Raw genomic sequence first — 71,511 nt, forward strand, 5'->3', positions numbered from 1 at the left:
CACCCCCAGCCTGCCCACGGCTGCAAGAGCTCAGCTTCTGGGGCTGGGCAGGGACTGAGCTGGGATGGCACCCAGTGAAAGGTTATATCTGATCCCTGACCTTTTCAGAGGCGGATTCTGGTTTCACAGAGCCCCCAGAATTAGTTTGGTTGATGAAAATATTAATGGGGATTAGTGGCCGTCTCCACATCCTGAAAGCCTCTGCTGTGGTCCAAATCACGTTTTTCTCACTCACCCCATGGTTTCTCATGGCTGGTTTAGCTCTGAGCTGGAACTTTCCAGTTGCAGAGAGGTTGCAGTCGTGTCCCAGCCTTGCTGTGGTCAGTGCTGGAGGGTTGTGGTTGGCAGGGCAAGCTGCAGCAGAGAAATGCCTGCCCTAGAGTGCTGTATTTTACTGCTTCTTTTTACAGACACCCTGGGTGAAGATGTTATTACCTGCTCTTGCAAACACTGGATTAAGGAATTTTACAGAGGTGGAGTGAAGAAAACTCCAAACCTAAGCAGCTTTTAAGCTACCCACCTGCTGTTGATACACCCATTTCTTTCCATCAGTGGCTCCAGGGCATGGGGCAGTGATGTTCTGCCTCTGGCCCTGCCTGAGCCTGCAGACAGCTCTAAGAGCTGGTCCTCCCCAGTCCAGGCACTTACAAACTGGCATCTAGGACTGTCACAAATGATTCAGCTGTTTGCTGTTGGGATCTTCCTTCCTGTCAACAATATTGGTCCCTGCACCCACCTTCAATGGATGCAGCCACAGCCTCTTCCCTGAGCCTTTGGCCAGCCCTGCCCTGCTGCCATGCATTCCTCACGGGCCTGGGGTGTTTTTTCTCTCATTTCAAAAGACTCATCCTTCCTTGGATGTCCCTGTAGTGGCATGGCTGGTATTTCCTTCCCTGAATTCTATTTACTGCAGCACATGCCAAAGGTGACGGCTCTTCCCGTGGCTGGCACATCAGCTGAAAGAGCAGGGAGGATGCAGGATCTCGTATCCAGACCTCACTGTGTGACATTTGCAAGGCCAGGACTATTTTTAGGCCCCACCATCAGCTACAGACAGGATTCTTGCAGAGTTCTCACCAAGGTGGCCACATCTGCTGTTTATTTATGTAGTTTCAAGTCAAGCAGGGGGACTCATGCACTTGGCATGTCATGGCATTTCTGGGAAACAAGCAGTGTGACTGGTATCACCCCAGAAGAGGCTGGAAATTTCCAGAGCTTACACAGTGGCACAGGAGCACCAGTAACTAAATTTGCAGGGCACTGCCACACAAATATGTGAGGCTCTACCTGCATTTCCAAGATAACCATCAGTTATTGGATGGGCTGAGACCATGTGGGCAATCCCTGAAGAGGGAGGATCCAGAATTCTGCATGTCAATGGGTCTTTTCTCTTGAGATGCAGTTCCCCAGGCCTGGGGGCTGTGTCACAGCAGCTTGGTGACAGCCCCAAAGCCATGGGCCACCCCACACATGCTGGAGTTACACAGCACTCCCAGCTGCCTCCTTGCACCCATTGAAACTTCTTGGGGTTGTTCAAAACTCATGTTTCATGGTTATTTTTGTAAACAGTGAGCTGTGATTCTTTTACCTGTCTGTCCCATGACCCAGGTATTGCCATTAGCAGGTTTCAGTGCTGCTGCTCATCTCTGCCTTGTTCTCAGGCTCCTCTGTACCTCTCTGTTAGCTTGAGCAGTACAATACCATGGTAAGAGAGCCCCAGGCTGTGGCACTGCACGAGCCACAAAGCAGGACATGCCTCACTTCTGCACCCTGGCAGGTGCTCTGGCATCCTCCCATCACATTTACCTGCTTTCTAAAGTGGTGAATTTGTGTTTATTGAATAGGTGAGCAGGATTTGAAAATGATCAGGATACTGCAGGCTGTGCACCCAGGGGTCTTTATTGACAATGAGGTTGTGGAGCCCAACCCACAGCACGTGGCAGCTTACAAAGGTAAGGCTACACCTGCTGCCTGGGTTATAGCAAGGACCATCCATTGGAATTACTAGTTTTGCTGCTGTTTTATGAAATTTATGGTTTGCTTCTACTTTTTGAAACAGAGCTGGTGAATCAGGCCCCAGACCTGCAGAATGTTTCTTTTATTTGGCACCAACTCACTTCCCTGGAGTATGAACAGCAGGTGAAGGAGAAAGGCACACATAAGAAATTTGACTTCATCCATATGATCCAGGTAATGGGCATTGCTTTAACACAGGACCATTGGATTTAACTACCCCCTTCAGTTCTGCTGTGTGCTTGAATTTAGGACCAGAGCTGAGCACAGCTCTCCCATAACAATGCTGCAGAAGCTCTACAAACGCCAAAGCTGGCAGAGCTCAGTGCTGTGAGGTGTCCCTAAATGGGCATATGAAATCAGGAAAGGCTGGGAAGCATCTGGAACAGAATTTAAAACATCTCTAAAAGAAAGGGTTTAAGCCTTTGGAGGGTCATTGCACTGTGGAGGAGGAATAATGGCTGTGTGCCACTGTCTCTTCTAGATGCTGTACCGTGTGGAGGATATTCCCAATACTATCAAATTTTTCCACAGCTGCCTTGACCATCACGGTAAACTCCTGATCATAATTTTATCAGGTAAGGGAGACTTTTTTTTTTTTTCTTAAGAACTTTGAAGTTTGAGAGCCACAGATATTTATCTGAGGATGTCAGTGCTTATTCTATAGTAAATAATTTTTTTTAATGCTGAAATTATGAAATTTTTAAAATTTCCTAAGGAGAATGCAATCTTGGGCTTAGCCTTGGGCCCCAGTGTCTGATGGGGCCACTTAGGCACAGCCTTTTCCTCGTGCTTCCCTGCTTCTGGAATGGATGTAGCAGAGAGAAGTGTGGCCAAGTTGTGTTCATGAATGAAGGTCAATCCCTCCTCAAGGTGAAATCAGCACTGTTAAAACACAACCTGAGCTCTGGGTGGACTCATCCTTCGGGCTCTTATCTTTGTACAGCAATGACCCAGACCCCAGAAGGACAGCAGATGCTGCCAAGAGCTGCAGGCTTTATGGCAGGACAGGAAAAAAGAGGCAGAACACGATGGCACTTCTTAAAAGAATAGAATGTTTCATCCCTTGTGCCATTCATGAATCCCCAGCTCACGGTGTGGTGGATAAAACACAAATTCCCATCTTCCCCATTAAAACTGGCTCTCACATTGCCTGAAGGGTTTCCCTTGCTGTCTGGGGCTGTCTTTGAGGTGTGTATTATTCAAAGAGCAGTTATAACTGAGGTTTGATGTGTGGAAACACGTGCTCTGTTTTGGCCCAGTTAAGAGGCAGTGTGGCTGTTCAGGCTCAGCACATTGGTACCTCTGTGTGAGACACACATAGGCACTGCACACTTCAGAAGGACAAATCTGTTTATTGCAACAGCATGCTGTCCTTCATACCCTCCTCACAGTTTACACTTTCTTCATTGGCTACAATAAATCAATACAACGATCACTGGTAGAAAAATTTCCACCTCTATTCTTCCCAGGCCTTTCTAAAATACTTTCCATAGCTGCAAGGTTTTCTCCCCTGGTTATCTTCTTCTCCCTTCTCTTCTTGGTCTCCATGCCAACAGCCTTAGTCAGAGAATACTTCTCAAAACAAACCTCATTAATTAACCCTATCTAACCCACAGACCAGCTGTGGGTCCTACTATACCCCTGTACCCTATGTATAGGGTATACCCTACTATAGCTCTACTATACCCTTCCTTCTGGGCAAATTCAGTGCTGGAGACATCTCACAGGAGTTTCCTTTAAACAGAACTCTTTTGGAGGGAGAGCTGGGAGACACCAGAGTTTTATGAGGCAGATATTTGTAAGCAGGCTCACGGAAGGGAAAAGCTCTCCTCCAGCTGATTTTATAGCTGATTATCTTTGTTGGACTGCCTTGGCTTTGCCAAAGTGACCTTGCCCGGTGTCCCGGCAGACAGCAGCGGGTGGGCCAGCCTGTGGAAGAGGCACAGGGACTGCCTGCCCGCCACCGACAGCGGGCACTACATCACCTGCAGCGGCATCACCGAGGTGCTGCGGCGGCTCGGGGCGCAGCACCGCGTGTTCGAGCTGCCGTCGGGCTGGGACATCACCGAGTGCTTCACCGAGGGCGACGCGCTCGGCGGCCGCATGATGGATTTCCTGACGGGCACCAAAAACTTCCTGGGCACGGCGCCGGCGGCGCTGCGGCGGCGGCTGCAGGAGGCTCTGTGCCAGCCCGAGTGCAGCAGCACCAGGGACGGCAGGGTCATCTTCAGCAACAACCTCAGCATGATCGTCGTGGAGTCCTAGAGCCACGAGCTTCCCTGGACTTCTTTTTTAACACTTTGCATCCTGCTGTGCTCTCGCTGGGACTGCCACTTTTCCATGTTGGCACACCTATGGATGAGTCTGTGCGACCTCTGCAGCTGGGACAGTGCTGGCTGTGTGTGACACCCTGTTGGAATCCGCTATCCAAGATGTATTGATAATGGTATGCCCCACGTTGGGCACCAATTGCCCATTGTCTGAGGCTCACCCTGCACCCCGTTAGCTCTGTAGCAGGGAAAGCCTGAGACACCAGCATGAACAGGGGTCAAAGATACAAAAGAGGCTCTTTTCCCCCTGGGGGTTCCATGGTTTATTTCTTCATGGTGTCCAGGAGGCAAAAGAGGAAGATCCCCAAGGACAGGGATCTTTTCTAGGGTCAGGAAGAGGTGGGGGAAGTTTGGCACCCTGCCAATAGGACAAGGCAGAGGGGAGGGGGTCAGACCATAGGTGTGACAGGGGTCACAGAGTCAAGGGACACACCATTCTTAATACATCTTGGATAGTGGATTACAACAACACCCACTGCTTCCATGTGTGGCAGGGCAAAGCCAGCAGCATGTCCCTGCTGCTTTGCACCCGGATAATGTCACTGCACCCAGGCCTGAGCTCTAAGTTGCTCTGCACTAGGCAATTTCACATGGTTTTATCAGCGTAGGCATTTACTGCCCCAAGTCTCTCAGCGCCTCACAATATAGACATGTCTTAAAAATTTATCAGCCTTTTTGTTTGGAGAATATTTTGGAACCCAGGATGATACTTGTCCTGTGCTCTTCCAGGCAGACATTAATTTTGTTACTTTCTTACTACTGTTTGTCTCCATATAAAATAAAAGTGATCTTAAAACAAAAAAGTCACATCTGGTTCTGCATGCATGGTATTATAGCAAATGAAGAACAAAAAGGTCATTGAGTTAAAAACAAAAAAAAAAATATGCAAAGTTCCATTTTATGGAAGCATTAAGGGTTTCTTATAAGTGAGAAAGATCAGCCTGAGGATGTGGAAGAGCTGGGAGAGAGCTGCAGCTTTTCCTCATGCTGCAGCCCCGGGAGGCAGCTTGGCTCTCTTGGAGCAGCATCACTGCAGCACAGCAGAACAGCACCAATGGCACCAAAACGTGGTGTATGAGGTTAAAATGTTAATATAGGTAAGTTAAGACTCTTTCCCCAGGACCCTGAGCTGCTCAGAGGGCTGGAGGAGAGGCTGCCAGGGCAGCCAGCTCCAAAGGGAGATGCCTCACAATGAGGTTTGGTTCTGCGTTTGGCACTGTGGTGCTGTGCAGACCAAGGATTGAGCACATGGGGAAAGTTGCCTGCAGTGTCAGCAACCTCATCACAAACAGCTCTGAGGGGGAAAACACCAGCTCAGGTGGGAAATACCTGCAGGCACAGAAGCCATCTCTATCTCTGATTTTTCCATGCTTAAGCTGGGTAGGACACAGCGCACCTGGAGGGGCTCAGGGTGATGTTTGGTATGGATCAAATGGCTTTTTCCAGCACCAAGAACACATGGGCTGTCACACTGGCTTGCAAGACATTCGATGTCATTGTCACCTTGCTGATCCTGCTAGAACTGTGCCACCCCACCCACCTGAATGCAGTTACTGCCAGGGCAGCATCACCCTGGAAAGAGGAGGAGCCCATGGAGTCATTGTGCCTCCACTCTGCCCTTTGGTTTTTTTGGGTATTGTTTAGGTCTGGGTTTTATCATATCTTTTTGAAATGCAGCCATTTCTCCTGAAACTACTGTAGCAGGAAAAATGAGCAAAATAATGGGAAAACAGTAGCATAATATCATCTCCGTGGCAGGACTGAGACACCCTGGCCTGCAAGTATTACTGCTGTCAGTTCCAGAAACATCAGTCAAAACTGGACAACCTCCTCTGGAGTACCCCATACCTGTGCACAAGCTTTTCCCTTTGATCCATCCTATTGTTAATTCCACAAGCACCTCCTCTGCTGGTGCTGGCTCCCAGCACTGGCAGGCAGTGAACAGCTGGGCTCTTGGATGGGCTCTCAGCTCCATCAGAGTTCTCCTTCCTCTATGAATTCCCATGGTTTATTTCCAATCACCAGTGATGTCTCTACCTGGTAGATTAAGAGGAACAACAAAAGGTAGCATAAATCAGGCTTGCTTTTCAAGCTTAGAAGATAAACCCACCCATTTGTCTTTGCAGAAATTTGGCCCAACGCAGGTTTGCCCAGATCTTCCCCGACCCAAGAGGTTTTCCATCCCTCTCTGGAGTTTCCTATGCAGACAGACACATTTCCAATAAGCAGATACTCAGCAAAACCTATCTGTGAGGACAACATTTACCCACACTCCTGTAAATCAATGTGCAAATGCTCAAAAAAAATGAACGCTTCAAAGCAGGCTGTTTAGTGACAGGCTGGGGAGATGAAACAGGGCACCCCATTAAAAACACAGCTGATCAATGCTTTATGTGTAATTTTTCCTTTGATTCTTCAAAAGCAAGTACTTTATCAACAGCTCTGCTTGTACACTTGGAATAAATAGCATCCTAAGTGTCCCATTTGTTTATATACTTATTCTTTGGTGAACATGCTGTTTAATAATTATTTTGCTTTCTGAAAGGTGCACTCCCCCCATGCAGAATTTCAGACTGTGCTTCCCCAGCAACAGGAGTGTGGCCACGAGAGGGCTGCAGCAGCCAGCAGAATAAATCCACCTCCCAAAACGCTGAGCTGAAGCAGCAGAACCAAAGAGTCAGGCAGATAAATGTGTTCAGCTTGCTTTGCTGGCTCATGGCATCTGATCCCAGCAGTTGGGGACCACTCTTATTTCTACTGCAGTCATGGGCTCTGCCTCTGATCCTGGGCTCTGGTTTGTACAAAGTCACAATGGCACAGCACAGCTGCCACAAGGAATGCACAAATTCTGCTTTGGGGCTGTTTTTTCTTTCTCCCTCTCGATGGCTGGAGTGCTGCAGCTCGGCTGCTGCTGGAGCTCAGGTCTGCAGACAGGGACAGGAGTGACAGGGAAACACCAGGAAGGGCATGGCAGGAGTGAGGGGCTGCTCCAGCCCTAGCTTTGAGCCAGACTAACCCTGCTGAGCTCAGTCCAGGAGGAGCCCTGCTCCACAATGAGTTTTGTGGCAGTTCCCAGCTAGTGAGGAGCCAGTCTGTGTCTCCCAGAGGGAATTGTGATGCTCCAGCAGCACCAGTTTGTTCCAGCCCAGACAGAATGCTTTTGTGGACAGCCATGCAGCCAGCTGCCCTGTGTTCTCTGCAGTGGAATCAGTGCCTGCAAAACCCAAACTGTACATTTCACATGGAGCAGTTGCAGATTTTATCCTCATTTCCAGTTCATGATGTACCCATTTCAATGCACAGCTCTGATTGTGTTACAGTCCCCTAAAAAGGAGCTACAGAGAACAACTCTTCACAACATCAAGGATGGATAATTTCAGTTTGTCTGGGCCTGTATGCAGTCTTGGGGCTCAGTGGTTTGCCTTGGAAGTGTTATGGCTTCTCTACTCATGAATATCATCAGGGGAGTGAAGGTAGTACAGGAACTGCAAAATCTAGTAGCTGATTTCTGAATAATCTCATTTAAAAACAAGCTCAGTAAAATACTAGAGCATATACTGAAAAGATTATACTTAATCCCAGTGTGGGGGGGGAAATAAAGTGGCTGAAGTTTTTCTCTCCCCCTTCAACATTTTCCCACAGAAATATTCTGAGGCTTCTATCAAGCATTGTGCTCACCCTTTTGGAGCTTACAAAAGCCTGTGTAGGAATAAAAACCTCCTAGACATAGCTCTAGAAAAGTGTTTATCATCTGGCTTTTGTAACTGATTTTTTTTTTCAAGGTCATATCCTCTGGACTGAGGATGAATATTTAATCCAAAAATATCTTTATTATTGAGCACTGTTCCTTGTAGTCACTCCCCTCCCTTACTGAAGTATCAACAGAAACTTAAATCTTGCTAAATGGTGAAAGTCCTCTCAGGCAGAGAACAGAGACTGTGTTGTTCATCCCCCATTCTCCTTTAATTCCTTGTTAACAACAAATAAATAACGAAAGAAACAAATCCCTCCAAGATAAATGTTTGGAGTAGAAGCTCCAGCTGGAAAGATCTCGTGCCTGAGGAGGGTGTGTGGAACATGTGAGATGGCAGGATCCCAGTGGGGCTTTTCTTCTCCTCTCAGAAGGAGCAGGGAAGAGCAGAACAGGAGTTTCATTTCCACTCCCCACTTGTGATGACACATTTGATTAGACCTGCCAGCAAATTGCCAGAGAAAACATGTTTTGTCCTACACTGCAATGGTGGTACCTCTGGTGAATTTGTAAACGTGATAAGGAAATTTTCAGAGCGGTCTCCAAGTCCCTATTGCTTTGTTAACATTTTTTAGCATCCTATTAATCACTCAGTATGTATCTGTCAACAGCTGATATTATGGATTAAGGAAGATTACAGCTCATTGCTCCAGTGGCTGTTTTCTTTAGGATTTAACTCCATAGGAACTTCGCCATTCGCCTCCCTCTGACAAAACCAGCCCCTTGCTTTTGCAAACACTTTGCAGTGCTTCCCTGACTAAGAGTGGTTTACTTTAAAAAGTATCAAAAATGCTCATCCAGAAGGGAAATGTTTTGATTTTATTATTTCTGGAAAAAAAGCTAATACACTTTCAGTGCTGAACACAGAGTCCACGAGATCCTGATTTACAGATGTTTCCATGAAGATAAATATTGAGTTTGTTTTGTCATGCTTGTTTATTTGGGGAAAGGGGATGTTGTTTGAGGAAATTCAGAAAAAAGTTCTACAGGTTAAATAAATTTAACTCACAGACTTTCTCCATTGTTTACTATCAACTATAGGTCATTCTCCAATTCTATGTATTTGTTATCCACTCTGGGATACAAAGAAATCCTTGTGACTCCTATGATGCAACACAAAGCAGAATTAACACTGTAGAATCAAGCAACTCACCCATTAATAACCTTCAGAGTAAAAATTATTCACTCAAACTTGCTCCCTCGTGCCAGGACTTGTTTTTATACATAAAAACAATAATGTCAAAATTACCTGCTTTGGTCTAGATTTTCTTCCTGAGCTTATTTAATTCTTGAAGCTTCTCTCCAAGGTCTTATCTTCTCTGGCAGAGAATCTCCCCACCACAGCCTCATCCCAAAGCAGCCAAATTAAAGAAAACTTTCCTCCTGTGCTCAGGACATGCAGGGTCATGGCCAGCCTTGCTCCTGTCTCCCTTGCAATTCCTGCCAAATGTTAATGCAGATTTTTTGCTTCAGAGCCTCGGGTGACACAAAGCTGCTCCGGGTGTTTTACTGGGAGCTCCTCACCCCATTACAAATGTCTTAAAACAACAAGCACTGCCAGAGCCTGCCTTCCCTGCACTTTGTGTAAATTATCCCTGGACCACTGATTAATGTTTATTATTTCTGATGTTTTGAAATGTTAAACTGAGGGCATTAATATAACCTCTAGTACAAGGGCAGGTAAAGGAGTTAATTGGAGAGGAAATTCTTGCTTTGCTGTATGGGAGAGCTGTACTTTACTCCCCCTAATCCCCAGCAAATACAGTCCCAAATTAATTCTTGTTTTGGTGGGAATTTAAATAAACCTCTCAGCTCCATCTCTCAGCCACAAATTGCTTCTGAACATAATTAGCCTTTCTACTGGTATGGAGCCTTGTTTATTTATGTGTCCATCCCTGGAAAGTGTAGGAATATACAAAATTTCACTCAGGCTTAGACACAAACTCCTCACTGACCAGAATCCTGTACTTTCAAGGGAAGGGAGGAATGTAAGGAATATAGAAAATAGTCAATATTCTATATCTTTCTTATGCTTCCCCCACCCTCCCCTGCTTTTTGGAAAGCTGTAGGTCAGGGACCTCCTGTGCTGAAGGCTGCCTCCTCCTTGCCTTTCCTCATTCATTTCCCTAATTTCTTTCCACATGCTTTGCAAAAATCGCCAACAAATAAATCCATTTCAATACCTCTACACAGTCACTTTTTACCTTGGTGAAAGATAACTCTTTTTTTTTTAATATAATTTCCTCTAATGTGAGGATCACCTGGCCAACTTTCATGTACACTCTGACTGCAAAACTGTCACTTTCTGATTCCAAAATCAGACTAGAAGTTATTTCAGAGATAGTCTGCTGTTCAAAATCTCTCATTTGGTTATTGAACAGAGAAACATTTGAGTCTGAGAATGCAAAGGAAAGTTCATGTTTGTAATTAAGGGCCTCCCCTGTTCCCAGGGTATCTGTGTTTGCATGGGGCCCTGCCATGGGCTTTCCCAGGCTGGCCAGGATCACTTCATCTTGCTTGGAGCCAATTTTCCATCTTTAAAACCTTCCTCTCCTTGCAGGCAGCTCATGAGGCTGGATCCATTACTGCAAGGCAGAGGTTTTATTACTGAGGCGATAAGTGTCACGCCGACACAATAGTAATAATAAATAACTTCTCTAAAAGTGTAAAAGGGCCTGACATTATTAATTGCATTTCAAGCTCTTGCAGCATGTGTGGATCAGGATTGAATGCAGAGCAGACCAAAGGTTTTCTTCTTGCTTGTGTTTTTGCTCTTTGGAAAGAAATGTGTTTGTTAGCTGAAATGTCCTCGGTGCACTGAGCCTGCAGCAAAACCTCTCACCTGAGCAAGCCCCACCACTCCCAGCAGGGTCAGATGTGCCTGCTGGGATGCACAGATGGAGGGACACCCCTCTGACAGGCAGGAGAGGTCTTTCTTTTCTTTTTTTTCCCTTTCAACAGCAAATGCAAATGCTCTGAATCTTCTCAGTCCAAAGCAGAGTTGGTGTCAGGTGACTTCAACAGGAGGCAAGGCTTTCAGAAGTTTATAAAAGATGTGATGCCCTGCATCTCTCCTGCAGGCTGCCATTCACTGCTGATCGTGCAGAGGGCCTCACAATGCTCAAAGGTGACTGAAGCTCTTGGTTAAAGGCAGAAATTGGCCCCAGGTGCTGCAGGGCTCTGGCACAAAGCATTGCACAAAGCTGTCTTGTACATCTAAGTTGAGATGCTCACAGGTAAATTCACTGAGCAAAAGCAGGTCACATCAGCAGATTTAATGTGTCCTTTGAACCTCCTGTGCCTCATTTTCTGTCCTCTGCTGTAACATTTATCTTCTTTTGATCATTTAGTAATGGGCAGTTGTTTCATTACAATGGAAACAAAAATAGTTGACACAAAAGGGTGGAGTTTTGCCTATTCAGAGTGACAGTGAAAAGTTGCACTCCTGAGCTGGCTGGAATAGAGTGAACATTATTAAGTGGTGACATGAAAAAGACCTCTCAAATGAGATAATGCCTTCATCCAATTAATGCTTCCTAATGAACTTACCCTTCAGAGGTGGGCAGAACAGTTTCAGCATGAAGTTTGCTTCCTGTGATCATTTGTGCCAATAAAAGCCTTGTGAGGAAGCTGATGAAAACTGATGTGAATGTGCCTGAAGTGAATTTATTTTGATATTTAACTTGTCAGAGAAAGAAAAAAAGTGGTTTGTACTTTTCAACCTGATCTGCCATTGTGCTCTCTCCTGATGATCCCATTCTTTAATAACTCCTCAAATTATAATAAGGCTCTGAGGCATCTGCTTCCCTTTGAATTTGAAGCTGAGAAAATTCCACATTTGAAACACTTGGAAATGGAGTTTTATTTGAAAACCTGTATTTTTGAGGTGGGTAACTACCTTGGTGAACACCTTGATGGCTATTTCAGTAACAGCAGTCTAAAAACACTGTTCTGTCTCTGAGAAATTTGGATTGAGGAAAAAATCCTTTTCCCACTGTTTATAATGATACTTTGCACTTAGGCATATTCTTTTATCAAAGCATGTTTTATTCATCAATACATCAGACCCTCAATTGGTTTTGTTTAATTGTGACTCTCTTTATACCACAGGCTTGGAAGTCCAACTGTGACATTTCTTTCTTGCTTTTTTTCCTCAAGAAAGAAAGTGCCAGAAAGAGGAAAAGAAATGTGAAAGTTCAACCTAAGCAGAAGTTGTCAGACTAAAACAAATCCAGAGTGAGGAAAAAAGTCAGAAGGATTGATAAGAAGATTTTAAAAATCACACATTTATGAGGTGTTGGTTCTTTTATAGAACTGGGAGTTCCTGTTTATCTGCAGTTAGAACTGGCTCTAAACTGGGATACCATCTCCAAATGAGGGCACCTGAAATTATCTACCTAGTTCCTACTTATGTTTTAATAACACACTCATTTTCACCATGCCAGTGAGTATTTCTGCAGCTTTAAAAAAAGAAAACATGCCTGAAGGTTAGGATTTAAGGTGATAAACTGAAATCCCCAAATTTTAAATATTGGCCACTGCAACTTGTCCACTGCTATAAAATGATTCAGTGAAGGCATCATGAATATCAACCCTAAGTCTTCCCATCTCCAATTTAACCAGTAAAAAGAGATCTTTAATGAGGACAATGGAGCTAATAGCTGGGGAGAAATTATTTTCCAGCTGCTACAAGGTTCTGGGGTAATGATAAAATTAACCACTTTGAAGTTGTGCAGCCTGCTTTCATACCTCAGACAAAGAATTGGGATCATTTTTGAGCACTGCAAGCTGCTCATGCTTCTACTGCTTGTGGCAGGAAGGAACAGTTTTTAATCTGCACTTTGTTCAATATGGTAGTGGAAAAGCCAGGGCATCCAGCCTGGTGCATCCAGGTGGTGGCACTGAATTAATATTTCTTTTCATATTCTGGAAGAGTGTCTCAATCAAAATGAGACTTTATGGCCTGTTATTAATTTCACAGTCATAAAGATGAACATGCAACTTTTCCAGAGAAATAATTAGGTATCACAGAATAAAGCACGTCCCCATCACATAATAATAACACATTTAATTAAGTGAAAAACTGTATTAGCTCTAACAGATTTTACTGTCTATAATTTATTTCTAGATTAATGGATATTTTGTAGTTCACAAGTCCACTAAGTATACTTAATGTATAATAATGCTTTTCTTAGTTATTATTTCTATTTCTATTCCATGTAGACTAAAAACTTCTCCATCCATGCTTTGCAATTAATGTCTTGCTATAGTTTCTTTTAATGAAAACATAGTTCCTCTGCTCATTTTTTGTCAGACATTTAGCCCTGGGCCTACACCAACCAATATGTATTTTTGTTTCCTTGGTGGTTCCATGGATGTGCCTGGATTAGAGTGGGTGCTCATCTAAATGTAAAACACATATAATCACATGTAATTGCTGAAAACTGGCAGCACATTAATTAGTGCAGACATGCAGGTGGTGTAGGGGCTGTGAGACCTGAACCTAGGCCATAGGAGGTTCAAAACAGAAAAGGACTTTGTGGCCCCAGTTTTCTGCGTCCTTTGATTTGATCTCCTCTTCAGGGCACTTTGGGTTGTGCCTCAGGGGGATGTGCTGCTTTGCCTTCCAGAGCAGAGCAGGTCAGAGGAGCTCATTCCCTGAGCTGGTTTAAAAGCTCAGACATGCTTTTTGGCTCGTGGCTGGGCTGATGCCTGAGTGACTCCTCTGATGGTAAAAGACACTGATGCATCAGCACCAGCCAACGCCAGAGCCATCTATTTACCCAGGGAAGTGCTGCAATAGATCAATGTTAAATGCTTATTTGTGCTTCACTGCTCCAAGGCACAGAAACTAATTACCAAAGATAAATTAGCCCTTGTGACAATGACTAAGAAATACACGTCCCAGGATAGACCACCTTGACCACAAACACACATAATTCTGGCTGTGACGAGGAGCAGCAGAGGGTGACACAGCCCATCCTTCAGCCAGAGCTCACTCAGGGTGGAGTGCTGCTGGGTTTGTGTGCTGGAGAGCTGGTGACAATTGCTGAGCCCCTTTACCCACAGGAGTCACTCACTTGGCTCCCACGTGTCCCTGTTTGCCCAGCTGTGGATTAGCAGCAGCAATAAATAAAACACCTCATGCAGGTACCAGCAGACTGATCCCAAGGGATTTGAGTTAACACATGAGCTTATGAGCTCTGCCTTTACACCTTGGCTGCTCAGGAACTGCAAATGCTTTGCTCTGTGCCACCTGTGCAGCAGTCAGTAACAAATGGAAAGTTTTCAGTTTGGGGTGTGATTAGGAAATTTTTTTAGAAAGGCCCTTGGTGTTTCTCATGGCAGGTTTAATCAGCAAATGAGAGCTTGTCACCTTGTCAGGTTTGTAATGCCACTGATGCTTTAAGTTTTAGCTTTCATATTTTTCAGATTCTGTATTGCCTTAGTGTGTAACTCTGAAGTTAATATAGTGTTAGCAAGTTCTCCTCACAGCTCAGTCACACAAAACATTCCTTTTCCAGCCCCAGAACCAAGGACACCATTGCAGGTTCAGACCCAAAAAGTGAAAACAACAGCGAATACAGGAGAGGGTGGGACTGCAGAACCTGGAGCTGGAATTGGACAATTAACTCCAATGTGGAAATGGAACATATAAAAGTGTGAAAAATGACCAGATGTCCATCTTAGGTCCATCTTGGGTAGAGCCACTGCTGGGCTCTTGTACTGCCCAAGGTGAATCCTCTGAAGGCCTTTTAATAAATACCTACTTTATTCCTTTAACTCTGCCTAGACTCAGTTCCAGGTCAGCCCCTTCAGGCATCACCACTGCTTCAGAGATCCATCCCCTGGACCTTTTACTTCTCTCCTCCTGACATCTAGCCCATCTTATTCCCTTATTCTCTAACTGGAGCTGAGGGACTCAGGATGGATCTTTGGGAGTACCTGGGAGGCTGCAGAGCTCCTCTAAATTTTCTCTGCAAGGAAAGCAGGCAAGAGCTGCTTCCCTTAACTTTCTGTCCCAAACCCTTACAAAAGATCTTGCTAGGCTGGGCACTGCATTTTCCACAAATTGTGCAAAACCAGAGTACAAAGCCATTATGGATTCAACCCTGCTCACTGTGTCCATCATAAAAAGCTCAGGGGAGTCCTGCAGGACTGCAGGAGGAATAACTTGAGTGGGGAAACCTTGGGATCACTCACAGTGCCTGGGGGAGAGTCATGCTGGTGTCAGTGTCTCTGGGAAAGCTCCTCTGTAAGCCAGGTTGACTAAATTGCTCTCAAATAGCTCAGAAATGACTGCATCTTCCCTATCTCCATGGGAAGTACCTCTACCAACTGAAATATCTTAGCATTCCCTTTCTCTTTTCAGCTGGTTGTATCACTGTGGCACCCAGACCCATCTCATGCTGGAGCAGAGCAGTCCCTCACCCGTTCCCCTGTGCTATCCCAAATTGTACTTCCTGCTCTCAAGGACATCCATTCCTCCCAGTATCATATCCCAGTTCTCCTCTGTATTGAAGGCACCCCCTGGGTTTGGGGCATCAGCACAATTTCATCACCACAATCTTCCTTTCCTGCCAAGATCATTAATGGGAACACTAAGCTGTGTGCCTGACCCTTGAGGAAGACCCTGGAAAATGCATCCAAGCCTGGTGCTTCTCTGAGCACACCTTGTTGCTGGACCCCAGGTGTAATTAAGAGGAGGAATCTGTATTTTTATAACTATGTTTTAGCAAGCTGATATTTTCTCAATGTGAAAATCCCAATTGAAGCATCACTTGTGTCCCTGTGACATCCTCTCTCCACGTGCTTCTCCAGCAGAGCAAAGCCCTGATGGAGTTTCTGCAGCCAGACTTGTAAGACCCCCTGTGCTGGTTGGGGTGGACACATCAGCTCTGTTTTCCAGCTGTGGGGACACTGTCCCTGTCCCTGCCAAGCCACAAAAAGGATCGGCTCCAGCTCCTAACCTGGCTGGATTTTATAGCATCTCGTCAAGCTCTGGTTTGCAAACCTGGGGGTACAAACCTGGGTGGAGCTGTACTCACTCCATCAAAGCCTCCCAGCCACGTCAGTGCTGCCCCAGGTAGTTTTCCATAATTTTGGTTTCCATCAGCAGAGGTCAGCATTGCCCTGCTGATGGACGGCCACATCCCCACCTGCAGGGAACAGCAAAACATCACAGAATCAGTTTGCATCAGTCCTTGTTCTTTTGTCGTGGTGGATTGTGTCTTTGAGCTCCAGCAGCTTGGCCATGGATCTGATATTCCCTGCTCATATCAGGACTGTATTTTGTCTAACTGATTTATGCTTTTTTAAACGGCAGAGGGCTGTTATAAGCATGTGACTCAACTATTATTGCACTTCTAAAAAATTATAATTTTAGCACTAAAATTATAATTGTAGCACTTCTAAACAATCTACACAATCTAAACAATCTAGCCCCAGCAAAGTGGCTTTGTTGCCTCGTGGATGGACAAGGTGCTGAGCTACCTTTAGTTTGTGCTAAATGGTTTCTGTGTTCCCCTTTGCACTCCAGGAGGTACAGAATCTTAGGAGGTAAATTTGGGCTGAATGCTTAACAATAATAAACAGTTTGAAGGCTGGGTTTGGTGTATCCAGGGAAATTCAGGTGCAGTGGTAAACCTGGTGAGCTTGGCTGAAGCACTGGCTATCAAATTGAGTTTCAACATGAAATCACTGTGATGTGAGACACTTTGTGGGATTGATTGTTCAAGGGAAGCTGCCTAGGGAGGCCAGGAGTGAACTCTGTTGGAGGAATGAACCCTCTTTGCCATTCCCTCAGTGTCCCTCAGGCATTTATTGTATCTCATACATTTCTGTGCTTTCTTAAAATTCCCATCTCTTGCAGATGATTGCAAGGCCCATGAAAATTCTGCATTAGGTCCCAAATGAGAAGTGCACCAGTGGGACAAGGATTAACACAGCAGCTTTGGTCTCCAGACACTTGGATGTGCTGCCACATGGGGATGGAGAACTCCCTGTGTGGTGGGAGCAGCCTGGCCCTCCCTGCTCCCCCACCTCTCCCCCCTGCAGTTTGAGAGGTGTTTTCTATTGAGTTCATAAAAGAAGCACCACACAGAATTCCCTGGCTGTGGCAATAGATTCAATCAGTCTCAGTCCATTAGCTTAACTAATCAATAGCTCTAAGTGCCATAATGCTGTCTCCTACTTCATCACAAAAGCTGAAAACTTACAGGAGGCCACGTGTAATTACGGGCACTCTCTCCATTAACTTCAGGGAAATTAAACAGCCAATATTTGGGTGTCTGGCAGGTTACTTCTCTCAGGAAAGCTGGCACATCCAACTCAAACAGAGCTGATTAATGGGGGAAAAAAGGCACATTTTTATCAAGGCTTTTCATGACGTTATCATGTCACTCAGAATGTGCTTTGCATGGCAGACTTGCATTTTCCCCACTGCACTTTGTGTTGCTGGCCTCAGCTGCAGGGACCTGAGACAGAGATGTGCCCTGGTTTGGAATGACTGCAAAAGATTGTTCTGAAGTGAGAAAATCCTTGGTGAAAATTGCAAGAAATAACACCAAGGGGAAAAAAATTCCACAAATAATAGTAATTAATTTAAAACAACAACAACAACAATAATCCTCTTCACCACCTTTTTTGCTTATTTCTATACTGCAAATGTTCTGTCTGGAGAAAAGGTGGCTCCAAAATTTTATATTAAGCTCCCTTTAAAGTGAAGTCTGCCTCTGGGAAGCCAAAAGTGGACCACATTAGCATTTTTGTGCCTGAGGCTGGAGGCTGGACCTTTAACCCTGCATTACCAGCAGCATTCCATCCACAGCCCAAGTCTCTCCACTGGGTTCTGAGTTGTAAAACTCATTAACTACAGCAAGACTGTGTTTTCTCAATTATTTGTGCCATAACTGATATGCTGTAACCAATTGCAGTTCTCTTTGCCTTTTCATCTACTGTACCCATCCTTGTGTATCCTAATTTGAAAGATATTCCCTGCTGCCTTCCCCCACTCTTCCCAGTTCCCTTGGAATCTGGATGTGACTGCAAGAGGAAGACAAGCAGCCAGAGCATGGCCAGGAGGTGACTCCCATCACTGAAATCAGGAGCAAATCCTCAAGTGTTTCTTTTGCCATCATTAACTTCGCCAGGGGTTGTCAGAGCAGAGACAAAATCAAACCCGAGTGAAACACCAAATATGATCTGCAGAGCAGGCTCATCCCAGGGTAGAGATTGCAAAGAGGATTCCTGCTCAATAAAAGCATGAATGCACCTGTATATAAAGAAACTCAGAGGCTTTTGTCTGAGGGGAGATGAGAGGTGAGTAGGGATCAAAATAACAAGATGGCAATGTAGCTTTCTAATAAAAGCCTGATTTCTTCAGAGTAACTGGTCCCAGGTTTATTTAATCAGGAAAATAGTGGGAGTTTAAATAACTTGCAATACAGAGCCTGCACAAAGGAGAGAGTGAGCAGGCTGGGTTGGATGTGTCTGTATCTTGTGGGAGGATGTGAATTTGAAAGAAGCAGTGACACTTAGAAACTGCTTACAATGGCACCAGCTGGATTGAGGGGAGAGATAGAAATGGTATTAAAAAAAATATTATTTCCAGCAGCAGTTGCAGGCCTACAGGGCAGAAAGGGAAGGGAGAGCAAGGATCATGGAAAGAGATAAGGGCAGGTGAAGAGTGGGGAATGGCAATTGCTGGGGCTGTAACAGGAGAAGGAGCTCCAAGGATGCAATCAGGGACTGATTCCACCCCACACATGGCCTCCTGAAAATTCCTTTCCAGACACAGCTCTTCACATCTGGCTTCAGAGCAAATAAATACACCTTCAGTGTAAGGCTTGAGGAGAGGCTGTCATTTCTTTGGGAATGGCTTGTCACAGGGAGTCCAAATCCCCAGAACTTGTAGGGAAGCTGTAGGATGGCCTTTTCAGCATCTCTTGCTGAAGCATGAATGGACTCTGCAGGGAGGAGCTTCCAGTCAAGGCTCCTGCTGGTTCCAAATTAAGTTGTAATTTAAAAAAAATTAAATGACAGCACTATCCATGGAAAGCTCTGGTACATTTTCACTGGAGCAATGTTACAGCACTGTGTCAAGGGGCTTTTGCATGATCCATGTACCTCACACCGATAAGTACTAGCAAGGAAGCAGTGATTTTGTGCTGATATTTCACTGTGAAATCCCACATTTGCAACGTCTTTTGGCAGTAGGTGGTATGCTCAGCTCCAAAATTAATATATTAGTTCAAACTGTAGTAAAAAAAGTAGTAAAAATAAAGCATGGCTGTGTTTGGCATGGCTTTGGAGAACAACTTTTTGCATTGGCAGGTGGTGATAAAACAAGGGGGAATGGTTTTAAACTAAAGGAGGGCAGGCTTAGATTAGATGTTAGGAAGAAATTCTCTAATTAGAGGGTGGTGAGGCCCTGGCAGAAGGTGCCCAGAGAAGCTGTGGCTGCCCCTGGATCCCTGGAAGTGTCCAAGGCCAGGCTGGATGGGGCTTGGAGCACCTGGGACAGTGGAAGGTGTCCTGTCCATGGCAGGGGCTTGGAACAAGATGAGCTTCAAGGTCCCTTCTAACTCAAACCATTCTGTGATTCTCTGGCCACAGCAGACCCTGATGGGTTTCAGACCATCTCACCTGGAATGGCAGAGACCCAGGGTCTGGCTGCACAGGACAGTAGCTGATCATAACATTTGGCATTTAAAAAAAAAAAAATTAAATTATTATTAATAGCAGTTTGCAGAACTGTCAGTGTGTTTCTGTGGTGCTGCCTGCAGTTTGTTTTGTGGCTGTGAGTTGCCATTAGAACCCATTTTGCTGGGGCATGAGCTGAGCTTCACCTCCCATCTGTCCCCAGGGGGAAGCCTGGGGACACACAGTTCCCCTGGGAGCATCCAGGGCTGCTGAGCCCTCTTCCCACACAGGCACTCCTGAAGATCACTGTCCCTCTCTTTCCACAGATTCTCATCAGCAACCTGTGAGAACATCCCACCATTGTCATAAGTGGGCAGAAGGGGCAAAACCTTGTGGGTTGTAGGGAATAAAAGAAGGAAAAAGGGCAAAGAAGAAAAAGGAAAGGCAAGGGACTGGTGGAGGTGCTGGGTGGAAAGCCCCATTTCCAGGATGCTGTCTTCTGGCCCAGGAAGCAGAATCTCTCCAGAAAGAATTATGGAGCATTTTAGATGCTAAGGCTGCCAAAAGTTGTGCCCAAAGTGGTGCAGGAGCTCTGCACTGAGCAGACACCAGGGGGGTGCCACCAGCTGCCATCCAGCCCAGTTCTGCAGGGAATCAATTTTGTCTACAGGATCCTCTGCACCAGGTCAGGGGAATTTGCATGTGGGGTTTTGGCATGAGTGATGGCTTACAAACATCTGAAATGCTCCTGATACAGACAACTTCATGCAAAGATTTTGATTATGAGAGCTGTAAGCAGCTACTGCCATTGGAGAGGAGGGAGTGTGCTTAAACCTTTTCCAAAGCTTAGCATAAGTTCCCACAGGAAGGGATGTGAAGGGCATGAAAATGTTACACAGAGAGATTTAGGAGGCATGTGAGCCACGCCAAGGAGCTCCAAGCAGAATGTTCAGCTGTCAAACGATGCTGTGACAGCAGGCACTGCTCCCCTGCACTGCCATGTCAGAGCAGGGCACAGACACACCAGGGCCATGTGCTCAGGGTGATGCCTTTCCAAACACAGCCTGAAAGAAAGCCCTTCTAATTTTGGCTGATTGCTTTTCACACGTGGCTTGTTCAGATCTTTGTGGCACCAGCTCTTGAGGGAGCAGCTAGAGAAGGAGGGAAGGGGAAATCAGAAAGGTGGGGAAGGTGGATATTGCAAAAATATAGGAAACTGTGATCTTTTGAGCCAGGAATATTTGTTTTGGAAAAAAACAAACAAACAACTATTACTGTAACAATTGAAAATTAATTAAAACATGAGCAGGTGTAAAGAGCTGCATGATTTCTACCTCATTTCATACTTTTGTCATCTGTGGGTCTGAACCTCCACTGAGTCAGCCTGGTACCAGGGACAGCCCCTCATGACAGTCTCTGAAAAAAAAAAATACCCAAGTTGTTATTTTTCATTTCTAGGTTGCTGGGTATTTCTGTCAGTTCTCTCCTCATATCACTGCATCTTCAAAAGAGAAAATAATTATTCACATAAATGGGTAAAGTGCTCTAAGAATTGGGGTTTTTTTTCATAATGAATGATTATTGCTTCCTAAAATGTGCAGAAAACCTGAATCAGCAGCAAAAGTGGCACACAAAAAAAGCCATCTCCTCTCCCCTGGCATAACTCTGCTTTCCCATAACATCAATAACCTGAGCCAGGTCTTTGCTGAGTCCTTCATGCTTCTCCAGCACAGAATAAAGTTTCTTGGCAGAGATTGCAGTCCCCAGGAAAAAATGAGCTGCACTCAGGGCTAGCAAGAAGCTGAGGGTTCTGTGCCTTGTCCGTGGCTGCTTGTGGCTGCACACTCTGGATGATTTCTAGCAGCTCCTTCTGTTGTGGAGCATCTGCTGGTGAATGTGTGACCATCCTCAACCACCTCCAAAACCAGTCATGAAATCCTCTTACCAATTTTTTTTCAAATTTAATTTCTTTCTAAGATCAATTAAGAATTTCAGTTTCAAATTGCTGATTGAAATGCTTTAATATTTTGGGGTTTTTTTCAGTCTGGGAATAGAGCAGTGATTTGTTTCACTAATTGCAAGCCAGAAATTTGGAATGCTCCATAATGAGATACTTCACAAACAATTTTTGGTTCAATTAACTTCAGGGATGGGAAAAGCAAAATTATTTTAACTAAGGCACACATTTGTAAAAAATTAATCTGTTCCTCAGATGTACTGGGGAAGATAAAAAGACACATTTGTTGAACAAATCATTTCTCAGCAGCCAAGTTCAGGTTTTGCCTGTTGTAGTTTTTCAGTGTATTATGACAACAAAAGGTAAAACTCAGCCAGGTATTAATTTTTTGCTCTTTCCTCCCCTATTTTTATTTTATTATTGTCTGTTTAAAAAGCATTTGGATAATGTCCTTAACAAGATGCTTTAACTTACAGCCAGCCCTGAAGTGGTCAGGCAGTTGGATTAGATCATCATTGCAGGGTTCTTCCAAATGAAATCCTCTCCTCTCCTCCCCTCCCCTCCCCTCCCCTCCCCTCCCCTCCCCTCCCCTCCCCTCCCCTCCCCTCCCCTCCCCTCCCCTCCCCTCCCCTCCCCTCCCCTCCCCTCCCCTCCCCTCCCCTCCCCTCCCCTCCCCTCCCCTCCCCTCTCCTCTCCTCCAGGAATGAATCCATTGCAGTGAGAGCAATTCCACAGCTGCACCCCTGTGGAATGAAGAGCTGTGTCATCCCAAAATGTGAAGGGTTCGGTTTTAAGGTGATGGTGCCTGTGCTGGCTTTGAGGAGGGGCAGCAGCAAATCCTCACCCAGATCACAGGGAAATTCAAGGGGTGCAGCTGTGGGGGAGAGCTTTGTACCCAGCCCAGAGCTGTGGTGAGGATGGGGCTGGTGCAGACAGACCTGGGGCACAGAGAGCCATGCTCAGCTCCCCCAGGGCACCCCCATTTGGGAGGGCTGCACTAAGGGCTGCAGGAGGGAGGGGTGGCTGTGGCAAGGCCCCTTCCCCTCACAGGGAAATCTGCACCCATGGCCACGTATGTGTGCATGCAAAGCTTCGGAAATTTCCATTTTAATAAAAGTAACCTTGGAGAAGCATGAGCAATAACCTGTCTGTTCTTTGGCACTGACAGTTCAGTTGTCCTGAAAAATGAGATTTTGCTAGGCCAGCGCAGAGCTCTTGTTATCATCCCCAGCTTACATCAGCGTGCTTTATTAGCAGACAGCAGAAATAATTCTTCAGACATTAAGCAACGTCTCGCTTCTGCTTTTATCAGGCTGGCCACGGCTGATTGCATCGCATCCAGAGGAAAGCCCAATAATCTCCTGGATCCTTGGGCTCAGATATTTGGTCCATCTACAGACGCTTTGGAATCTGGCTATAGGGTAGAAGCTAGGTAGTTCCTGTGCAGCCTTTCCTGCTCCTTCTGCCTCTTTCCAGTTTGCTAGGTCAGTGCTGTGTACAGGAGGACACAGGGTAGGATGGGACAGGAAGGTGATTTTTCATAAATAAAAATTAAGAACTTGTGGCTGCCCCATCCCTGGAAGGGCTTGAGGCCAGGTTAGGTGGGGCTTGGAGCAGCCTGGTCTGATGGCAAGTGTCCCTGCCCATGGCAGGGTTTGGAATGAAATGATCTTTAAGGTCCCTTCTAACACAACTATTCTATGATCCTGTGATGGTCCTGTGATGCCAGATAGTGTACAACCAACTCAAGGAACAAATCCATGGATCTGCCAGGTCTGTGTGTACCCAGCTCCTCTGCAGGGTGTCACTTTACAGAAGGATCCTGGGCTCCATCCTGGCCCTTGTCCTTCTCTGCTGGCTCACAGCCTCTGGGCACAGGACTGGGCAGTGCTGCAGCATCCCCAAATCCCCAGGGTCCCTGCACAGGGCAGCACTGACACACATCACACTGAAATCTGGGATTTCGCTTAAAGCTCACCTAACGTGTCCCCAGGGGAAGCTAAAGAAGCAAATTAACAGCAGCATCTCTATTTTCATAATGCACTTAAAAGCACCAGATGCATATAATCTTTATTTTTGGCTCTCAAAACTTAGGCTTTCATATTAAATGGCACCTGGCACTTGGAAAACCCATACTTAATGCTCTACAGAAGGAAAAAAGTGTGGGCCAGATGCACTGAGTTTATTTTCTTTGGACCAGATTGCACAGCTTTGGTGATGCCAATTAATACAGATTTCTAGAACTGCACAGAAAACCAAACACCACTGATCTTGCTGTTCAGCTATGTTTGAACAGCAGTGCTCATCACCAGTACAGGGCCAGGATGGGATTCCCTGGGTGGGAGCTGTGGCTGCAGAAGGGACATTTGCTGGGACACTGCAAACCAGTAGAAGCTGGCTTGATTTGTGGCTGACAGGGTACTTAGGGTTTCATTTTCCTCAAAACACCCCTTGAAAATAAAGTCACAGAATTAGATAATCACAGAATGGTTTGGGTTCAAAATTATCTGAAAGACCACCAAGTTCTGAGCTCCCTGCCATGGGCAAGCAAGTCATGATTGCTGATTTGAAAGGACAAAACTGTTGCTGGTCCCCCAATTCTGCCTGTGTGGATTTGGCATCACTCCTTGAAGCACAGAATAATATAATATGGGAGATACTAAACACTGTGGCATTGCTGCTCCAAGGTGAAATCCTTGGTCAAGGGCTTTGTATCTCATTCCCTCAAACTGGTGAGGAAATGGTGCTGTGAACATAGAGAGAAAAAAATTGCAGTGGGTGTTGCCTTCGCACACAGTCGTTGTTCTGGCTGAACAATTTTAACTGTTGGTATGAAATCTTCATTTGAGTAAACTCTCAGCTAAATGTCAAGCTGCAGCCATTCTCCCTGTAACTGTGCCTTTGAAAGCATCGTTATTAATATTACTGGTATTATTTTATGTGTCTTTTGTCATGTGAACAGCTCATTTCTCCTTGAACAGTTCATTTCTCTATCTAACTCCGAAAGGAAAACATCTTCATTTAACTTTAAAAAATTCCTTCTTGCTAAACATGGAGAAACAAAGAATAATTTGAGGCACACACAGGGCAAATGTGTGATGCCCTGAACACCAAATCACAGTGTGATAGCAGGCACAGATCAATGGTTTTAGCCATACTTATGTTCCTTGGAATAAAACCACTCCTAACAGGGCTGCAGAGGGTGCACACAACTTGGAAAATGCTTCACATTGCTTAAGCTCTGGAAAGTAAAGGATAAGAAGAATATCTGCTGGCAGGAAGGGTTCTATAGGCAAACTGCAAATTGTGCTGCCCATTGCCACATGCCACACACTGAGACAATTATTCCCAATTTGTCAGGAGCTGCATTTTCTATATTCCTCTGGCAGGGCTTCATTTGTCACCCTACTAATTAACACAGGGGTCGAGCTGTGTGTCTGGATGTTCCCAGGGCAGGGTGGCCTGGAGCTGGGGACAGCTGGGGACAGAGTGGACGTGGGCATAGCAGGGTTGGAGCTGCTGCCACATAAGGCTCCAAATCTGCCTGCTCCTTCCTCGGGCAGCAAAAGCTCGCCCGTGACGCTGCCCGGGGGTGGGACAGCTGGGATGGGGCTGGAATTGCGCTGGGAATGGGGAGGTGGCTGGGCTGGGAGCACATCCCAGGGGCTCAGCAGCATCGCTCCCATCCCGAGGGGACACACCTGCCGAGGTAAGTGCGGCTTTGGGATCCCGCTCTGACACACACAAATCCCGCTGCACACAGCTCGCAGCCTTGGCTCCCTTTGTTTGCTGGCTTCACCGGGAGGGTTTGAAGGGTTTCACGGTGAGTTTAAAGCAGGTTCCACAGGGCAGATCAAGTAATCGGGCACGAAGTGTCCGCTTTCAAAACTCCGCAAACTTTTTAGGGAGCCACGTTAAAGTTTCGATTATCACTGGGGGGAACATGCCCGAGTGGATATTGTTATTTTACAAGTTTCTGTCAGCCTAATTCAGAAAAAAAAAATAATTTCCTTCCTTTCTGTCAGCCTAATTCAGAAAAAAAATCCCTTTCCTTCCTTCTCTTTACTCATTTTTAAAGTTAACTGGTCACAATTTAAACAGGAAAAAAAAAACAACCACAACCAAAACCAACAAAAAACCCCCACCACAGAATGAAATAAACGGGGCAAATTCCAACAGACAAAAGGGTAATGAAAGAAATGAGACAAATTCCGTGAACTGCACTCAACGTGAAAATGAATCTCGGCTGCTCATTAGAGACTGCTGAGCAGGGGATGTTGGCAAATTAAATAATGGGAAGTAGAGGGAGACACAGAAAAAAGGGTTGATTATCTAAATCTCCTCTTATAAACTGCAAAATATTTTTTCAAGATTGAAGGCAGTAAAAATGCATTAGTGGCAAACAGCAAAACCTCCTTATGCACTTAAAACAGAAAGCAAGGAGTCAGGCACAGCAAAGGAATGAGTAAACACAGAATACAGCATTGTGTTTCCAGAGTGGGTTAGCAGTGAGTAATTCTCATCCAAGGTACATTCAGGAGTTTCCTTCCTGACCTTCTCTGGAAAAATTCCCACTTGGTTCCCCAAGTTAATTCAGATGTTGTTGGGTGCTTGAGTGCTGCTCATCTGGGTCATCCTTGACCCAGATGTTAGTCAAAGGCTGATAAAGTTTTTAAAGCTCTACTTGCTACTAGTGTTGTGCCAGTTTGTTTTTCATTAGTGCTCTTTAAAATGCTCAGTTTTGCTATTTTTTTCACTTGAAAGTATCCTTGCTGTCTGAAAAGGTGGGGAGCAGGGACTGTGCCAAAGCCAGTCTGCCTTGGAGGCAGTATGGGTGGAAAATCAACCTTGGGACCTGCTCCAGAGGTCACCACTGGTCTTTGGGGCTGCCCCAAGGAGAGCCTTTAGGCATTGCTAATTGATTATGAATTCTCAGCCATTGCCAATGGCTCTGGTGGCAGCACACACTGGAGGAGATTAATTGCCACCAAGCTTCACCTTGCCCCTTCCTGCAGGAACCTTTGGGATGTGAGGAGATTTGCCCCATGGGCTGCAAAAACAAAACATGTCACAACTTGGATGTTCTCTTTGTCACAGGCAGGGAAGGAAAATGGGTAAAGCCAAGCAGCTGATGTTGTCATTGGAAAGGGGGCAGGAGAGGGAGCTGGGCAGCTGCTCAGCATGACAGCTGTCCCTAGAAATAGTCCCTGGAAATAGTCCCTAGAAATAGTCCTCCGTGCAGCAGAAAGAGAATAAGATGATGGTCAGGCAATGTGGATATACCAGGAAGAAATTGTTCCAAGCCCATCTTTCTGCTGGTACAGGGGAGAAGGAGATGGCACCACTGTGTGTGACAGTCTCATAAACAAGTGAGGAAGATGTGGCCTTGATGAAACAGGTATTGGATAGAAAACTGGATGCAGTTAGCAAATTTGTCAGAAATTCACAGCCAGAAAGGGAGGTAATGGCAAATAGGGACCTGAGCCTGTTGCTTTTGTTTGTGTTTAAGTTTGAAGGAGGGACAAGACTGTGTTATTTGATGTGCAGCTGGGAGGGACTTGAGCACAACAGAGGCCAGATTTATAATTCAAAGGGACAAGAGAAGCAGTCTGCAAAAAAGGCCATGATTTGAATTCCAGTGGTCATGCTGGTGAGTGAAGGCAGCGGGTGCAGGTCTCAGTGGAGACAGGGAAGCCATCCTGGCTGTGCTGGAAGCCAGGAAAACCAGTGGCTGGGAGGGGTTTGTGCTGTGCTTCAGCATCGATGGGGTTTGGCTGGAGACAGTCCAAAGGGAACTGTAAAAATAACAAGAGGTGGCTGGGATGTAACCTCTGCAGAAAAGCCAGAGAGGATGGTAAGTGGCACTGAGGAAACGCGGCGCGTCCTTAAACATGGGGCCCAAGGAGGGAGAGGGCTCCCCTCTCTTCTTGCCAATTAGGACAAGATGTGATGAACTTAAACTGCAGTTTAAGAGAGGACAAAGACATCTTTGTGCACTTTTTAAGGTACAGCCTGACACTTCCCTGGTAACATGCTTTGCCTTCCCCACTCCTGATTCCCTGTAACCCTGGTTTAGCACAACATCTATTCCAGCAACTCACGTGGCTTTGGTGAATTAGCAACTTAACCCATGGGAATTGTACCATCATCTTCAGAAGAACTAGAAAAATAAAGTGAATTTATAAGGTTTTTATTGTTTTCACCCCACCATCAGCATTCCCTTTAAGAACATCAAAAGATTATAAAAACAGATAGAGACATCTGCCAGCCTCTCTGGAGATGAGTGTTGCGCTTTCTTCTAATCCAGACCCAGCCTTTGGAGCCTCTCCATGCCTTCACAAAACAGAGGAGTGTTTTGTATTTAAGAACCATCTAAAGACTCTTTTACTGTGTTTAAACAGAGTCCTGTGTCAGCACAGTTAAAAAATGCTGGCACTTGCTCTGCACAGATTAAAGATGATAAATTGCCCTTTGCTACTTGGATCCATTTACAGTTTCTATTGAAAGATTGTGCAACACTCGGAGGCAGCGGCAGGACCGGGGACGCGGAGCAAAGTACTGGTGCAGGCTGGGCTTTCCTCTGCAGCACTTTTTATTCCTTCTGTAGCCCTGAGAGAAGAGCTGCAGGGAGCAGCCTGTCCCCTCCTGCACCCTCCTTTCAGCATGGCACCAGCCATGAAGAATTTGCTGGCGGATCTGGACAGATACGCGCAGGCATTCCGCGTCTTCCTGGAGAGGTCCACGGAGCACCAGAGCATGCAGGAGTTCGTGGAGAAGCAGCTGCCAGGCGTGATAGCAAGGTACCCCTGAGTGACCACACTGGGCTGCAGGACAGAGGGCCAGGTCACTGCTGGAGCTGGGCTCAGGGAGCTGCTGTGAGAGGCAGGTTGGTGTTTCCTGCCCTGTCCAGGAAACTTGGCTGCAGATTCCGTTTGCACACAGGGCTGGATGCTGGGGTTGCCTATCCAGGAGGAGATAAGGCTGCACACAAACACAGCAGGCCCTGAATCAGATCTGAAATGCAGCAACCAATGCTACATTCCAGCATGGAAGGCAGAATTTGAAAAGGAAGCTTTTCAGGTAATATTTAGGGTTTCTCTAGGACGGCTGGATTGTGCTCCTGCTTTGCCTGTCAATGTGTGTCCTTTGCTGGACCCCTCACTCTGCAGGCTTGGGAGCAGGCAGCCAGCACCAAATCCTGGCTCTTCCCAGGGCTCAGGGTTTCATGGCGCTGCCAAAGCCTCACTCAGGGATTTTAGGAGCATTACACTCTCCCCTGTCCCTTCTCCCTCCCCATTCTGCATAATGCAAAATTTCTACAAATAATTTTTAAGCTGCTGGTCCAGACCCAGAGGGCTCTCTGTTCCCCTGAGCACAGACACAGAGAAGTGTGTACTTGTATTCCCTCATAATAAAAGCAAAATGCCTCCTCTACAAATTGCCAGAATAATTGGAAATCATGAATATCCAAAGGGAAGAGTTCTGAAACTGATCCCTCCTGCCCACTTACAGAGAGTGCATGTGTCTACACACATTACATTTGTGTTTTGCCCTGAAAATTTTAGTCTTAATGGGATGTCCAGTGTCTCACATCATGCATGGAGCCCTCTCTACTGGGCAGCTCTGCTAAAATGTATAAATAATGTTTTTCAGTATTGGAAATGGGAAGTCTACAATCAATGTTCTAAGCGTTGGTAGTGGAGCAGGTATGTATGGACTTCAATACTGATTTTTTTCCTTTTTTTTTTTTTTTTTTAAAGCAAAAAGGACTAAAAATTTCAAAAGGAGCAGAATGGGAACTAAGTCAGCTCCAGGGGACAGGTGGTGTTAGTTGGTGTGTGACCAAATAATCTGAAAACAGCTTGTGCCTCCCCACTCTGATTCCTCTATGTCCTCCACAAAAAACTCTTCTACACCATCACTCCTCAAAGGCAGAAACTTGAACTGCTCCATAGGGTTTTTCCCCCAAAAAACCAAAAACAGGAAAAAACAAAAAAACAAACCAAACCAAACCACAACAAAAAAACCCAAACCCACCCACCCCTATCCCAAACAAACTTATGTCTTAGATTCCTCAGAATATTGCATTTTTAACTGCATTGCAATTATTGTCCCCTGTAACTTTGTTGAGCTGATAACTCCCATCACATGGCTCCCAGAAGAGCCATGGCTGAGCTCTGCTTTGCCTGTATTTGCTGACTGCCATCAGCATATGAGCTCCTCCTGGAACTACTGTCCCCAAAACACTGGAGCTGAGCATAATCTCCAGAAGAAATCCAGAAGAAATCACAAATAATAAATCTTTTATCTGATGATCACTGAGTGGAAAATCAATACCAGTAAGATCAAGTGGTTTCTTTTCATTAAATTCTTGCTTAAGTGCCCCCTAATTGAAACCTATGTTTCCTTCTCTGTCCATTAAGTCAGCACACTTAAATTTTATATGAACAGTTAATCTAGTTTAAATGCTGTACTCATACCATTGCCAAAGACTAACCTCAGTATTGTCAGTCTCTCCTCCATACAGTAATGGTATGTAAATGGTGGGCATTGGTTATAAAACAGACACTGTCACAGAGCAGGAACATTGCACTCCAAGAAAAAAGAAGGAAGGAAGGAAGGAAGGAAGGAAGGATTCCAGGGAGGAAGGAAGGCATTCAGGAAGGAAGGAAGGGGAAGGGAGGAAGGGAGGAAGGGAGGAAGGGAGGAAGGGAGGAAGGGAGGAAGGAAGGAAGGAAGGAAGGAAGGAAGGAAGGAAGGAAGGAAGGAAGGAAGGAAGGAAGGAAGGAAGGAAGGAAGGAAGGAAGGAAGGAAGGAAGGAAGGAAGGAAGGAAGGAAGGAAGGAAGGAAGGAAGGAGAAAGAGAAAAAGAAAGAAAGGAAGGAAGGAAGAAAGGAGTGATGTTTTTAACAGGAACACTTAGTGCAGTACTCCACTCCCTGGTCAGAGACAGACAAACTTGCCATCAACCAATAATGGGTTGGCAAAAGTCACCTTGTGATGTAAAAAACCCCAAATCACCCAACCCCATCTGCTCACTGGTTTGTTCTAACTATGGGTGGTTATGAGGCCAGGAGGGAGCTGATTCCCAAATCCCTCCAGCCGATCCTGGCTGGTGTGGGAGGGCAGTGATGGAGCTGCTGCCCCAATCCCTGCACTTCACAGCGAGGAGGCATGGAAGGAGGAAGGTGTTTCCTCTCTGCTTTTCCACCTTGGGAGAGAAGAACCCATCAGCTGCAGCATCCCATCCCATCCCATCCCATCCCATCCCATCCCATCCCATCCCATCCCATCCCATCCCATCCCATCCCACCCCATCCCATCCCATCCCACCCTGCCTTTGCTGCAGCCACTGCCTTATTAAATTCACACTCCAGCGCACCGCACTCTGCACCTTTAAAAGCCATAAAAGTCATCAGTGCTGCTATAAAGTAGCAACTGGGCTATAAACTATCCCGTTACGTAAAATGTTTAATTAGAAACTTAATGGTGAACATAGTGGTAGCCTTTAAAAGGTAATTGTGTTGGAGAGTTTAAATAATTCGGATAGCCTAATTGCCAAATTGTTGATAATGCAAGCTGCCACCGATCTGACTGTAAAATGCCTCGGGACACTTGTTTGCATATAAAAGAGCTAAGTGAAGTCAGTTAAGGCTGTGGATTAAATTATGAATCAAAGGGGAGGGTTTTTTGGTTAAAAACAGTACAAGGGTGATTTGGCCACACAAGAGCAGAAGGGAATATATTAAACTATCTGCACATGGAAACACAAAATTATTATTTTATTTTAAATCAGGACCTACACAGCCTTTTCAAAGGACTAAATAATTTTATGGAAAGTTGGCAAAGCAAACCAAAAATCAAACTATTGCTGTAGCCCATTACAAATTCCGTGTTCCCAAATTTTACCATGGCAGATACAGAGTGCAGGGCTTGCAGTGATAGCAAAGCTGCAGCTATTTCTGCTGCCTCAGAAATTCAATTGCCATGCTTCCAGAGATGCCATGTGAATGCTGGTGTTGCTGGATGCTTTAAGAAAGACATGTAACTCTTAAAAGATGCAACTCTCTCACTTTGTGTATTATGTCCTCTGGGCATGAATGAGAAATTCAGTGCCCAGTGTTTTCCTTTTGTTCCTCAAACATTCTGCAGATGGAGCTAATGCTGAAGTGGTGGGAGTCCAGGAGCTCTGAAAATGATGAGGGTGGGCAGAGTCTGTGCAGGTCCTCCTTCCACAGCCCCTCAGCAAGGGCCTGCCTGGCCATCAGGGTGGTCTCCCATTCCATAACTTTGCTGGCTGACCTTCCATCCAGTGTTTCAAAACTTTGTTCATTTGTAGGGAATTTTGTAACACGGAGTTTTGTGCAAGCACAAGTAAATCTTCCAGGACAAACCTCAATATTTGCTTATAACACAATCCCTGGATCTATTATTCTCTGTAGTAAACCTCTGTTTCGCTCTCTCTTACCTTAATTTATTCTGCTGTTATTTTTTCCACCTAAAATCTGTCCAAGCATAATAAACAGAGGTTGGAGAAAGTTGAGCAAGCCAGCAGGATATTGTCCCTGGACCCATGCCTCAGTCAGAAATATCATCCCCCTGAGTTTCCCACATTACAGATGGGGTGAGATGGCTGAGAATGATGGAGCTATTTTTAAATTTTGAAATCTTGGATCTACCACTACACCCATCAATAAAATAATTACAGCTGGCCTGAGCAGTGTTTAGAGAGAACTCTTCCTCAACAAAACCATGAAATGCAGTCATCTCTGGGGTATTCTGTAAACAGAGGTTAGCTAAACACAAATGGTATGTGCTCCATTCATCATTCTTTTGGCAAAAGTCACAGGACACTAAAGACAAACAGATATGAATATTGTCTCTGATTCCAGTGTAAACACATATTCCCTTTCCCTCCCCCACATGACCTCGTAACCACTGAGGTGCCTGGCTAAAAATTCTCCTATTGACTGCTGAGAAATCCTGCCAAGTTTGCTGGTGACTTTGGAACCATCAGAACTGGCACCAGTTGTGTAGGATCTCCCCCTCGAGGTGAGACCATGTCCAGAAAAACAGAGCTCAGGAACGACTGTGTATGGTTTCCCCTTGGTCCTGGGGGTGCCATTTCTCCTTGGAGAGGACAAATAAAGAGAGTTGGGATGGATATTTAAATTTTTTTCAAATCCTAGAGCTCAATTTTCGGTCACAACCTGCTGAGAATACAGAGCAGCTGCTTGGACCTGTGTGGTACATCTGCACATAAATGGCAGAAACCACTCTGCCAAGCTGGGGATGTGATGTTGGGGAGGTTTCCTTTGCCTGAGCTTTGTTTTTATTCTCTGTTTTGTGTCTCCTGCTTCTTTAGGTGAGATGGACTTGCAGATCCTCTCAAAAATACGAGCCAGATATCCCGGGGTCACCATCAACAACGATGCGATAGAGCCAAGTGCTAGCCAGATCTCCAAGTACAAAGGTATTTTTACATTAAATAAATAAAATTTACATTAATTTACGTGCATTAAAAAGTGTTGAAAGGTGGATGACCCTATGTTCAAATGCCTTCTTGTCAGAACTCTCTCTTAAAAGTTAAAAAATTCAAAATTTCATGCTTTTTTGCCATCATTGCTTCTCAACAATGTTCACTCTCATTAAAATCTTAGTCTCTCACACTGCATGAGAAACTCTGCATGGCAAATGCTTGGCAAGACAGACTTTAAAATAAGGTGGGAAGTGATGGGTGATTGTTGTAAGTGCATGATACATTGTTGGTGATTGTATGGGAATGGAGTGAAATCCCTGCATTTCAGAAAGTTTTTTCTATTTCAACTCGTGTTGGATCAGGATCCTTCCTTAGCATCAAAGGGAAAATTTTAGTGTCTCATGGTAATTCTCTCACATCTTAAAAATCGTTTCCAACAAATAACTAAACCTCACAGTGGGGCACTAAATTAGTTACCAGGCTTTGAATTAGAAAACACGGAGAGGAAAGCAGGAGAGATGGGAAAGATTTTGCCATGTGCTCTGGGGCTCAGAGCTTCTCTCCTTCCCCCAGCCCAAAGGTCTGAACAGCATTCATGAAGGAAAACGAAACATGAGAATTAAAGAGGGTACTTTGATCACATTGCCCGACAAAGTGAGCATTGCATAGCAATGATTGATTATTCCTGGATCAGCCAGGATTCCCCTGGCAGGGATGGAGGTGACACCAGCCCTGGGCAGAGCACACCTGGCCCAGAGCTGCTGCTGAATGGATGTGGCAGCAATGAATGAACCTCGTTCAGCTCTTGCTGGAAATGCTCCAAACCATAGTAAACACCAGGCTGTAAAACCACCCTGTTAATCTCCAATCTTGCTCTTGCTTAAGTCCTCAGAAATGGAGCATTCCCAGTGTGAATCAGCTCATGGAAGTCAAAGGGAAAAAAGCAACAATCCCTTCTCACTGTGGTGAGGTAGGTCAGAATAACTGGAAGTACCACAGGTTCCCAGGAAAAACCTAATGTTTTTGTATCCTTCTCAATTTAACACAGATCTGATATTTTAAAAGATGCCTTGTGCAAAATCCCAGGAGCTTTTACGTGAAGGGTGGGCAACAAAGCATCTTCTCTGTTTATGAGACAGTTTGTGCACTTAAACAAAGAATTTCTGTCCTGTCTGGGCTACACTGGACTGGATTTGTTCTGAATTTTCCCAGTGGTCCCACCATCTACCAGCAATTAACTGGCAGTCCTATCCTACTGCAGTGAGTTTCTTTCCAGAAGAAAGTTAAAGAAAATATAAAATGTTATCCTTATTTTAAGTTTTATGCTAAACTAGAAATGAAATATTCATCTGAATTTCTTTCTTTAAACTCTCTTATTTGGTAATTAATCATGTCCCCAGTAGCTACCATTAATTAGGTTTCTGAGGCCTAAGATATTCTGCAGAGAGTTGGAAACATTATCCAACCTCTGAGGATTCAGTAGTTATGTTTTCTGCTTTCTCCATGGGAAGGAGAAGCCAAGCTCACGAGGGACACTCCCTGCTGGGATGTGCAGTGGTGACAAACTCAGGTTTCTCTTAGGCTGGGCATGTGAGGGAACTTTCCCCAAAGCCTCACGGACAGGCTGTGGCTCTCTGTCACTCCTGGTGGAATCCCTTGGTGGCCATGGTTGGAGTGTTGGTGGCCCCACAGCTGAGCTGCATCCCCATGCACAGGCAGCCCAGTGTCGATGGCACACAACCAGTTTGTGACTGGGAAAAAATCTGGGCTGAACCCAGGGGAAAAGGTAGGAAAGAGAAGCTTTTCATAATGGCTTCAGATGAATATTTAGGCAGGAATTTACCATAATCCCATAACGAATTTGCACTTCCTAGAATATGGACTTCAAAGGCCCAGCCTGGAAAGCAATTCAGTTTTCTTCCCAGCTCCTCCTTGCAGACAGACCAACAATTAAACTGGAGCAGACTGCCCCAGATTATTGGTGAGGGGATAGGAGCTGCTTCTGCGTTTGGAACAGCAATTTAAATCTGGACTGCCAGTGCTGGGGCCCCTGACTGATAAATGGAAGCTAACAGAGTAACAGTGGCAGCATCTGAAGGGGGTGGCCCATTTCCAGCCACAGCAGAGAGGAGATAAGCACTGATGGAGCATTTCTCATCTGCCTGGCAGGGACGTGTCCAGCTCAGAGCCCAAAAGGAGAAACGCTGTTAGTGGTGTAAAGGCACTGGTCGTAGCAAACTGTGCTGTTCTGAACATGTGTTCTGTAGCTAAGGCTCAGCCTGCCTTTGGGCCATGTAAGTTTTAAATTGATGCTAACTCCAGTGAAGCACAGGAACTGAACCAGGGCCTGCTTTGTCCTGGAGCAATCCCGAGCACAGGCAGTGAGATGAGCTCCATATGCCAGCAGATGGACATTAGTATTCCAGCATCCCCCACGTTATGAAATTATCTCTCAGTTTTGCTCCCATAAAAACAAAGGAAATGCAGCAATGAGCCAGGCCCTCAGTGTTACTTATTCTTTGAATCCACTTCTCCAAATTTCTGCTTTCCTCAGTTGCTATGTGCATTGTATTGAGGTCTGAAGACATGCCATGTGTCACTCCTTAAAGCTCTGTGCTTTAAAACACTGTTGTCCCTTTTGCCTGAAGCATTTGGTCAGAACTTTGGGCTTCTGAAAAAATTGTTTCAACACAGAAGCAGCTGAATGCCAAGAGATGGGTCCTTGCTTTTGGAAAAAAGCTCCTTCTCTCTCCTACCATCCCAGTTACACACATTTAGAAGATATTCACTTTCTCCTCCCTTCTCAACCTTTTAATTGTGCTTCTCTTCTCAAGCACCCCCTGCTTTGATCCATCCTTGAGCACCTGGTTTTGTTTGAGGAAGATCCTCCACCATGGCCTGACTGCTGCTCAGCCATGTGGGTTTTGTGTGGCACATCAGTGCTGGGGCCATCAGTCCTTCTATTCACCATGAAATGTGCTGCTCGTGGTCTCACAACAATTCATCCCAGTCAACTTCCTTTAATTCAGCTTGAACCAGTCATGGGGAAGAAATTACTTTTTATTTTTAGCTCAGGTAAGCACCAGAGGAGCCCAAATGAGGGAGCAAAGGGAAAAGCATCAGATTCTCTAAAGATTTTGTCCTATAAAGCCCTCTACAGCCTTCTCCTCACATATGGGCTCAAGGTTTTAGATATTCCACTGTTGTGTTAAACTGGTACCAAATCTCTCTACCTAAATAAGGCTTTTGGATGTATTAAAGCTCTAAGTGGAAATCAGCCCCATATTTGCAATTGAGATAACTCTGCCCTGCCTTCTCCTCTCTTTTAGAGCATGTGGCTCAGGCATCAAACCTTGAGAACATAAAGTTTACCTGGCACAAGGAGACAGCTGATGAATATGAAAGTCGAATGAATGCAGAAAAGAAGACTAAAAAATGGGACTTCATTCACATGATCCAGGTAAGAGTCTCTGCAAAGCAAATGTTGTCAGACTGAGCTGTTAAAAGTATGCATGAAGTATGTGACCTCATTATCCACTTGTAGGGGAAGAAAGGTGAGTTTACTTCCCAGTAATTTGAAGTGCTTTAGCATAAATGAACTGCAAAAATGAAAAGCAGCTTTGAGCACAGTAGTCCTATTAACCAGGCTGTGGGTGGCAGTCAGCTGAGAATGCATTTTAGCTAGTGTCTTCAAAAGCTCATTGTCCTCTCCATGAAATTGCCTTTGTATTTCCAAGTTCACTGGAGCCTTCACTGGAGAAAGGCAAACCCCTTTATCTCAGGTGGATGAATGAACATGAGCTCAGTCCTGGCAGTGCCATGGAGCAGGCAGGGCACCCCGAGCCTGCAGTGTGAGCCCACTGCCCACACCTTCCCTAGGTGCCCCACTGTCCCTGCTTTTCTGCCAGGATTGCCCCCACTTGGTTCCTTTTAACAGTTATAATAGTCACCAGGATGGCACTGCACATGTCTAAGCACCTCTGCTTGTTCCAGATGCTCTATTATGTGAAAGACATCCCAGGGACTCTGCGGTATTTCCACAGCCTCCTGGAATCGCAGGGGAAGCTCCTCATCATCCTGGTGTCAGGTGAGAGCTGCTCCACCAGCCCTGCTCAGCCAGGAAAGGGCTGTGGGGACCTTTGGGGTTCCTGTGTGCAGCACAGGCTGTAGAGGTGAACAGACATCCCCTGAAACCTGCACACTGTGTCTGCGACCAAGGATTTATGAGCCAAACCCCCCAATATCATGGGCACAAAACACCTTTCTCTGCCCTTCCCCAGTGATGGATGGCAGCAGAGATCCCACAGCAGGAGAGGCTCCATCCTGCAGCTCTCACTCACAGGAGCAGCCTCTGCTGTTTGCTGGAAAAGGCTCTCCAGGCTGGGCACTGCTTTTCTCTCTCCCAGACACTTGTGGCATTAAGCAAACGGCGGCGGCGGGGCTCGGGAGTGCCATACAGCAGGTGTTGGAGCACATATGGTTCATTTTCTTTTCCAACTGCCCATTTCCTTAATATCATTATTCTGGGGACAAAACAGCCTTCTCAGGCTGTTTCAGATCTCAGAGATGCTCTGTGGTCAATCCAGCAGGAAAATGTTGGAGCAGAGTAAACGGCAACCTTTTAAAACTGTGGGCAAGGTATGCCAGAGACAGTGCCGTGGTGGAGTCTAATTTGACTCTAGAAAGCCTTTAATTTGCCTCAAAAGCTATGGAAATTTCAGCTGTGTAAACAGTCACATCTAACAACTCTGAAAGGTATGTTGAGTATTATTTGTTCAGAGGTTTAAGCTTAATTTCTCATAGTCTGCAAACGTGAATTTCCTTTTTATTTGTTCATGAAGGATCCACTATGAAGTGACACTTCTGACCTCAATTTATTCAACTACTTTTTCTTCCCCAAATTTTTTTGGTCTGAAGTGTTTTCAAAGCAGTTTACAAGAAATCTGTGTTTTAAATTATTTTAAAAACCTGGTCATATTCTTTGGCTGAACAAGAATAGATCATAATATCAAACTATTGCTGATTACCTGTATAGAGTTAATTAAAACTCTTTCAAACTCTTTTCCAGTTGCTTAACCTGTCCCTTTGGATATTCATAAAATGTGAATACAGGAAATAATGTGTGCCTATTCAAAATTAAAATGATTAAAGTTCTGACTTCATGAAAAGTATTTGAAGTCCTCTCTGGGCCAGATGACTCTGTTTTCTGATGGAGCAGAAATTGCTGGGGGCAACAAAAAAGTGGGAGAGAGGAGCAGGACTCAGAACAGCAGGAAGGAAAGGAAAGGGAAAACCTTAAGGAAAACAAGTGAATAGAGAGGGGAAGGAAGAAGTGCCATGAAAATGAGCACTGAAGCAAAAGGAGTTGCTGAAAGATCATCAGAACAGAGCTCATTTCACAAAAGGCAATGTCATCTCCAAGGCGAGCACGCCCGGGTGTGTTAATTAAAGGCCAGCCTGGGAGCAGGGCTGGTGGAAGGAGAGGGCTGGGTCAGTCGGGGGAGGCTGCAGTCCCTCCTGCCCGGAGAGCAGGATGTGCAGGGGCTGTGGATGTGCTGCCACCGCCTCCAAACAAAAGCAGTGCCATATGCTGAGCCTTCCGAGAGCCATTATCATAATGCTGCGTTCAGGTAGGGGATAATTGCTCGGCTCAGAGATGGCACTGAGTCACACAACACTGACACCAGCACATTTCCTGCAATTAGTGCTCTGCATTCCATTTCCACCAGGTGAAAGAAAATATTGTAGCCTCTCTTCTAAACACCAAACTGTTTATTTGACTTTAAGTAACTGTTTGCAGGCAAAGCAACTGTAAAACCACGAGTAACTGGTTTTAGTACCTAGGGAGAATTATTATTGTAACTTCAAGAGGTGCTCATTAGGCTCAAAGTTGTTTTCGTCCTGTCCAGTCTGAGTAATCCTTCTAAAAATTATTTACGGTAGAAATACCAAATCAGAGATGCAGGCTGGGGGAAAATAAAGATGTGAAGATGTATGTGGTTACTTATCAACTTACCCAGCTGGTTTGCTTTATAAAATATCTCTTGAGAAGAGGTACACAAGTGTGAAGTGCTCTGGCTTCAGCTGGGACTCTAGGGTCAGTGCCCACCACTCCTGCAGGAGTGTTCCCCTTCTGTTCCCCCAAACCTGAGGAACAGAAGCAGGGAGGCAGCCAACTGCACCATGCCCCAGACAGCTCTGGAAATATCCCACTTGCAATGATGCCAACTGCTAAAAAACCCAACCAAAACTGCTTTTGAATAGTGTTTTCCCTAACTCCGTTTTTCTGGTGGTTTATCTCTCAGGGAAGAGCGGCTGGGAAACGCTGTGGAGGAAGTATTCATCTTCCTTCCCTCTGGAAGGCTTTTGCACTTTTATTTCCTCTGGTGATTTCCCAAAGATGCTGGATTCAGCTGGGATGAAGTACCAGCTCTATGAGCTCCCATCCCACCTGGACATAACAAGCTGCTTTGTTGAGGGGGACAAAAATGGGGAGCTCTTGCTGGACTTCCTGACAGAAACAAGTGACTTTTCCAGAACTGCCCCTCCTGAACTAAAGCGTCAGGTAATGGAAGAGTTAAGAAAGCCTGGATGCAGTGAAATCAGAGATGGGAAGGTGTTTTTCAATAGCAGCCTCGGTGTAATAGTGATTGAATCATGAGTTAGCCTCTTCTTCTTGATCCAAAGCAAAGAGATACAAAATGTTAACAGCTGAAATGCAATTTTTTATTTTTTATAAATGGCTTAATTTACTTCAACACTGATAATAATTTTTGGAGCTTGTTAAGAAATGAGTATTAACATCTGTTGTTTTAAGTGAGCTTTAATACTTGATTAATTCTATGCTAATCTATGAATGAGCAACTCACTAGGCAGTAAATTGTGCTTTATCATACAGATGTTGTGTGATCAGCTCTAACTCAGACCATCCACTCAGGCACTGCAGAAACCTAACCATTTCCTTAGGAATAACCCAGAACTACCTGTGCTTCCACCATCTTCATTCAACAACTCTCCACAGCCCAGACAAGCAAATTGCAATTTCTTGGTGCAGCTGGCAGGAGTGCAGGTTCAGAATTACCAACCATTGGGTGGGTCTTTGATGGGATTTCTTGAGCTTGTCTGTTCAAGATCTCATATCTGCAGCTGCTATGAAAGTGGCCTCACACCTGCATGTTCAATGGTTGCTGCTCCTGCCTCTGCAGGCATCTCTACTTAATGGCACTGCTTCCCCTTTCTGTCTTTTTACTTTATGATCTGCTGAGCTATTTGTGTGCCAGGTCTATAGTGGCACAAGAAGAGAGGAGCAAGAGAAGATGGTTGAGGCACAGGGTTGTCCTGGAGAGGTGGATTTCAGTGGTGAGCCCTGATGCAAAGTCTTTGTTAGGAATCAGCTTCTGCAGTCACACAGAGCTTTTTTTTATTATTTTTAATTAACCACGTAATGCTTCTGGTCCTAGCTTTCCCCTGTAACAAGAAAAATGTACAAATAAACTCTGATACCAAAATGACTGGTTCCAGTAGCATTTTTTAAAAATTTTCAATGGCTTTGTGTCAGGTAAATCTGTTCTGTATACAGGGTATTCAGCAAGGAGTTTCAACTCCTCAGCCTCTTCTCTGTGTGAGGCTGTTGTGGTTGATGCATTTGTTTTGCTAAATGATTTTATAGTTTTCAGAACTGTTTTCTCTCTAAGAGGCACAATACATAGTGGGATACAATAGAGTCGCTTGAATGGATTTAACAGCCTGAATACTCGATTTATCCCCTGAGACAGGTGTGATTTCTGCCATTGAAATAATTTGATTCAGTGTTGAAATGGTTTACTTTAGGTAATATTTTAGCTGCAAGGATTTGTGTTTTATTTTTGCACACATATTTCTGGTACAATATAGATTATTAATGATTTGAAATGATTTCAAGAGATCATATTCGGCGTAATAGCTGTTTATATTTATTTTAGGGCAAGTTATTTGAAACACAAACTTCTCCTGGTGCTCAAATGTTAATTCTGATGGATTTTAGAATGTTTCTATGATAATCCTGTGTTGGACAGAACAAAATCTATTGCCACTTTACCCAGTTCTGTGCCCAGGCTCCTGCATTAGGAGACCTCAGAATATCTGTGAGCTGCTGTGGTCACACGCCAGAGCAGGAAAGAAAGAAAATCTGTCATTAGAACAGATTGCTGCACACATTTCTAATGGGAAACAAATTAAAGTTACATTTATTTTCGTGGCTCTTTTGGGCTGTCAGTGACCTTTTCTAAATGGTGCTTGCAAAGCAGGTGACTGCTGAATATTGCCACATCAACCCTGTCAGGGGTGAGATATCTCAGGGAGCCACAGAAATGCCAGAACAAAACCAAAAACACACTAATACAGCAACAAAACCCAGCAAGAAGATGCCCTTGCAGATCCTGCTGTTTTATTGTTTATCAGACTTTAAAAAAAGACAACAATAACAACTAAATGAGGAAAAGGAGTTTTAGCAGTTTTGGAAGAGGCTTGTCCTGAAAATGTGGGAGAGAGCTGGAAAGACAAGAAGCAGCAGAACTGATCTGGAGAGAACAGAGGAGGATTTGATCACACACTCACACAGACACACACACAAATATTCAGTGTGAATGCACAGAGAGCTTCTTCCCCTGTTTTGCTTCTGAGGAGAATTTCATTAAAAACTGGGGGGAAATACAGTAAACTCCATTCTGTATCTTGCAACAGCTTGTGTTAAGGGGCTGGGGAAAACTGAATCAGCAGAGCACCCTTAAGGGATAAATTAGTTTTAATTTTAAATTTGTAACACACTCAAACATTTTCAGGAAGCAAGTACTTTAAATATTATTTAGAAGGATGTGAATGTGGAGAAGCACAATTTTATGCTCATTTTACCATAAAAACTGAAGGACATTTTGTAAATCTCTCAAACAACTTTCTAATAGAGTGGAGAACCATATTTTCATGCGATAATCATCCTTAATTGTACAGTGAGGAACTGCTACACGACAGCAGGGTTGGGAAGTAGTTTATCCATGGACAGGGATTTGCACAGCAGTCTGTGCCAGGGCCTCATCACCCTTAGGAATTTCTTCTTAATCTCTAACCTGAACCTGCCCTCTGTCAGTTTGAAGCCATTCCCTTTATGCTCTCACTAAAAACCTTGTGAAAAGGTCAAACCCCAATCCCATATTTTCCTGGCTTGTACCCCTAAAAAATTGGTTTGTAGGCTTTCCACAGAAGTTCATTGAGAGCAATGGTATTAAAGCAGCACAACACTGATTGGATCAAGTTGGGCTTCAGGATACCTGTATTAAAAATACCAGAAATGATCCTGAAAGCTCTTCATGCATGGGTGCCCCTTTCTGGCTAAATATATATTTTAGATATGAAATGTGACCCTGTGTAAATGCAATCCTCAATATTGCATCTCTATGTTTCTCTCAATGATGGCTCTGAGCAGTGCTTGCTTTTAAATTGGGAGACATTCCTTTTTTTTTCATTTCATGAGCACATAAACCTGGAATATACAGATTCTAATGCAGGAGAAAAAAAGCTGGAAGGAGGGAAGTGGGGAGGAGGAGGAAGAGATGAGAGTCTTTTGAAACAACAGGCAAACACCAGGGCCTGTGTCCCTCTGATAAGTAAATGTGAGCTTGTGGCTCTGATGCTGTGTCAGGTGATTATTTCCCAAAGGAATTCCCGAGGTTTGCTGTGCAGGGGAGGGAACAGCCCGATGTCCATGGGCAAGGCATGGGTTTGGAGTGATGCCTCAAATGCTGGGGGCACCACAATGGGGGAGGAAAAGGCTGACCCCTCCAAAGAGCCCAGGCTGCCTGCACGTGTCCCTCCTCATCAAACACATCTGCCCGAGCAGCTTCAGGGCTGCTACTTTAAATCATACATAGAAAAATATTCTCACTGCTCCGTTAATTACTACAGCAAATTGAGCAAATGCACTCACAGCTCGGCTGCTGTCACCATTCCTGCATTGGGGTAATTCATGCTTGCAGCCCATGATAGGATTTTTAATGTCATTACACAGTAGGGCAAAGTCTTCATTTTTAATAAAAATACAAATGCTAAAATGAAACGGATTAATATCTAATTTTACATCTTCATTTACATGATGTGCAAAATTATCTTAACTATTTGTTATGGATGGAGTGGCTTTCCACCAATTTAGGCTTTTTTTTTCATACTGGAGAATGTTAACAGAAATTGTAGCATAAATCATTGCCTTGTAGAGTACCAGAAGGCGCATATAAAAACCCATATCTTTACTGCACATATTTCCCATTAACCATAATCTATTAGTAATTGAAGTTCATTACAAATTCTTGTAGACTTTATTGCTATCATGCTGCATGACATAGTGAACCTGGCTTGCATAACAAGAAGTCCTTGCTGGGAAATATCCTATTAACAATGACAGTGCATTTGTCATTGTGATAATAAATCCAAAGCTGCCTGTAGATTATAAATTATTGCAGCGCCATTTCCACTGTTGTAGTTTAAAAGTTTTGTCAGCACTTCCATTTTGCCCCTGCTTTACGGGCAGTTATAACTTGACCATAAAAATCTGCAGTGAGCTGAATCCCATCTTACAAGGTCTCACTCTCAGAGAGTGTTTCTTTCCCCAGTGAGATTCATATTTCATCCCCATGAAAACCTTTGAGCCAGAAGCTGTGTTTGTGACAGATTTTTAGGTTCTGCATTTGCACAGATTTTAATTGGAAAGCCCAGGCCATTTGACAAGTAATTTGTCCACGATATTTCTAAAGATTGTGGTAAAATTAAAAAATTCAGCAAGACAAAAAGACGGGAGCTGGGCTGAGCTGAGTGTTCGCTGGTTTAGCACCTGAAAGAGCTTCTGTCCTTATCTCCAGGTGCCAGAGACTTTGGGGAGCCATTGGGTAAGCCCTGCTTCTCTTCAAAGGAGAAACTGGAGAGAAATTATTCTCCCCATAGGCCTCACAAAGGTGTTTTGAGCATTAATTACTAATGCAGAAATTCAGGCATGCACTCAAGCCATCCTTCATCATGTCTGCGCAATTCTTTCAGCTCTATATAGGTTTTAAGTGTTATTAAAAGAAAATTGCTATAGAGTTGAACTTTAAGTGTTAATTATGACTCGAGATATAAATGACATCAGGTCAAATCTTTCACAATTTAACTCCCTAATTGACTTCAGCTCTCTGCACCAAGGGATATCTCTCTAGCTGAATGCATCTGTCTATCACATTTCTCAAGTGCCTATAGCAATGCATCCAATTAGCTGGACGTAGCCATTATGCCTCAACAGCTCCTAAATAGTGCAGGATGAAGCCTTCATCTCCCTCAAATAATCAAGAAAACTTTACCTCTCACTAGGCCAGATTTTCACATCATCCTGCAATACATCCTCTGTCTTTAAGTACTACTTCCACATGTGGATAACGGATTCTGAAATAAATATGATAATTTTCTTTTCATATCAATAATGTCCTTCCTCTCACAATGCCCCAAATTTCTTTAAAATCTTGATGTGCAAAATCACTTTGCTGCACCTCAGTGGTAAGTGGTCTCCTGGGTGAAATTCAGCAGCTGTTAGATTGTCCATGGCACCGTTTCCCAGCGATTTATGGCAGGATGAGGAGGAAGTTGGCAGCCAAATGCTGAGGAGCAGAGAACAATTTCCTGGCCTGGTACTGAGCAGGGGCATGGGCACTGACATGTCTCCAGTCAAAACTAATCAGCTTTCCCTTTTCCTTGGCAGGAGGGTGGTGGGACATTGGGCTGGCTCAGGGTGAAGCCCTGGCACACCCGACAGCTCGCGCTGGTGGTGGCACCAAGGGTGTCTGCCATGGATGGGCTGGCAGCAGCTCTGTGTGGCACTGTCCTGGTGCTGCCCAGCAGAGCTCATCTGGGAGGCAGGGATGGAGCTGGTGGGTGTAAGGGGAAAGAAGATGTCTCCCCATTTTTGCTTTAATGGGAAGCAACTTGCTCTTTGGACTCACAGATGGATGTGAATGGCACCCAACAGAGACGTGTGAGTGTGTGGTGCTGGTGTGAATCAGGATGGTGCTTTGTTCAAGAGTGGGGAACAGCTATAGAAAGGGACCAGAAATAAATTATTATAATGTATTGCAAATTTCTTACCCAATGTTTTGTGTTTTGTTTGTATTATCTTGGCAAACAATACCAAAACCCAGTGGAAACAGAATTAAACAAATTAAACACTCTTTGAAATCCCTAAACCTAAACCATGTCATCCTTTCCCATTTTGAAATCCCTCAATCTAAAACATATCATAGTTTTCCACTCAAACACAGTAGAGGGACCTAATACCTTTGTGTCTCTTAATGCTATAAATACATTTTGATACTTTTATAACCGTGATTTTACAGAGGTCACAGTGAGGTATCATTTATTTTGGTGAGGGTAAGTAGGCTATTTGCCAGCAGATATAATCTCTTTGTTTTCTTACAAGGAAATGAAATGACAGCATTTGGAGGCTGTTTCAAGGATCCTGTGTGTTACAGTGGATCCTGGCGGAGATGAATTGGTGGCCAGTGTATAGGTGATCTTGCCAAAAATGAATAGCAATGCAATTTATCATACCCTTCTGTAATTTATCTCACAACCGTGTATTAGATTAGATAAAGACAGAAAGACATGTGAATTGGATGGACTGGACTAATACTGAAAACTTACACCTGCTTTTATTGAGGCTGACAGGAAGATTTCTGTTGCCTGCATTGCAATCAGGATTTGGCTTCACATTTTTAATTTGCTTTGAAGTATGATCTTGTCCGCCAAGGAGAAAAAAGCTAACTCAACATTAAAGTTTGTTGATTGTGTCTGCTATTTCTTATTCAATACAAATTTGTTCCATCATATATTTCACATTCAATCAATTAAAAAGTGTAAACCTAAACAAAAAACCCCTCAACGCTCAGAAGCTTAAAAAGAAGAGCAAAAAGCAGCTGTGAAACTGCTGCAAACACTCATTACATGCTACACCGTTTTCAAGGTAACAAACCAACAGTTTATTTTGTCCCCTTCCAACAAAATCCATACTTCAAAATCCACTTTTCTTACCAAATCGGTCTGTCTGTAAGACAAACAGTGTGCAGCTGGGAGTGTTTACCTACAACAGCAGAAAGATGTGCAACACTGCCTTCACATTCAGGAATATCACCAGCTACCTTCTTTAGCTCGTTGTGAGCCAGTGATTGATATCTGTTCTTTTGCATTGCTTTCCTCTCATATCTCTTTGTCCCGCTGCTATAATCGATCACAGATTTTTCCATCAGGCTTCATGTCAGATTAGGATAGTGAACATGACTGGCTTAGAACAAACTGCTTCAAAGTGCACTGAAGCAAGCCTGGGACTCAAACTGCTCCAAAAGGGATTGTTTTGGGCACACCCTTGAAGAGAGTGCAACAGCAGGCGGTCAGAAATGCGCTTTTATGGCAGGGGTTTGGGATGGCTCCTCTCTGTGGAGCCTGTTGTGATCACATTTCCACTGTGGGCTGGGTGTTTTAAGTGAGCTCATCCTTTTCCTGATTCAGGCAGAAATTTCTGCTTAGGAGTCCATGGATGTACCTGGCAGGACCTGCACACATTTTCTACCTGAGGCTGGAGCTGCAAACTCACACACAGCTTCTGTGTTAGTGCTTTATGTGTGCTACCAAGAGCTGCAAGGAGTGAACACCTAACAACTTTCTCTGAATAGAAATAGATTTTAAACATTCACTGTGACCAGTCTTCCCAGGAGAAATAAAATATGAGTCCCTTACTTAAACAGTTCTTTGGAGGCTTACTGCTTGTTTTTGTAGTGCCTAGCACAATTGAGTCTTCATCGTGGTGGGTGTTTTAGGTGTATCTGTTGTATAAATAACAATTTTTATTTTCATGTGAAGAGCAGAGCATTACTTAGAGAAGAGGGCTATAAGGATTTGATCCAAATCTGGATCAGTGATCATGGATGAGTTAGCTGACAGCAGCTGCCCCATGGATAGGAGTTGACCCGTGGCAGCTGGGTGACCTCTGAGACTTCCAGAAGAGGAACAGATGTTAAACTTTTACCTGGGTTCGAGAGAAGACAAGAATGCAGTGGATGAGAAGTGTTTTGAAGAGGATCACCCAGTGTCCAGTGCAGGACATCCCTGAGCTGAAACAGGTGCAAAATTGCTGAGGCAATTATCCCATGTGCTTGCCCTGTACATGTAAGATACATAGGACAATCACTGCTGGGTCCACACCCTGACCACAGCTGGAGAGCCAGTAAATAAATAATCATAACAGTCAGTCCAACCACTTAGAGCTTGTAACTCACACTGGAACCCTCACTGAAGGAACTGTAAAGGACATTGTGACACAGAAGTCTCATTACCCATTTGACACAGCAATCCCCTTTTTCCTAACAATGATGGCATCTAAGCCCAGGACCAGCATTAGGCCACTAAAAGCAGTGCTTGCACAGCCCACAGGAGCATGAGCTCTGACATCTTACACTTAATCCCAGGGAAGACACAGGCAGTTGTGCATTAGTGTAATACTCTTAAAGAAATTCTGAATAAAAGGTTTTTTGCTATATATGTGTAAAAAACAGGCACTCCTGGATTTTGCCATGTGAGAGTGAGTACTAGGAGTGCCTGAAATTACAGCTTTCTGGAAAGAAAAAGCCTAAAAAATCTTGAGAGTCAGGAAACACAGAATATTTCCATCAGGATCTATTACTGGGATGGGGATCTTTCCAAAAATTTTGAGGTGAAGTGTTGCTCAGATGAATGTGCTGCCAGAGCAGAAGGCAAACTGTGAGATAAATACTCAGGTACTCATGGGCTGCTGTAACCCTGCACCAGGTAATGGTCTGGGGAAGTTTAAAAACAGGATTGAAAAAAAGTACAACTAAAATCTCGCACTCTGCCAGGGTTTTCAGCACAGACTTTGAAGTATTTCTGTGTGCTGCATGTCCTGGCTACTCTTCCTGTTGCCTTGCAGAGGTTCTGAGGCTATGCCTGAAGACAGCACTTGCCCTAAGGAACAACCTGGGATCTGCCTGAAGGCAAAGGATGATGGCCAAAGAAATCTGGAGTTTGTTACCTTGCAGGTGAACCTCAGGCCAAGCAGCTGATTTGAACTCTTGGGTAGCTAACCCACACAGCAGGAAAGGTTAACCCGGATTACTGAGGGAAACCTCATTCTGGGATGATTTATGGAGAGGGTACAACTGCCCTGTGTGCAAGCAGGGGCTGCAGATGCCATGGTTTAGTGTTCAAATGGCTTATCCCAGTGTAAGGTCATTCATCACACATTGCTTTGGACTCCCAGGCCAATACATATCAAAGTCTGTCTCACAACAGGCACAGCTTTTTCAGCTCCCATCTGCCCACAGCAGCCCTTCCATCCTTGCTAATTACATCCCTGCACTTGATTATCTCAGCTGCAGCTCACCCCAGAGCCACAGCCATGCTGGTGTGCCCCAAGGGGGGATTGTGTTAATAAACAAAAACAAACACAAGGTCTCCATTTAAGAGCCCATTTCAAAGCTCAGAATTTGGAAGCTCAGACTCTGGACAGCCACAGTCCCATTTGTGTTCCAAGACTGCTTTATTTGTTTCAATTTTCTTGCTGTAATTCACATTCTCATGGATAAGTGGCAGGATGCTCCCACTAACAATGCATGGAGGGGGTCAGTGTCTTTTGCAGACAAAAAAAAAGAAAGAAACACATAGAGGAAACAAGAATTATGAGCTTGAGAGGGAGCCACAGGAGCAGGAAAGCTGATGCTGTGACTGGACTGTGGTGCAGGAGAGGCTGAGAATTCCAGGTGTTCCCAGAACAGGTGTGAGAGGGAAGCAGCACTTTCAGGGAAGAGTTTCCTGCCAGCTGTTGTGAAAAGCATGAAGAGCAATTAAAACAACCTAAAAATAGGAAGGTCTCTTCCTTTTTTTTTTTTTCCCCAGTGCTTCCCAAGGCTTTTGCTGACCTAGATAGAGGTAAGGGAACATGTCAGGCCTAATGCACAGGCAAAAATTGCTCTGTTTATTAACCAGAGCCATGCTCTGAGGCAGCACTTGCAGCCCAAGCCTTGGAGGAGCCAAGAGCTCAGGCTGCAGCTGCTCAGCAAGGTGCCCTGGGGCCATGCCAGGAGCACTGAGGGCAGCAGCAGAGCTGCCCACCCAGCCAGAATGCCAAGCAGAGGGGTTAAATCACCATTTTTAGGACATAGGTGTTTATTCTGGACATCTCTGTACCCGGGGCAGAGGGCACAACACCCAGCAAGGGCCATGCAGTTGTGCACACCTGAGCACTTGGCCCTTCCCAAAGGATGGAGCAGACCACCACAGCAGCCTGGAGCTCCAAGTGAGATGCTGCTGAAGGCTGTGTAGGCTCACAGCCACAGTGAGTTTTAGGATTGGGCTTGGAGAACAGTAGACACTAAAAAACAAGCTTAGAATGCCTGGAAAGGAAATTTGGTTAGTGCACGCCTTAAACAAATCTGATTGTACCAACAGCGTTAACATTAAAGGAGTAGGGAATAGGAAATTGTCTAATGGAGCTCTAATTATAATTCCTTTTGTTTTCCTAAAGAACATTAAAAAGCCATGATGTGACCAACGACTCAAGCCCAAAAAATACTTCCAATTTTATTTCTACACTCATTGGGGCCCCTTGTTAATTTACAGCTAGTGAAATAATAAACAAAGCTGATCTTCTCATTTGCATCTGACACTATAGAAATGGTAATTTTTAAAAGGTTACCCAGACTCAGTTCGAAGCTTTGATTTCTGTCATTAGCATATTTAAGTCTAGCTTAAGCAAGGTTTCTTCCCTGAAACACTCATTTTGTTAAAAGCTATTTAGTGCCCATAACCATTCTGCTGCTCTCAAAATATGATGCCCTAGCAGGCCAGAGCTAACCTGTGCACATGAAATAAGTTTAGTTTAGTGTGGTGTTAAAAGAGTTTGGTCTCTGGAGCAGTCACTCTGCTTAATAACATATAATCATAAGCCTTCTATTTAGTTTTCATTTAACTTGCCCCATACAAACAATGAATCTAGTTTAATTAAACGTTCTTTTAAACAGCAAAAATGACACTGGTTTGTATTTTTTAAAATCTATACGCCACAGGGCACCCTCAAGAAACAAAATCCTCATAAAGAGGTTGTAAGATGCACAGCTAATAACACAGAGCAAGTTTGACATTTGCAGGGTAATTTAGTGAACCAAGTGCTTCCTCACAGGCTTCAGCAGCAGCACAGTGGCTGCAGTGCCATTTAATAGGAGATGAAGAGCCATGTTTATAATAATGCTAATAAACAGCTAATCTGGAAATTAGACTAGCATGTGGCAAAGGGCTGTTGTGCATATATAATAAATGCTCTCAGTGCTGGGGGAAGGCTGTCAGCTGCTGCTGGGAGTGTTAATCAGCTGCTGGTGCTGGGGGGATGTCAGCTGCTGCAGCTTCCATCAGCAGCCTGGGGTGGCCAGGCAAGGCACCCATGAGTCCCCAGGCTGCACACAAGGAGTGCAAAAATGCACACTACCCTAAAGGATGGTGATAAGGCAGGAAAGGGGCACTGCAGATGCCTCTTACAGAGCTTAAAACAGCTTTGAGGTCCTAACATTCAGGGGAATGGGTTTGAGCTCAACAAGAGCTCAGTTCTCATCCCAGTAAGGGGTAAGGAGAGGCATTAAGTGTTTGAGACCAAGTTGGATGGGGCCCTGAGCAACCTGGAAGGTGTCCTGCCCATGGCAGGGGCTTGGAATGAGATGATCCTCAAAGTTCCTTCCAACCCAACCATTCTATGACTGACCAAGCATCCCCTTTCTGCTTCACTTTTCTCTGATAGTATAAATCTGGTCTACCCCTGGCCAATAAGTAATTTAAATCCTCTTTTATTCAGGGCATCATGAGGTAGAAGAGGTAAATGAGGTAGAAAGGAGTGGTAAATGCTTATTTTTCTCCTTTAGAAGAATCAGGATGTTTAATAAAGTAAGTATTAGGGCAATGAAGAAATAAACACTGAAAGCATCTCACTCATTACTAAAATGAAAATGCTTGCTAATATATGCAGTGCACCTGGAAATGCCCATTCTAGTAATTACAAAAGGGAAAAACACCGGGGAAACAGGCAAGCATGAAGACAATAGCCATTAGAAACAATATTAAATTAAGCACGCCTTTTGAGATCTACAAATTCACTGATTAAATTGTGCATTACAAACCCTGCCTTGACTTCACTCAGCTGGAGTCCTGGGGCAGACCTGCAACACATGAAAACAGCCTCTTGTTTTGCATTGAGATTAAGTCTGGGCTGTTCCTGACTCTGCTTAGTCCTGAGGTTCTTTAAAACACAAAAAATAACCTTTTTCCCCCTCACCCCCCATATTCCAGCTAGCTGAAGGAATCACACTGCCCCAGTCTGAGCAAAACAAAGGCAGAAAAAGGGCACTTCATGCCATGCAGCATTGAGCTTGGCAAAAGGCATAAAGCCCATCAAAATCAGCAGGAGCCTTCTCACTGACTGAAAAGCTCTTGAGTGTGGCCACTCCTGAGTGTTGGGGTGAATTTGGCTTCATCCAGGACAGGGAGCCAGAACAGCTTCTCACACTTTGTTTTGGCAAAGGTGCCTTTCAGAGTGGGGCAGGGGAATTTCCCTCTGTGATTCCTACCCCTCAGATATTCCCACACCTGGGGCAGCTCATGGGGCAGCAAATGTGAGCTGTGGCTCTCTCAGGGCACTCACACCAAAGGGATGTTTGAGTGTTTGTGCAAATAAAGGATGGAATTGAGACCAAAACGCGACCTTCCTGGTGACAAAACTGCATCCTCTTACAGAGACATGAGAAATGAGTGAGGACAAGTTTATTAATTCGTTCATTGCAGTGCAGGGTTGTTTATCACCATTTTCCTATTGCTGATGAGATTTCCAGGGCTAATGGAAACTCTCCCACTTTCTCCCGTTCTCTGAGAGATCTCCTAAAATTGATTGTGGAAGCCAGCAACCACTTCCAATTGATTTTGTGTCATTAAACATTAAAAACTGTGTGCAGCTCTCACAGAGTCCTTGCTGCTGGAAAGTGGGCTATTGTCTACCAGCAGTCCCAGTTTGCTGCTAAAACAATGGATTGTCTGGGAAAGGGGTAAAATTACATAGAAAACTATTTTAAGGTGATACTTTCTTGTAACAACACACACACACATAGCCTCTGCTCCTTCCTCTTCCAAAACCTTGTAGATAGGCAGTTGTTTAATTTTTCCAGCTTTTGGCTTTATTTAGTGAGAAGACAAGAGATAAATAAAGATAATTTCTGCTTCTATCCACCCAGCCCCTCCCTGCTTTTCCCTAGGCAATGAGGTGCTTGTGTTTTGTTTGTTTTTAGAGAATCTCCTAATACACTTCCTCCCCTTGTTCCCTCAAAAATTTCCAGCAAGCCAGAAGGATACAGAACCTTTGAGAAGCCTTTGGTCCCAGGATAGCAGTTCATTCCCTCCATCCAGAGGCAATCTGCACGGTGCAGATGGAAATTCCCTTTTAGCTGCTGGTGGGCAGTGGGAAGCAGGGAGCTCCTGTGCCATTGCAGGCTGCAGGGCTCATACTTGGTGCTGATCACAGTGAGGGATCTCTAGAGACACATTTTGGGAATCTGCATATGTGAATGAGGCCTTTCCAAAACCCAGTCTGAGAGAAGTGAATTCAGGATGAATCTGTTCCTTTCATACCTAAAGAAGAGAACCCTGTGGCCTGAAGCTGACAGAAGACCAGGAGAAAAGGGGAGTCCCACAGACCCTTTTCACTCCACAAACCCTGTACACCTTTCCCACATTTCCATTAGCTGTACCCAAACCCCACAGCACTGATGGGCTGCTGAGGGACAATGGGGAGACGACAAACCAGCCACCTGGAATGCTGCTGAGGGACAATGGGGAGATGACAAACAGCAGGACCAGCCACCTGGAATGCTGCTGAGGGACAATGGGGAGATGACAAACATCAGGACCAGCCGCCTGGAATGCTGCTGAGGGACAATGGGGAGATGACAAACAGCAGGACCAGCCACCTGGAATGCTGCTTTGCTCAGATGTCCTGACCACAAATGGGAAAGCACTCTGACTGAGGGACTAAGCCTCTGCTCCTGCAGGGAGCACATTCTAGAGGACAGCTTTTGTGCACCGTTTCTGGCTTGGTAATTAAGGCTGGAATAACCCATAAAGTGACAGATAACATATTAAACACCTTCTGTGTCTTAGGAAGCACAGACTAGGTGTCACAAATGGAGACTCATATGGCCCAGCTGCCTCAGGCCATATGGTCACCCTGCTCCTCGCTGTGCCACGTTCAGAGGCACAGCAGGGTGGCAGTGGGGATGCTCCAGGAGCAGTGGCACATGTGAGGGTGACAGGGTGGTCATACAGAGCCCTGCTCCACGGGCTTTCTCTGCTAGGGTTTGTGGACTTGGTTCAGCTACTCAATTTGTGGTATGTAGAGCAGCCAAAATAATTCTATGCGAAATACAGAGCCGAGAGCAGATGAAAATAGAGCTAATAATACAGTCATTAGGAAGGGAGCCAAGGCACAAATTGCAGTGTTGAGTGTGAAAGGAGAAGTCAGGGGAGGGAAGGGACTGTACATACCCAGTGCTGCTCAGGGGACACCAATGTGTCCCCAAACACCAGCTGTCTGTAGCAAGGGACAGCAAGAGGCTGTGTGGCCAGACCTGTTGTCTTGGCACAGGACAGCATCCCAGCAGGATGGTGCTCAAGTGCAGGTTGTTCATGGCAGCAGGCAGGGCAGGGACATGTCACAGCACACATTTGTGCCACCAGGAAGATGGGACAAACGCCCTGCTCTTACAGAGGTGCAGGATACAGCTGTGAGGTGTCTCCAACACCAACATGGGGCTTGACTGAGCTGCAGCCAGGTGTTTCAAAACAGCAAAATGACAGCCCAGGAGAGTCAGGGTGGTGATGAAAAATAATTGCCAGTGCTTGGATGGGCTGCAGGATAGGGTGTGGGACTGGTTTGTCCTGTCTTGTGAGGATGGCAGTCCCACAGACAGAGCTCAGCCTTGGTGTGCTCTGTAAGGCAGGCACTACACCAGAAGTGGTTAACAGCAGCTGAGCAGTCAGGGATATTTTACTGCCATCTGCTTGATAGCCAGTGTTTCTGATCCCTCTAAGGTCAGCCAGTGTGTTTTGGTTTGCCCTCAGGTGAAAGTTGATGATAATGCAGCCTCTCCACTGGCCCTTCACCGCACCTATTTAAAGCTGCTCAAAGAGCCTCTGAAACTGCATGTCCTTAAGCAGAAAACTTCAAGTGCCTTTTTGTGCCAAGTGCTCTTCAGTTTAGACCAATCTTCAACTTGAAATGGGAGGAAAGTCCTTCCAAAGAGTAACAAGAGGGTGATTAAATACACACTTCATAGAGTCGTAGAATGGTTTGGGTTCAAAGGGACCATGAAGATCATTCAGTTCCAACGCCTCTGCCATGGGCAGGGACACCTTCCACTAGGCCAGGGTGCAAAAATCCCTGTCCAGCCTGGCCTTGGACACTTCCAGGGATGGGGCATCCACAGCTTTTCGGGGTACCCTGTGCCAGGGCCTCACCAGCCTCACAGGGAAGAATTTCTTCATGATATCTAATTTATCTCTGTCAGTTTAAAGCCATTACCCCTCGTCCTGTCACTCCATGCCCTTGTCCAAAGTCCCTCTCCAGCTCTCTTGGAGCCCTGTTAAATACTGGAAAGGTCTCTGAAGTCTCCCTGGAGCTGTTTCTCCAGGCTAAACCACCCCAAGTCTCCCAGTGTGTCTCCAGAGCAGAGGGGCTCCAGCTCTCAGAGCATCTCCCTGGCTCTTCCCTGCACTCCTTCCAACAGGTCCATGTCCTTTTTGTGTTGGGAGCCCCAGAGCTGGATGCAGAGTTCCAGATGGGGTCTCAACAAAGCAGGACAGAGGGGCAGAATCTCCTTGCTGTGCTGGCTTCCTGGGATGGAAGTGCACATTGCTGAGTCATGTTGAGCTTCTCATCAGCCAATATTTGTTTACAACATCCTTCTGCCCAAGATGATCAAGTCAATTCCCCTCCAGATGAGCATTTCTGCTATAATAAAAATGCTGTGGATGGAGCAAACAATGCAACTCCACACTTCTGAAGTATTGACTGAAATGATTTCTCTCCACTCTTCTTGCCATCAGCTTTCTCTGGTGGCTCCCATCCAGTCTGTTGCATTCTTAAAATGAGAAAAAAATAAATCCCAATTTCTTAATCACATGTAGTGGAATGGTAGTGATTTCCCTCAATATCTCTCTATGCCTCTAGGGAAATATAGTCTAGGCCAATTTCTGGCATCTCTCTTTCCTAATCCCCTATGTACACCAAGGCAGAGGGTTTATTTAGTGGTGTGGAAATGTCCATGACTTCAATAATTTTTGCCTGCTCTGTTGTCTCATTGCTGGAGGAAAAATGTTAAAGGATTTTTTTTTTTTTATAGCACTATGAACCTAAAAAATTAAACTTTTTGCTGAAAAGTTTTTGTTTACAAGTAACACCTAAAATTGCAGTAACAGAAGGCAATGTGAGACATATTCACACTCCTTTGATTTTCTTTGTTCCTGTAGAGGATTTCAATGTATGTAATGAATTTTCCTGTTTAATAAAGGCACTCATGGCCTCTGCCAGAAATTTCTTATCTTCTCAAAATTTTAGGCTAGAGAAATAATTTTCTGTCCACAATACAGATGAGGGACCAAGATTCAAAGACTTGAACCAGATTTCTAAAATTGTTGTTATGTCTAAACATAAGAGAAAAAACTAAATGGCAGTTCAGGAGCTCACACTGTGTGAAACCAAGAGGAGCTAGTAACTATTTTTTCATCTTTCAGTACCTGAGTGTACCAGACTCTGTCCCTCAGAGTGTGACTGGGTTCACCCATAAAGCCTGTGCAGGATGAACGTGCCCTCCCAGCTCTGAGGTGGGGACTGAGTCTGTGTCCAGTGATGGTGCAAACATACTAAACACAGAGCAACACATCCAGAAAAGCACAGGAGAGTGCTGAGGGTAATTAAACAGATGTGAGGATGCTGGCTGTGTCACACACAGGCAGGCAGGGTCCCTCTTTGCCAGGGTGGCAAACATGGCTCTTCTAAATAAATGTTCCAGATGAGCCGAATCAGACTGAAAGGTTTCCCTCTTTGCTCCTCATTCCTTTTACAATGCAAAGCAGAAGATACCTATGCCAAAGCATTTCATTTCTTCCATTTTTATTGCCAGCCTTCAGGCTGCCTCATTCTGGACCTGCTGCAATCCAATCTGCTCTTGCTAATACTTCAAATATAATATTTATAACAGCCCAGGTTGAACCAAAGGCTACTTGCACTGACAGATGTCACAAGCTATAGCTCTCCTTTCCATTTTATTGTTTGGTAGCTTCTGGCAAAGAGGGAGAGGATCTGGTAATGAAATGCTCCTTCTCTGCTTCAAACTCACAGGAACATTTTGCTGTGCTGCCTATTATTCATGGGGGAGTAATCAAGTAGTAGCTGGTTGGTTATCAAAGTGTTATGCAAGGGAAGTTTACATGATGGCAGAGGATAAGATATATTTCTGATTTAATTATGGAGCTGCAAGCCCATATGAAGTTTTATTCTTGTGGTTTTGGGGGTGTGGGCAAACGTGCAATGCTATGGACAGAAGGGCCCTATTCTGTAACAGGGGAGTAAAACCATTTCTCTGTAACTAAAGATAATGAGTTCTGCAGGACTATAAATAGGCATGGAGCTGTTTTGCAGATAAAGCATCTCTCTGGTACTTTGTTACAGCAGAGCAATGGGGAAAATTCTGCAGGGAACAATCTTCTCCTGGCAGATGGCTGGACCAGGAGACCTGCTCAATATTTTCCATGTCTAGTTTTCATGATTTATACAACATCATCCCTTGCAAAAGCAATTTTGAGAGGACATTATGATTCCATGATAATTCACTGTACTTGAGAGAAAAGAAAAAAGCCTACATAAATATGTGTATCCCCAATGGTTGGAGTTAACAGACTTCTTCAAGTCCTGTTTCAGTTTTTTAACTTCCTTGGCTAGAACCACATGGATCTTTTTGCTAGCTGGCTGATTAAGCAAATTTCCATGGGAATAATAGTGATTTTGGGGGGGTAGTTCAGAGAATGGTCAGAGGGGAAGAAGGGGGGAGAAAAGACAATCAGGCCCTGAATTGTGCAAGAGCTCAGTCTCTGGGAAGTTCCAGACTGAAGATTCAATACCAGACTGAAGATTCAATACCAGACTGAAGATTCAGTACCTCCTGCCCTAGACCTGTGCCACAGCCACTACAGCACTTGTTAGCTCTCTCTGGGGAAGAAGGACATGATAAGAAGTGGAACAGCAAAAAAATCTGTTGGAAGGAAAATATCTTTCCTCCAGTCTCCATTCAAGTGCCACATAGGGGACAGTCCTTCTTCTGGTCCTCATTAGAAAGAGAAGTGTGAATCAAGGGACAAAGTAATATCCAAGGGGAGCAAAAGGCTTCAGGGAGATTTTTTTGCCCAGTACAACTCACTCAGTTTAATGTTGCTGGCACTGGGAGAGTTTTGCATGGCTCTGTTATGAACTCACTCCACATTGCAGAGCAATGGGACACAGCTGCTGTCCAACAGCAGCATTTTCCAGAACTGAAGATGGAAATTGCCATGCTCTTTAGGACATCAAAGACCAGAAATAAAAATATTTTAGATCAAGAAAATGTCAGGGCCAAACTGGGATGATACAAAAATGTACAGACCAAAGAGTTCATGATGGGCAATGGCTGTAGACAGATGATTTTGAAATTAGCAATTAGTTTTAAATCAAACTAGCAATTCACTTAAAACCAGACTAAGCAAAAGGCAATTAAGTCAGTAAATACAAAAACACTGTGAAAAATAAAATATACAACTTTGCTTATATTTACAGCTGCACTCTGTCCTCCACCCTTGATCTTTCCACAAGCACAGTGTGGAAACAAGGCTCAGAGTTTTCCAAAGGCCACACACCAGCAGAGTGCAGAAATCTGACTATTTGTTGGGTTTAGTCTCTCTTGATGTACATCCATGGCTGCAGGATAGCATCCACTGACAGCTCCTACTTCACACTTCTGCTCTTTCCTGCAAAGGAGCTGTGCTCCTCTAAATTCACTTTTTTAAAAGCAAATCACCCTGAAAGCTGGATGCCCTCATCTTGTGCAGATTTAATCTTAAATCCACAAAAAAATTTTAAAAGGTATTCTGAATGCAAAGCAAATAGCAGTTACCCTATTTCAGGAATGGACTGCAGCTGTATTTGCTCTTGGGCAGGGAACAGTTTTCACTTAAGCCATGGTGAGAGGAGGACACAAATCCCAGAATTTCATTGCCTGGAGGAATCCCCACAGCACACACATTTGGGTGTGAATTATCCTCTGCTGGAAATGAGCCTGAACTTATTCTTGCTGCTCTTGGACACAGCTGGCCAGGACAATTTACATTGCCTGGAAACCAGGAAACAGAGCTTACATCCAACTGGTTTTGCTCAACTACTATTTTCTAAAAAGCCCCAGCCTCAGCAGCCCTCAAGAGGTCTCTCCCACTCCTTTAATTTCTTAATACATGTAAAACCAAACAGAAGAAAAACAGAGCAGAAGGTTCATTCAGTTAAGCTCTAGATTGACTTCATCCAACTTAATGCTTTTTAATCACTCTTTGAACAAAAGATTTAGTCCTCATAATCCTCCTTTTGCTCAATTTGCTGCTCCTTACTTTATGAAATCTACTATTTGTTTGGTTCCTCTGATTCCCACCCCCTAAATGGGTCTGTGGGAGGAAAATAGGGGGCTAATATCACAGGGAAAATTACTTTCAGGAATAAAATAGACTACAGTTAACAGTGCCAGCTTTGCTTTTATGGCCCTTCATTGGAAAGGAGCATGCAAAAACTCATGGAGCACTTTCTGTGGGGTAACCTGATTGCCCACCACAACTTCTCATCAATCTCCAGAAGCATGATTGCAATTAGATCTGCTGATTTCAAAGCTAATGCAGCCCTTTCTTGGGAAGACTGAGATTTCATTTTAGATTTAGAGATATTCCTGTTGTAGGCTCTACTTCTTGGCAGCGTCCAGCAACGTGGTCGCCCCTCTCCCAACCATTTGACTACACACAATTTTGCCTACATACATTTTGACTGGACTGTGATGGAAATTGCCAAACCCAGCCAGCATTTGGTGCCAAATTTGGTGCCTCTCAAAGGCCCTGAGATTCCCTGCAGAGCCCCTGGTGCTGTGGGTGTCTGGCTTTCACCAGCTCCTCCCTTGCAGCAGAGAATAACTGTGCCCTGACAAATAAGTCAGTCTTTACTTTCCAAACATTTATCTCTGATTCATTGGGCCTTCAGGTCTGCTTAGGAGAAAGTAATTCAACCTCAGGATTTCAGCTGTGAAGAAATACACTTGTGTGGGCAGGAGGAGAGCCAGACCCACAAATCACTGTCTCCCATCACTCAAATCCTGTTCTACCCTGGATTTCAACTCATGGGTTTTCAACAAAATCCTCAAGAACTTTTTGCAAAGCCCAGAGCTATCTGTGCTCACACCTTTCCTAATTTTCACAATATCTATCCCAGGTGAGCTACAGACTTGCTTATGCTAGAACATTTACAAAGTAAAAAATTAAATGCATGTTTATCCTTCTTAGAGTCTGTAAAGCTAAAAATATATCTTCCATTACTTCTTCATTTAAAATAAATTAATTAAATATCACTTTTAAGATACCATAAACTATTATGCACTTGAAAACATTTATTCTCCAAGTTGATCACAAATAAATATAAGTGCAAAGTAGTCTAAAAGTACTGAATTTTATCTTTCAATTAGGCAATTTCAGTGAAAGTCCTTAAGAAAACTAATTGCTGTGTTTCCTACCATTCCATAAGGTCAGACAGATGTGATCAAATATACCTAACACATAAGATATCCTCAAAATTCTCCTGCCATCCTTTTCTCTTTATGAGAAATGAAGAATATGCCCTTAAACCAGGTGAAGCAGAATATTCCATACTCCTAGACTTGAACTGTATCTGGATTGTTTTGGAAAACTGGAACATGATTTCCTCTGAATAACAGACAGAGCCCCAGGCACTTTATATGTTCAAAAATTAAACTTACAACTGGCATACATCTGGCAGTGATCCTGTACACGAAATCCATTTGGTTGGCCAGATGGCCTGAGACTTGCAGCTTTTTAATCTCACGCACAAAGCACTTTAGGCTGGAAAAAACAATAAATACAATATAATACAGCATTGTGACAAAAAGCCCCTTTTATTGGTTTTCCAGCTATAGGTATGGGAAATTATGGGTAAAGTAAGTAGTATTTTCACACTTTAACTTCCTAAAATGTGCTGTATTTGTGACTGCATTCTTTTCTCCCCCATTTCTCCTATCTCACCAATCCTCAGTGAAGGGTGAGTGATTCCTTAGGTACGAGGCTGGATGCTGGAGGCAGAGGATGGCAGGATCTTCCACAACTCTTCCTTGATGAGCAAGAGCAGAACTGCAGGATCCTAATATCTCTTTTACTTCTGCACTCTTTGGGATAAAAATCCTACATTGCCTTCTGCACTAAAAACAGGGACAGCTTTAAAAAGTGCATTTTTCTACTGTCAGTATCTTCAAAGAGCCAGGGGCCAGAAAAAGCAAACACTCCATTTCCTTTACTCTGAATGCACATTTCTTTTTCTCAAATACCTTTCTGTATGTAATTGGGGAAAACCTGAAAACCTTTCCTCTCACTGACTTCTGCAGGAGTTGCAGTCCTTCCCCTGTATTTGACTGATCAGTTCCTGTGCCTTTACCTCCTTTTTAAGCCACATTCTATTAAAATCAATGTAAAACTCCCACTGAATGTGTGCTCTGTGAACAGCCATCCACTAAGGCACCGTGATATCACCCCACAAACTTTCACCTGACCCACCCCACCATTGAATGAGTGGCATCAGGACAGGAACACCTTGCTGTGAGCCTGTGTTCAGTGCTTTGGTGCTCTCTGCAGCACAGCAGAAGTGTTTGCACAGCTGTGTGAGTGAAGCAGAAGCTCAGCCTTGCCATGTCCCACCTGTTCTTGCACTAAAGCTGCACTCACCCCCTCCCAGAGCTATCACTTTCTCACCCTCTCTTTGCAAAGGGCAATGGACCATCTTTGGCTCAGACTTCTGTTATTCACCATGCAACTAATTCACCCAGAATAGCAGGGTGTAGGACACACAGATGACTTCACTCACTGGCTCGTTTCATCTTTCCAGTGATGCCTTTCTTGCTGGCAGCTTCAAAGGCATCTTAGTGGATAAACTGCCTGACCTACTAAAAGAAGTACAAAGAGAATCCCCTTCTCAATTAATTCTTGTGCTCCAAATTCATACTCAGATTTGTTTCTGAGCAGCTTTCATTTCTGTTAATCAGCTACGACAGTTTTAGCTCCCTTGAGCTCTTGCTTGGCTGCAGAGCTCCTCCTGTACTGTAATTTTCCCAATTGTTTTAGGAAATGCTGCTGCTGAAATGGCAGAGGGCTGCACCTCAGCTGAACTGAATCAATACCTCCACCACAGGAAATTATTTCAAATTCATTAAAGTTAAAGCAAGCAGATTTATGACACCTGAGGCTTCTGCCCCTAAATGTTACAGAGACAGCACATATGTCCTTATTGCCCAAAGACCTGGTCCAAATGCTGCTCTGCACTCAATTCCATAAACACAACTAGCTGAGGGAGGAGTGCTCCACACACCAAAGATCCTACAGTAAATTTGTGCTTCAAGGCAAGAAGGTGAATAGAAAAAGAGATGTTCACAGCATAAATGGAAAATAAGCCCTGTCACTGCTGTCCTGCAGCCAAGAAAGTGGAAGCTTGGTCAGGGTTCATCCAAGGTCATGAGGAGTGTTCAGAGTGGGGCTGGGAGAAGGGGTCAGTGATCTTCTGTCAGCTCTGTGCTCTCTGCCCTGAGCACTGGGCTGTGCTGGTGTTCCCAATGGATGAAAAGGAAGATGTGTGGCTCAGAGTCAAGATCTGAGGATTTGTAACAAAAACAAAGGGGGAAAAAAAGGACAAAGCTACAGTAGTTTAACTACTAATTGAGGTGGTTACCTACAGCATCTGAGGCTTGTAGACAAAGATTTGAGGTGAGAAGCAAAGCCATTAAATAAACTCTTTTCCTCATTGCCAGAATTCCCAGTTCCCCCATTTGTCACTTGCTGAATTCTCTTCAGCTGGACAGACAGACACACAGCACAGCTGGGAGCAGAGGACTTTAATTCAGACACCTCACTGCTAATTTATGAACCCAACTCCAGCCAAGCAAGTTTGTCAGTGCTGGCCCCTGCCTATAATGCTATTAGTATTCTGGAGGGTCTACTGACGATTTCATGCCAAATCAATTTTGGCACATTAAAGTGATTTGTCAGAAATCCAGCAAAAGAGCTTTCTTAATAATTCAGCTCTCAGACTCTGCAATGCTGGTGGGAAGGCAGTACGTGCCTTCGTAGGTGCCCTCAATTAGGCTCTAAAAATTTCAGGAAGATTTTACTGGAATTTAAAGCATTATTATACTTTTTTTTTTAACTTTTGTTTTAATTTTAACACTGAGTTGTAGTTTGCTTCAAGGTAATTTTTAAAGAAAAGAAATAAACATTGTCTTTAAGGAAAAGTATTTTCACTTGCAAAATTGAACATTAGATTGTGAAAATGTACACTAGCAAAGTATCCTTACACTACTTGATGTTAGCCAGACAACACTGCTGTCTTTCTGCCAGAGCAATGATGGTGCACAAATAAACAAATTTATCAGTGTCCTTTGTGGGACATGTATCAGCTCCTTCCAAAATATTCAAACTTCTCACCCCATATGTGGATTCATACAAATGTGATAACCCATTGGTTTTAGATTTGTCAATTATACACATCTGAGATGGAGGATTGCATGAACTGACTTTATGGGAAAGGTTACTCACCCATAAAGGAAAAGTACTTACCCATAAAGGGAAAGGTACTTACCCACTCAAAGCTATGAAAAGAAGCATTAAATAGAAAGTTCCTCTTGCCTTTGTGCTTGGGGTGAGGCAGGTTCAGAGGTTTAGTAAATGCTGACAGGTGGGAATGTTAAAGAAGATGGAAATTTAGCTGTTCTCTGGGTTGGACATGCATTAGCAGTCACTGGTTTGGGTTTTTTTTGTTGAATTATATCAGTTAGCAAAGAAAGAGCCAGGGGTGCTAAATAGTTTGAAATGGAAACAGCCATCATCTGACCTGCCAGCTCATTTAACAAGTGTTTGAGTGAATGTGCTGCAGCACAGAGACAGAATTGTCTGAGGTCCATCCAAAAAGTGGTGCCACCCAAATTCATGACAGCTAACCATAAAGGAAAAGGCAAATAAACATTTCTGCCTTTCCATTACAGAATTTACCATCTATCCCTCTTTATGGGGCTTGGATAGGGCCCCAGCAGCAGCTGAGGGCTTTGGGTCCTGCTGTCCAAGATCTCTGGCATCCCCATCAGGCAGAGGTGACCCTGCCTGGCACTGCCACTTGCTGGGCACTGCTCTTGCAAAGCTCCCCAGCACCCCAGGAGTGCCCCACGCTCTGCTCAGGGCTGGGCTGCCAGCAGTGCTGCCAGCCAGGAGGGCATCTCCTCCCCAGGGAATGTGCCCACTGAAAACTGCTGTTGGGGTGACTAAAAATAATCTTAGGGAACATAAAAATTACCCCCCACAGCCTGTAATGTATGAGTCTGGTAATGGATCTGAACACAAATGTGTGTTACAAAAATGGATGTCACATTCAGGAAAAATCAGTATAATTCCACCATGCAGCATGGTCAAGGAGACCTTTACAAGGGGACTAAAGACAATGTCCCAAAAACAAAGAGCTTATTTTGCTCTAGGTAAATGTACTGATATGCATGGGTAGCTTTTCCAGTTCTGGCACATTGCTTCAATCTTTTCTTTCCCACCATGTGAACAAATGTTTGCCTGCTTCAAGTTCAAAACAGGCTTTCCAAGGCAAAATCCATCCAGATGGTCACCAGACTAAGGGGGGAGCCTCAGATTGCTCTAAACAAATTTTTAAACCAAATAAATTGTTTTCTACAGTGTTCCTCACTGATGATGCCTTTTCTGCTGTTGCTCATGACACTGATAGAATAAGCTGCTTTTGTTGATTAAAGCTCCAGAATCCCATAGGCAGCCTAAATCCTATCAAAAGGTTCATCTTCTCAGATGTTCTTTTTAAGTTCTTTAACTATGGTTTCTGAATTCTCCTTACTATTTCAATCCTCATGGCTAAGCCTTCATGCTATCTTTATGTAGTTCCTGGAAATGACATGAGCACTGCATGCAGTACATATTTAGTTCAAAATAGCATCTATGTTATTTTTGTACATGTATCCCACACAGAATTTCACTCCTCATGTACTGCATGGTAGTGGCAGAGTCAGCTGTGATTAGCCCAAAGCAGGAGGGTCTTCATCACATCCCAGCCCTCCACATCCTAAGGTGCTGTGCAAAATCCCCTTTCCTAGACAGGGAAGTTCATAACCAACACCAGAGTGCTGCACAGCACTGTGTGGGCTGGGGGATGCTGGAGGAGCTTTGGGACTGCTCCATGCTGCAGGATGCTGTGGAGCAGGTGAGGAGGGATCTGGGCACCACAAGGCAACCAAAGAACTTGAAATACCCAGCATCAATCCCTGCTCCACTGGTGTGTGTGACCTTGGGAAGCACAAAAATCTCTGCCTCAGTCAAATGGGGAAAAATGTGTTTCCTCACCTCCTGCAGCCATCAGGCTCCATTCCTGAAAGCTGCTCAGAGCCTGTGAACACAGTGTAAGTAAATAGATTGATAGTCTGTCCATTAACTTTGGATGAGACCTTATAGGCATTGTGCTTTTCTCTCAGTGCTCAAAGTAAGCAATTATCCTTATTTCCATCTGTTCTTTCCCTGCCTGTGTCCTTTAAAAGTTATGGCAAAGGCTGGTGAGGTCAAAAGACTGCATGCCTCAGAAATAAGCAAAGAGAAACAAAACCCCTCATCAAAGTACATCTGCAAAATATATATCTACACATAGGATCAAGTCTGAAATTTTTGCAAAATATTTTGTGAACCATCATGAAGATTGTCTTTGAGGCTTGGGTGAGTGAGCCCTCCTCATCAGCCTGTTCAGGTCAATGGCACAGCTGGGGTTTAACTGAATAATTTCTGAGTATTGGCATGTTTTGGTTGCAAAACACTTTCATTCTACAATATTTGTAAAACTAGCTCAGAAATGAACAGAGTAATTGACTTATTTGAGAAGAAAAATCACAAAAAAACTTAGTACAGCTAGAGAAATCCAATTCAACAGAAAAATCACTTCTGCCCAGTAAAGCCATGCTCACCCACAGCAATTGCATTTTTTACCAGATGTTAAGAGACCTATAAAATCACATGAAACAAGACAGCTAAGTATTGGCTTTGTACAAACCCAGCTGCAGGAAGAATGGGAGCAGCCTCTCTGTGAGAAGGGGAAAGGCAGAGTGGTGATGTGGTACCAGCACAGCTCTGAAGAGAGAAAAAAACAGTTGTGATATCCTTAAAATTGCAGTCCTAAACCTCACATATACGTGGGCTCTCTCTTGAACTCTGTTTAGCTGGTGCCAAATATCCTCCTAAAACTTCTCTATAAATCTAAATTGCCATCTCCTGGGGAAAGTGCAGGTTCTTACCTGTGTTAGAGATTCTCTATTACTCTGCCTGCATGAAGGTTTAGGAAATGATGTTGCAGCCCTCTTTAAACACTGCTCTGCTGGTAACAACATATTCAGAGACTTGGAAATATGATGAATAGTTGGGAATAAATTCAGTTTCATTGCATTTGAGTCTAGATAGTGTGTTTGGTTTTTTTATAATGCATTCTCAGCAAGCTTTAGCATCTTTCAGGTACCAGGGGAAAACCTGACCTGCAGCAAGTGCTGTGGGAAAGCTTTTCAGAGCAGCACTTGCCTCACCTCATCTGCAGCAGGTTCAAAGGACGTGGGAAAGAATGGCCAGGGAGTTACTGCTCTTTCTCACAGGTATCACAGGTCCTTCAGGGAAGCAGAGATCTGTGTTTCCAGCTCCACAGAGTAGAAAATCAGTGTTGGTGTAAAATCAGACAAGAACAAGGGGTCAGGAAAGCTTTGAAAAACTTGCTGGACACTCTCAAAACTGAACAGGGTTCAGTTCTCTCTCTCAGTGAGAGCAGGGGGAATGGTTTCTTTCTCTTCCAGGATGATTTTCATGTGAATTCAGTGGGATTATGAGATGGTCCTCCCTCTTCCTAAGTGGGACGGTGTGAGGGATAAAGGTCAGACATGGAACATTTCCAAAGGACCCAATCTGGCATGCTTTGGCTTTCCAAACATTTTTAGAGTTGTTCAGATCCTGCTCAGAAAAGAACAGAATCACTGACTTCCTTGGTAAGCATCAAAAGAGGAATGAACACAAATTGACACCTGACACTGAGGTTGCTCCTGAATTCATATTGCTCCCTTTATTCCATCAGTGCACACAGGACACCTCAGTGCCTCTGGAAGCCTGGATTTCTGCCAAAGGCTCTTCTGCTTCTGTTTAACAGGCTCAGCTTTAACCACCCAAACAAATCAGTTGGCAACAAAGGTGTTAAATTTCTCTATTCACTTCTAGGAGATATGGGTAGGAGTGAAATGTCCATTTGAAAATGTATTTCCATCTATGTGTGGATAGGCCTTTATGTCTGGAAGTGTTATCAAGGTTAATTAGAAAAATTATCTCATCAGAACAGAAAAAATCAGGTGAGTGGAATCTCTCTGCCTGAGACACGCTAATCTTTCCCTGCTCGGTTTCAAGTGCAGCTGTGATCCATCAAAGTCACTTCTCTGTGCAGTCCCTCGAGGACATCAAAAGTTTAGCCCAGAGTGCAATACTTGCATTGCACCCTCAGTATTAATCAACATGGGTGTTGCTTCCTGCAGCAAAACACAATTGAAAAAAGATTTAAAAAGCAAAGCTGACATATCCATGCCATTAAATACTGTTGTCCTTTGAAATGATGCTCACATGTTTCTCTCTGTGGTTTGGGAACACTTCCCCTGAGTTAAAAAGAAATTGTTGCCTTTCTCTGTCTTCATTGTCATTTGATTGTTCTTATTCAATATTTACTTACATGGTCTTTAAATTATTTTGTTTTCTTCTAACTAAATTTGATGCCTGGCCAGGCAGGGCAGTGAATAGGAGGTGCATCTCTGCAAGAGTGTGTTTCAGAACAAAAGTTAATGGTATCACTGACTCTGTACTTGCTCAGGTTCTACCCCACTACATTCTTCCTTTTTTCAAGAGGGCAGTCACTACCACTCACACCTTGCTGTTTGTTCAGGCCATTGGTTTTGAAATGTTCATTGTCTCCTTCAGTAAGGTTTTTATGGATCAAAAAGTCTCTCACAGCATGATTCAGTGCTCACCTGTCATGCAAATTGGGTACTAGCTGGAAAAGATTGTAAGAGGAGCCAGGTATTTCTGTTGTCAGCTATAATGATATTTCTCCCACTCTCCTCTGGGAGGATTTTGCTGTGTCTCTAGTTCCCAGCCTTCTCTCTCATCATTCACAGGACTCATTCTTTTGACTTCAGTTTCAGGAGTGCAAGATTTAGCCCACGATGTCTCCTCCAAGATGAATAAATTGTTCACTCTTGTTTTTGCTTTCTTCAGAGTCACCCACACACAGGATGGAAGCCTTTGCCTCATCCCTCTGCTTGGGCACTGCTCTCACAGAGGGTGGAGGACAGAGCTCCAAAGTGCCAGCCTGGGATCAAGAAGGGACAGAATTGTCAGCATCAAGATCTATTTTTACATTTCGCTGCACAGCGTCACCATAAATAAAATGGAAAATCACTGCTGCAGCCCTCTCGCTTTCTCCCTTTATCAGTCCTTGTCCTTTCTGCCGTGGCAACACGAAACAAGCAAGAGAGAAAACAAATTAAATTACTCTCTGGTGCATGAAAAAAATATAAAAAGCCATTTAGTTCAGAATTCCCACTGGAACTGTCAGGCTGCAACAGGGAGAAAAATCTTGTAATACCGCTGCTGCGATGTGCCGGAGCATTAAGTGCTTGTTGATCTCCTGGCCAAGCACCGTGCACAGGAAGGCACCAGTTCCTCTGCAAGGGGTGCAGGGAGCCAGGGGACCGTGCTGCAAACTCTCCTGGGTATTAGGAAGTTCCCACAGCCACCAATTCATTAATCACAGCTGTCCTCACAACACCACCCCTACAGTTCCAAAGTCACAGCAGCATTTTCAGCATAGCTCGGGCTGCCCCGCGCACTCTCCAGCAGCAGATCAGAGTTTCCAATCTCCAATTCACCTGTGTGTAATGCAGGTTGACTCCTGAAATGCATTTTTAAAACTCAGTTTTGATTCCAGCATAACTCACAGTTAAGGACCCTCTTCTCTGTTGCAAAGTGTTTGTTTTGTTCTGTGCTGATTTGCAGTGTCCCCGATGAGCATTCAACAAGATGTCAATTAATCATGCAAATGGGAAGAAATAGGTACACAGAGGATTGCTCTACCTGGAGCCTAGGTTTGGCACTTCATATAGTTACTTTTCCCTTGTTTGGTTCTTTTGTTTGTTTTTGTCACTAATTTGCATTACTTTCTGTTTTTGCTGTTAAACAGATGCTCAATCCCTCCACTGTGTCATTGTTTTACTGGTCCTGAAAAGACACATTTCTGGCAAATCTTATTTCATATTGAATCAAAACAATATGCCCTTGTTCCTTCAGAAAGTGTGCACCTCCTGCATGGACACTGCCCAGATTGTCAGCATGTGTCTGCAAATCCAGCTTTCCTCCAGAACATGGTGTTTCCTGGGAAAACACAAAGTTCAAAAAGGACAAACATTAGTTTTCACCATCACAGCAACAGTTACAGGTATCTGCATTCCTAAGCCCCAGACAGAGCCTTCTTTAGTCATGGAATTAGTTTGGAAACATGTTTAAGATTTCAGGGCAAAACTTACAAATTCAATAGTTCCATGAGGATGATGTTGCTTGGCAGAAAATCAGGATTTTCTGGGATCAGGAAAGCTCCCACAGAGCAGTGTCAGGGCTGCAGCTCAGGCCATCATCAGAAAAACCACAAGTCATATCAAGCCTATTGAAACCAAGTGTTTTTTTCACTATCAGGCAATGAGGTTCAGGGCTTCCATACTAACCTATCCTGGAGGATTCATCAAGGACAACCAAATGATTTCCCTTGCACTGCTTAGAAGGATGAATCTGAGTAATTGCATAGATTTAGAGGCCTGGAGAGCAGAGAGTAGAGCTCATGGTGCCCAAAACATGAACTCACAAGGGGAGTTAGAGCTGGAAATTTCTGTTCAGGACATTTCCCTGGCTGCCAGGCTGCCCAGATCAGCCAGTCTGGGCTGTGCAGGCGTGGCTGTTTCAGGGTGCTTTGGTTGCCTGGCTGTGTTTTGACATGAGGGGACCAGATTGATGCAGCATCAGCCTGGGGAGAGGCAGCAGGGATCAGGGGACAGCAGGATCCTGGGGGAGCTTCCTTTTCCTTTTCCTCTCTCACTTTTTTTTTTTTTTTTTTGTTTTGTTTTTTTTTTTTTGTTTTGTTTTCTTTTTTCCCTGGCAAAACTTACCCAGTGATTATTTGAAAGGCTGCAAAGGCATCTGGGGAGTTTCTCTCGTGCTGTTATGATTTAGGCTTGAAATTGTTTAATTGCTGTTTCCTATACTTCTCATTTTCAGTTCCCTGATGACTGTATCAATTTGTTGCCTATTATTCCCAATGACAGGGCAGTGTTTTTTGTGAATGTTTCCACAGGCCATTTAAAAAACTCCTTCCTATGAGCCCAGTAGGATCCAGTTTTTTGTGCTGTTTTGCTCCCTTGTTCCTGAGGCCAGGAGGAATTCCTGTGAAGACATGTTTCAGATAACTCTTTGCCATCTTGTGTTTTCAAATGTTAATCTTCTACATAGGAATTTGTTTGATTTTAGGAGGGACTCAGAGTTGTCTCTGCTGTCTGTACAACCTCGGGTGATGGTTTAAAAAATCCTCATTTTTATTTATCCTTTTATCTTGATGGGCACTTTAACATGAGTCAAACACAAGTTAAACTTTACAAATTCTATCTGTTACAAATATATTTTCAAATAGGAATAGTGCTAACAATCTATTTTTGAAATGGATTTATCATACTCATCACTGGGAGTAGTAACACTTGAAAATGGGCTGTGATTAGAAGAAAGCAAGCTCAGGAATGGTGTCCAAAGCAGTCTCAGCCCTTGGAACCATATGGCACAGTGTTTAGGGGATGACAGGTGGTAGCCAGTGCTGGGAAGGAGACTCCACTCAGTTCCAAGTGCTAAGGGAGGATATGCAGCATATGTCCCTCCAAGAAATCTGTGTGAAGTTGGAAAAATAAATGCTAATGATGCTTTCATAAATTATCTTCTTTTCTGGCTCTAATGGAGTAATTTCAAGCTTCTGACACATCAGCTTATTACCTGATCACAGAACCTCACAGGAGCAGCTCTCACTAATGGTCACTGATGTTTCTTAACTGTACACCAGGATTTAATACCTGCATGGCTTCAACCAGGAGGTGAGGCTTCCTCCAGGGCTCCCACCTCTTGCTGATTTTCAATGAGCCAGAGAGAGTTGGGGCTGTTCAGTGTGGAAGTGTCCAAGGCCAGGCTGGATGGGGCTTGGAGCAACCTGGTCTAGTGGAAGGTGTCCATGGCCATGGCAGGAGGTGGAACAAGATGAGTTTTGAGGTTCCTTCCAACCCAAACCTCTCTGTGATTTTGTGACTCTAACATTCTGCTTTTATTAAGTACCTCATTTACTAAATTTATAATTTCGCTTAATTTTATTTAACCTCACTTTCAACAATCATTGTCATTATTCCAATTTCCAGGATTTAATGTCTGGATCCACAAGGCAAAGTCCAAGTGAGCTGGACCCACAGGGCTCTGAGCCCCTCCACATCAGGTGCATAATTTCAAAAGTGTCATCTCATATTGGCAATTTGGTTAGCCTGCAAGTTATCTGGAAAGGTCAGATCTCAGTTCCATGACTCATCTCAGACCTGAGAGCACAGCACATTGTTCATGGTACATTTTATTTTTCAGCACAGCTCTCACTGGAGCACCTGAATAACTTACAGGTTGCACTGTCATTTAATATAAATTCACATACAGAGAAAGTTTAAAACTCAAACAACTGCCAGCCAGAAATATGGCTGGAAAAATGCCAATTTTTGTCCAATTTTATTCAA

General features: G+C 44.3%; 2 protein-coding genes across 4 annotated transcripts in view; both read left to right on the forward strand.

Annotated features, from left to right (window-relative positions):
- LOC116998912 (carnosine N-methyltransferase 2-like) overlaps positions 1–5,153 on the forward strand; it is a 13,876-nt gene extending 8,723 nt beyond the window's left edge. The window contains exons 6-9 of one of the 2 annotated variants that reach the window (XM_033065084.2): positions 1,845–1,952; positions 2,060–2,190; positions 2,498–2,591; positions 3,902–5,153. In XM_033065084.2, coding sequence (XP_032920975.1) covers positions 1,845–1,952; positions 2,060–2,190; positions 2,498–2,591; positions 3,902–4,281 — 713 coding nt within the window. In that variant the 3' untranslated portion in view covers positions 4,282–5,153. The remainder of the gene's footprint in view (positions 1–1,844; positions 1,953–2,059; positions 2,191–2,497; positions 2,592–3,901) is intronic. The other variant, XM_033065085.2, reaches the window with a different exon arrangement.
- A 20,147-nt stretch (positions 5,154–25,300) lies between these two features.
- Positions 25,301–40,683, forward strand: LOC116999046 (histamine N-methyltransferase-like). 2 transcript variants are annotated; one of them, XM_033065364.1, is made up of 8 exons: positions 25,329–25,406; positions 27,207–27,347; positions 28,305–28,497; positions 29,351–29,403; positions 33,062–33,169; positions 36,505–36,635; positions 37,169–37,262; positions 39,481–40,683. In XM_033065364.1, the coding sequence occupies exons 3-8, from the start codon at positions 28,361–28,363 to the stop codon at positions 39,834–39,836; spliced, it is 879 nt and encodes a 292-aa protein (XP_032921255.1). In that variant the 5' UTR covers positions 25,329–25,406; positions 27,207–27,347; positions 28,305–28,360; the 3' UTR covers positions 39,837–40,683. The 2 variants fall into 2 exon arrangements, with proteins under 2 accessions (XP_032921254.1, XP_032921255.1); XM_033065363.1 differs by lacking the exon at positions 27,207–27,347 and having other exon boundaries at positions 25,301–25,406.
- The last annotated feature ends 30,828 nt before the right edge of the window (positions 40,684–71,511 follow it).

This window comes from Catharus ustulatus, chromosome 7 (assembly GCF_009819885.2).
Source record: "Catharus ustulatus isolate bCatUst1 chromosome 7, bCatUst1.pri.v2, whole genome shotgun sequence".
NCBI classification, from domain to species: Eukaryota; Metazoa; Chordata; class Aves; order Passeriformes; family Turdidae; genus Catharus; species Catharus ustulatus.

Coding starts and splice junctions, on each gene's coding strand:
- LOC116999046 (XM_033065363.1), top strand. CDS start 25,304: ATGGGGCTGGAATTGCGCTGGGAATGGGGAGGTGGCTGGGCTGGGAGC. Junction 29,404..33,061: donor AAGCGTTGGTAGTGGAGCAG/GTATGTATGGAC, acceptor CTGCTTCTTTAG/GTGAGATGGACTTGCAGATC. Junction 36,636..37,168: donor ACTTCATTCACATGATCCAG/GTAAGAGTCTCT, acceptor TGCTTGTTCCAG/ATGCTCTATTATGTGAAAGA.